General features: G+C 32.8%; 5 protein-coding genes across 8 annotated transcripts in view; 2 read left to right on the plus strand and 3 right to left on the minus strand.

Moving 5' to 3' along the window:
* The first annotated feature begins 24,360 nt into the window (after positions 1 to 24,360).
* LOC105804375 (GTP cyclohydrolase 1) lies at positions 24,361 to 27,094 on the plus strand. The gene is made up of 2 exons (XM_012636970.2): positions 24,361 to 25,031; positions 25,492 to 27,094. The coding sequence occupies exons 1-2, from the start codon at positions 24,830 to 24,832 to the stop codon at positions 26,688 to 26,690; spliced, it is 1,401 nt and encodes a 466-aa protein (XP_012492424.1). The 5' UTR covers positions 24,361 to 24,829; the 3' UTR covers positions 26,691 to 27,094.
* A 583-nt stretch (positions 27,095 to 27,677) lies between these two features.
* Positions 27,678 to 36,246, minus strand: LOC105804382 (serine/threonine-protein kinase MHK). Of its 4 annotated transcripts, none has more exons than XM_052633091.1 (18): positions 36,043 to 36,245; positions 34,350 to 34,485; positions 34,195 to 34,273; positions 33,267 to 33,335; positions 33,045 to 33,134; positions 32,180 to 32,318; positions 31,976 to 32,078; positions 31,757 to 31,809; positions 31,537 to 31,603; positions 30,336 to 30,444; positions 30,174 to 30,239; positions 30,020 to 30,088; positions 29,885 to 29,948; positions 29,668 to 29,772; positions 29,079 to 29,113; positions 28,921 to 28,966; positions 28,446 to 28,521; positions 27,678 to 28,019 (listed from the first exon to the last, which is right to left on the minus strand). In XM_052633091.1, exons 2-18 carry the CDS (start codon positions 34,355 to 34,357, stop codon positions 27,884 to 27,886), a joined length of 1,314 nt encoding a protein of 437 aa, XP_052489051.1. In that variant the 5' UTR covers positions 34,358 to 34,485; positions 36,043 to 36,245; the 3' UTR covers positions 27,678 to 27,883. The 4 variants fall into 4 exon arrangements, with proteins under 4 accessions (XP_052489051.1, XP_012492435.1, XP_012492468.1 ...); XM_012636981.2 differs by having other exon boundaries at positions 34,350 to 34,635; XM_012637014.2 differs by lacking the exon at positions 33,045 to 33,134 and having other exon boundaries at positions 34,350 to 34,635; positions 36,043 to 36,246.
* A 5,356-nt stretch (positions 36,247 to 41,602) lies between these two features.
* Positions 41,603 to 44,191, minus strand: LOC105804366 (chloroplast envelope quinone oxidoreductase homolog). The gene is made up of 4 exons (XM_012636959.2): positions 43,933 to 44,191; positions 43,017 to 43,158; positions 42,815 to 42,900; positions 41,603 to 42,591 (listed from the first exon to the last, which is right to left on the minus strand). Exons 1-4 carry the CDS (start codon positions 44,002 to 44,004, stop codon positions 41,902 to 41,904), a joined length of 990 nt encoding a protein of 329 aa, XP_012492413.1. The 5' UTR covers positions 44,005 to 44,191; the 3' UTR covers positions 41,603 to 41,901.
* Positions 44,192 to 69,021: 24,830 nt separating this feature from the next.
* Positions 69,022 to 70,863, minus strand: LOC105804360 (chloroplast envelope quinone oxidoreductase homolog). The gene is made up of 4 exons (XM_052633412.1): positions 70,675 to 70,863; positions 70,347 to 70,488; positions 70,071 to 70,156; positions 69,022 to 69,881 (listed from the first exon to the last, which is right to left on the minus strand). Exons 1-4 carry the CDS (start codon positions 70,738 to 70,740, stop codon positions 69,192 to 69,194), a joined length of 984 nt encoding a protein of 327 aa, XP_052489372.1. The 5' UTR covers positions 70,741 to 70,863; the 3' UTR covers positions 69,022 to 69,191.
* Positions 70,864 to 71,609: 746 nt separating this feature from the next.
* Positions 71,610 to 72,089, plus strand: part of LOC105804352 (chloroplast envelope quinone oxidoreductase homolog) — a 2,023-nt gene continuing 1,543 nt past the window's right edge. The window contains exon 1 of the mRNA XM_012636935.2: positions 71,610 to 71,808. Coding sequence (XP_012492389.1) covers positions 71,743 to 71,808 — 66 coding nt within the window. The 5' untranslated portion in view covers positions 71,610 to 71,742. The remainder of the gene's footprint in view (positions 71,809 to 72,089) is intronic.

The following is a 72,089-nucleotide window of genomic DNA, read 5'->3' on the forward strand; positions in this document are numbered from 1 at the left end:
ACGAAGCCTAAGTTTTACTATTTTTTTATAATAATCTCATTATAGATTTTGATCGTATATATTCTTTTTGACATAATGTCTAGAACCCTTCAATAAGACTATTGGAATTGGCTCAGATTAATGAAATCTCATCATCCATATATAACGAATTGGTATGGTATATTCATATCATAACATATGAACAGTAAGAACTAGTATTCTTATCGAAACTAGAACTCATAAGGAAGAAAATAGATTTATGGATTGAATCAAATATGTACTAGTTGGTTGTTAGTGAAAAATCAATATACTTCTAATGTTGAATTAAGATAAACTAGGACAGAAATAAAGCATTGGGTCGAACTCTTCTTTGGTGTCAAGGTAATTGCTATAAATAGTCATCGACTCCCCAGAAAGGGTAGAAGAATGGGACCTATTATGGGATTATAATGTATTACCTTTTTCTAACCCATAAATAAAAGGATAATGCATTTCAGAATACTCAAATCCACGTCCTCCTGTATTGACAATAATAACTATACTAATCGAGTTGAGACTCAACCCGCTAATGTTTTCTTTTTAAATTAATCAAATCATTTTATCACTTCAATCATGGTTTTTTTGAGTGTGTTTTTTTTCATTTTTACTATCTTTGTAGTTGTATTTTTATAGAAAATCTTTGGTTAAAATGAGACATCATCCTTATCAAAAAAATTGTGCAGGATTCAAATGAAATTAAATAAAGTTTAGAATTTCTCCTAAAAAAAGAGATGGAGGAAGTCTAAGAAGGGCATGAAAGTTAGTTTTGAAATTTTTCTCGAAGTTACTTCTCATCCACCATCCTCCCCTATTTTGTAAAACCTTTCTTTTACTACTAGTTTCATTTTGTAAATTTGTATTACCATCTATTGTCTCTTTAAACTCCCTGTAACTGGTATCAGAGCCCAATGTAATATTTTCTGGAGAAACAATATCATAGTATTTATTGTAAGTTCTTATACTTTATTTTTAATTATGTTTATTTCATATTGGCTTATCTTAAAACCCATATATATGTTATTCTATCTTGCTATAGTTGTTTTATGTCCGGGTCGGACTATTGACGTTTAAAAGTAAGAAAATATAAAGATAATGGACGGTTTTAAGTACCTAAGATAAATTTCATAGAAGAAACCGATTGTCTATATAAGGATAAAATTTGCAATCATGCTATGTATATTGACTCTAAAACTGAAAAGAATATTTCATCACTTAGTAAAGGTTTTAATAGTTTAATAAATATTACTTCTAAAAACATAAGACCTATTTGTATTATCCAATTATCATTATATGTTGAAGCATGACACTACTGCATGTAGTAGTAGTTCTAATAATTCGATAATTCTATAAACTTAGAAGATATAAATGTTACAAGTTACAAATCTAATGAAGAAAATACTTCAACAGATGAAGAAGAAAATATAGAAATATCGAACTAATGGATCTTGATCAAACAAATCAAGATCCTCATAGAAAAGAAAACTAAAGTTAGATCTTCTAAAAGATGATTATTTAAGATCCTTTAATAAAATCTGAAAATTTAGGAGAATTTAGGATAATCATCTACTCAACCTATTGCACATAGGATAGATGATCTAAATAAAAGAAATGTTGCTTAAGGAGGAATATATTTAGATCTAACTAATATTCCTAAAGCAGACTATGATTGAGCACAGTCAATAACTATAGTTGTTAACAACATGTGGCCAAAAGAAAAAATTTTAAATTATTTTGTTGGAACATTTCAAGGAGATGTTCTACAATTCCTAAGAAGATGGGAAGAATCAGAAAAATGAAAAGAACAAAAAGGGCAGTTAATCAATCAGATTCAAACTTCCAAAGATCTATTAAAAGGGTTAACTTATATTCTAAAAACAGAATTTTGTGGCTATACTAATAAAAAGATCAAGGTAGTCTGTCTAGTTATGTATTGTCAAAATTAAATTATGTGATATTAGATATTTAAAAGAATTTTCTAAAAATTTCTTCATGAATATCAAAAATTAAAAATGTAAATATAAATTTTGGAAAAAAACAATATTTCCATAAATTACCACCACCATGAGATGAGATTTGTATAAAAAATACGATTCTTATTTAGAAAAACACAAGAAAATATCTCGAGTGGATTCGAAACTATAGATTCTATAGGAAATAGAATTAATTTTGTAAAAGAAATAATAACTAGTTATTGCTTACAAAGTAAAGGTTCTAAACAAGTTAAGCATAAACTAAGTAATAAGCATTGTACAAAAATTCTAGAAAATGAATGGGAATTTGGATGTAAATCAAGACGTCCAAATACTTATAAAAACATACAAAGAAAAATAGAAGATATAAGCTAGTTAGATAGAAACCAAGAAATAAGAAAATTTATGGTTATAATAATAAAAAAGATTCATTAGAAGAAAACTTCTAAAAATCCTAAAAAACAAAAATGTAAATGTTTCATATGTGACAAAGAAGGTCATATAGCACCAAATTGTCCTAATAAGGGAAAAAGTGCAAGAAAAATGATTAAAACACTTGAAGAACAAGATTTAGAAATATGTTTAGAAGAGGAAGTAAATATTGAGGAAATATTATACAATTAATATCAAAAATAGATTCGATACGAATGATGAAGAATATATATTTATGTTTAATATAGGACGTAATTCTAATAATCGGTTAGAAGAAATTCCTATGAATAAACGACAAGATATAAAATTAAGCAATATAATCGGAGAAGAAAAGACTTTTCGATGAAATGATAGAAAATATTAATAAAATCATATTTCTAAAGAAGAAATTTATAAAATATCTAAATATAAAATCGGTGTCAAAGACATGAAGAAAAATAAGTGGTAATACAGATTGCCAAAAACACTAGAGTTGAATTAATGAAATCCCACTATTTACTAAAGACAAAATTAAGAGGATTAAAAGAAATATTCCTAAGTTAGATATATACATTTAGGAATTATAATGATAACTATAAGAGCACTTGTTTAGAAAAGGATATGATATACCAAGAATAGCGATATTATTAGACAAAGAATTGAAAATCCAATAAAAGTATTCATTGGAGGAATTCAATCAAATTTGCATGGAGAAGTAATAGGATTTGAAGTTAAAAAATTACTTTATATCTATTATAGATCCTTTAATAGAAGAATGTTTATGTCTTAGAATTCGACACAAAAATTATGAAATCAATGGTTTAGCGAAAGATTTAGCAATCAGTTGGACTTCTATTAATGAATATACTAATACAAGAGAAGTAGAAATCAAAGAAATTAGTAATAAAATTATTAAACTCTTTGAACCTAATAAAATTACTATTGAAATACAACCAAAATTATTACATTTAATAGATCTATCAATATCAAGAGATTGGATGATAGAAAGGATAAATAGTGCAAGTACTTCTAAACCAAGAAGTAGAATAGAGTATGTATCGTCGGTAATAAATTATATTTTAAAAATACAAAATAATAAATACAAATGATAATTTGGTTTTACTCTCAAATACTCAAATAGGGAAAGATGAGGAAAATCCAAGTAGAAGTTCTATATCTTCAACACCAATAGGAATGAAAACAGTTCATATTCCTATTTTTCCCACTGAACCAAGTGAAAATTCTGTATATTCTAGAAACACTAAAAAGGAAGAAATACAAACTTCAATAATACTCCAACAAATGAAACTTGGAACAAGTGATGTGATTACATTTTCGAATTTCCAATCCAAGAAATATTACACATTTATTGAAATTATATTTCAATTTAGAGAATATAAAACATAATCTTTACATGCTTTACTAGATACTGGAGCTACAACTAGTAGTTGCAGAAAAAATGTGATTCCTTTGGAAAAATAGGAACCTTTGAAGCATCCAATAAGAGCTATAAGAATAGATGGTAACAAAATTATAATTCAATATAAAGCTAGAAACGTGCCAATTTACATAAACAATGTAAGATTTGTAATACCTAAAATATTATGTTTTCCATAAATGCATGGAGATATATTATTAGGTAATAATTTTATATATCAACATTTGTCATTTTCTATTGATAGAAATTTAATTATTTTATCTATAGAAAAAACTTCTATAGGAATACCATTAGTAGAATCATAAATTTTATGTGATAAAAAATTTCACCACCAAGAAAATAACAAATTAAACAACTTGAAACAATTCATTGGTTGTTTAAAATATTAGATAATTATTTTAGTGAAGAACCATTAAAATTATGGCAAAATAGCCTTAAATATTGTGATATTAAATTAGAAAACCCCAATAAAATTATTAGAGTTAAATCTATGGTCTATACTAAACAAGATATAGATGAATTTGATATACAAATTAAGAAATTATTAGAAAGAGGATTAATAGAAAAACTAATAATTCACATTCTAGTTCGAGTCTTTATGGTTAGAAATCATGCGAAATAAAAGAGAAAAACTAGAATGGTCTTTAATTATAAAATATTAAATCAAAATATTATTTTTTATGATTATTTTATTCCAAGAAAGGATGTTTTAATTAATCACGTTAAACAAGCGAAATATTTTAGTAAAATTGACTGTAAATCGGGATTCTAGAAAATCATACTAACAAAAGAGTCAAAACCTTTGACAGCCTTTAGTGCACCTAATGGACATTATCAATGAAAAGTAATGTCATTTGGATTATATAATGCACCACAAATCTTTCAAAGACGGATGGATTCTATATTTAATAAATATAAAAATTTTGTATAGTTTATATAGATGATATTTTTGATATTTTTAGATGCATTAGAATCACATAGAAAATATTTAAATATCACGTCTCAAGAATTCATAAAACATGGAACCATAATAAGTCCTAAGAAAATAGAGCTATAAAAATAGAAATAAAATTTTAGGATTAAAATTATCTGCAGATTTGCTTAAACTACAAGATCATATTATAGCAAAAATAAAAGAATTTCTGGAAAAATTGAAGATAAAAAGCGACTTCAACAATTTCTAGGAATTATAAATTATGGAAGAAATTTATTTCCTAACTTATCTGGAAAAATGGATATGTTATATGAAAAATTAAAAAGGATAAACCTTTTATTTGGTTTAAAACAAACTCGAAAATTATAATAAAAAATTTAAATCGAATCAATCAAATTCCAAAAGTTTATTTACCTAAAAATGTGATAAATTAATTTTAGAAACAGATGCCTCATAAAATTATTTGAGTTATATTTTAAAAGCTAGAACAATAAATAACGAATAATTAATATGTGGATATAGTTCGGAAAATTTAAACCGAATGAAATTATTTATGTCGTATATGAAAAAAATATTAGCTATAAAGAAAAGAATAAATTTTTTTTATATATTTAGCACCTGAAAAATTTATCATAAAAACTGATAATCAGACAGTTAAACATTTCCTTACTAATAAAAGTTTGGAAACTGTACCTAAAAGAATTAGATAGTATAATGAATTATGTTGTAACGCCCCAAAATTTTTATTTTTGTTATTGTGAAAATGTGACACAATTGTGTATCGGCATTTGTGGTTAAGTGCTCTGGGTGAGTCTAGAAGGTCTTGAATTCAAGCCTTGACTTTGGAAAATTTTAGTATTTTTCTGACTTAAACCCTATTTCTGGCTTGTAAGCTTTTAATTAAAAGTTTGTAAATACTTACTAGAATGGGCTTGTTGGTCTGGTGGTTAAGGGGAATGTTGGTTGGTAGAGGGTCACGAGTTTGAATCCCTGCATGAGTGTAAGGACAAATATGTTTTTATTTGCTCATCAGTTGGAGAGTTTGAGTTGTATTGAAAATCTGAGTAGTGTGAGTTTAGTAGAGAGAATTTAGGGGAGTGGATTTTGGGGTTATCAGATTTTCTCAGCATTATCGTTTCCTTTTTGTAAATTTTTTATTTTCCCAAAACTCCCCACCTTTCTGACGCCATCTCTTCTCCCTTTCTTCTTCACCTTTTGTTTTTCTTTTGTCAAACCCGAATTTTTTTCTTTCCATTATTCTTTTTGTTTCCGTCTCTTTTGTTGGCTACCACATTTTCGTTCCGTTGGGTCAATTTTCGTCGCATGTTCTGGTAAGTAGAGTTTTTGCTCTCTTTAACTTATGATTTTTTCGAACTTTGATTCGGGGGTTTATGACGTTTGGTAGCATCATCTCCCGTGGATTAAGGGTCGTATCATGTTGTTGTGCAACCAATTGTTTCGAGGTGCTGGGGTAAGCTTTTCATCGTTTAAAGGATGCATTTCTCGTTTCGGATTTAGTTTTAGTTAGATCGATTAAGTGATAAATTGAGTGAAATTGGTCAATTATAGGTTCTGGAGCGCTCGGGTGTGTACCCGAAACACAAAAATAATGGATTCGACGAAAAGCCGATATTACTTGCTATTTAGATAGCAGCAGTAGGCTAATTTTAAAAAAATCACCATAAATTATGGAATCAAGTTAGAGGGTGAAAAAAAATAGATTAAATATTTTTGAGTCTAATTTCTCGTAGAAGAAACGAAGTAAGCAAAAGAATTTCATATTATGAGATAATGGAATTTTAGTGAGATAGAGTTAGAATTATTTCAGAATCCCCTGTCCTAACTTCCGAAAATTATTAAAAATTGTATAAAAATAATTATGGGTTATTTTTTATATGTTTAAAATCCTGAATGAGTCTATTTTCAATATATGCAAACGGGAACATCGTCCAAAATCTTTAAGAGAAGATAATTAATTTTTAGTACAAAAAGTCGAAACTGCCAGACAACAGAGTAGGGGAAAATTTAAAGAATAAATTGTACTTATTTGCTTAACCAAAAATTCTAAAAATTTTATGGTAAGAAGATATTTGAGCCTAGTTTTAGGTAAAATTTGTGGATCTTAATTTGAAATTTTGTATCTTAAGATACAAATAATTTAGTAACAGTGACTCAAGTAGACAGCTTTGAAGGATTATATAAGTAAATAGTGGAAACACATATGAATAGTTATCTAGCATGGGTTACACTAAAATGGATCAAGAGGCCAATGTCAATTTGGGCCATGTAGGCCACATTTAGGTTAGTGTATACTGATACTGTAGTAAAACCAATAAATAATAGTAGACACTGCGTCATACGAAAACAAACTCTGAACTACTGAAACTTTTTCCATAAAACATTTGCTAATAACTATTGAACTGTAAATTGATTCATAAAACTTTTAATACAGATAAGCGTGACCAGACGATGAGTGCACGAGTTACTCGCAGACGGGGTACTAGAGGCCGAGGTAGAGGCCGTAGAGGGGCTCGAGCTGAGTCCTCTTCACTGGGTAGTATACCAAATCTAGACACTAGCGAGACGCTAATGTCGCCTGCCACTGAGACTGGGTCACAAGACCAAGCGACTGGGGACGACGCACTATCTCAAGCCATGTTAAGGATTTTAGGGAGGGTCGCTGGGCCCAACACTGGAGCTGGAGGCCGCAGGTCTGTTACGGAACGACTCCGGTCTAACGGAGCTGAGCTTTTTGGGGGTATTGCTGGAGTTGCCCCTAATGTGGCAGAATACTGGATAAAGGCCACAAAGAGAATTATGGACGACCTGGACTACACCCCTGAGCAAAAATTAAAGGGTGTTGTATCGCTGCTACGTGATAATGCGTATCAGTGGTGGCTCACTGGTAAAGGGGGAACTAAGCCTGATTGACTAACATGGGAATTCTTTAAGACCACTTTCCAGGGGAAATACGTGGGGGCTAGTTATGTGAATGCCCGTAGGAGGGAGTTCTTAAATCTGATTCAAGGAGATAGATCAATGGCCGAGTATGAGGCCGAGTTTTTACGCGAGTAGCTATGCGTGCGGTATAGTAGTGACTGAGTATGAGCGATGTGTTCGATTTGAGGATGGCCTTAGGGATAATCTGAAGGTTTTGATAGCTCTACAGAATGAGCGAGATTTTGCTGTTTTGGTTGATAAGGCGAAGATCGCAGAGGAAGTGAAGCACACTAAGAGCCAGAACCGTGACAGAGAGAGAGGTAGGAATAAGAGGGATTCAGAGCCCTCGAGTTTCATTCTGAGGCCTAAGAAAAAGGCCAGAGTTGATGGGCCGATGAGAGTTGGGGCTCCCATTGCTGTTACTAGACAGCCATTGTGTACTGATTATGGTAGGCGCCATTAGGGCGAGTGTTGGAAAAGAACTGGGGCATATTTGAGGTGTAGTTCTCTAGAACACCGTATTAGAGAGTGCCCACGGAGGTTCGATCAAATGCAAGCTCCGGGTAGTAATACTGCGAAGCCACCAAGGGTAGTTCATCAGCCACCAAGAGGTCAGGGTCAAGCCAGAGGCGGTAATGGTTTGGGCCGTGGTCAGAGGGCACCGGGCAGTGGTGCCGGTCATACTGATGCGAGGCAACCGACTCTAGTTTATGCTGTTCGTCGCCGAGAGGATGGAGATGCTTCAGACATCATTACAGGTACGTTCTTTATTTATAATGTACCATATACTGCACTGATAGATATAGGATCCACTCACTCCTATATAGCTTATACTGTATCTAAAAACTTGGGTATATTGGTTGAAAGCACTACGAGTGAGGTCACTGTACTGAGTCATTTGGGACAGTCAATAAGGGTTAACAAACTGTTTAAAGATGTTCCTCTAGAGGTTCAAAGAGTTATCTTTTTGGCTGATCTGATGGAACTATCTTTTTGGAAATTTGATCTGATACTGGGAATGAATTGGTTGGTTAAACACCAAGTAAGCTTAAATTGTGCCTCGAAAAGGGTTATACTGAGAACTGCAAAAGACGGCAAGGTAGTTGTAATTAGAGAGCGACGGAACTACTTATCGAATGTGATTTTTATATTGAAGGCTGAAAAGTTAGTTCATAAGGGATGTGAAGCGTATCTGGCTTACATCAATGTTTCAGATTCTAGAGCCACTTCGGTTAAGGATATCAGGACAGTTAAAGAATTTCCAGATGTTTTTCCTGAAGAGCTACATGGGTTACCTCTGAATCGTGAAGTAGAGTTTTGGATTGAGCTCCTTCCTGGTATAGCTCCAGTGTCCATCGCCTCTTATAGAATGGCACCGGAAGAGCTTGTGGAGCTTAAGGCCCAGATTCAAGAGCTATTTAATAGTGGGTTCATCCGTCCTAGTGTGTCTCCGTGGGGAGTACCAGTTCTGTTTGTAAAAAAGAAGGGTGGATTCATGCGTATGTGTATTGATTATCGACAACTGAACAAGTTGACCATAAAGAATAAATACCCTCTACCGAGGATAGATGATCTGTTTGACCAGCTCCGAGGGGCTTCAGTTTTCTCTAAGATTGATTTACGGTCAGGGTATCACCAGTTAAGAGTTAAAGAGGCTGACATGCATAAGATGGCATTTAGGACTCGTGAATTGGACTGACGAATGTACTGATAGCTTTTATAGATCTGCTAAACCGAGTGTTCCAGCCCTATCTAGATCGGTTCGTAGTGGTATTTATTGATGATATACTGGTGTATTCGAAGACTGAGGATGAGAGATGAACACCTCAAAGTGGTTTACAGATTCTGCGAGAGAAACAACTGTACGCCAAGTTCAGTAAATGTGAGTTCTAGTTACGTGAAATAATGTTTCTAGGGCATGTGGTTTATGCTAAGGGGATTAGAGTCGATCTTCGAAAGATTAAGGCTGTCTTAGATTGGAAGCAGCCTAAGACTGTATCTGAGATCCGCAGTTTTCTAGGACTGGCAGGGTATTATCGACGATTTGTAAAGGGGTTTTCTCTGATTGTCGCGCCCTTGACTAAGCTACTACGTAAGGGTAAACAGACCTAAGAGCAATGTTTGCTCGCCTCAGTTTATTTGATGATGGTAGTCTGTTGGCCGAACTTCAAGTTAAACCGGTGTGGATAAAGTAAATTAAGGGTAAACAGATAGAGGAGAAGTCGTTGTGTCTTTGTTTCTGATAGGTTGAGAGTGGGAATACTGAGGATTTTGGACTGAATAGCGAAGAAGTGTTCTGTTTCCGTGAGAGAATATGTGTACCGACAGATACTAAATTAAGGCAGTCTATACTTCGAGAGATGCATAGTAGCCCTTATACTATTCATCCTAGCGGAAATAAGATGTACCGCGACCTTTGTGAGTTATACTGGTGGCCAGGTCTTAAGCAAGAGGTTACCGAATTTGTGGCTAAGTGTCTGACATGCCAGTAGGTTAAGGTTGAGCATCAGTTACCTTCAGGTATGTTACAGCCAGTCAAGATTCTGCTTTGGAAGTGGGAGAGAATGACTATAGACTTCGTCAGTGGGTTACCCCTCAAACCTACTAAGAATGATTATGTATGGGTCATCGTAGATCGATTGACCAAGTCCGCCCACTTCATATCAGTTCGTACTGACTACTATCTGCAGAAGCTGGTTAAACTGTATGTGTCTGAGATAGTGAGACTGCATGGGGTACCAGTTTCAATAATATCTGATAGGATCCTCGCTTCACATCTCGATTTTGGAAGAAGCTACATGAAGCTCTAGGTACAAGATTGGACTTCTGTGTTGCGTTTCATCCTCAGACTAACGGCCAGTCAGAGAGGGTGATTCAGATACTGGAGGATATGTTGAAAAGTTGTGTAATTGATTTTTGAGGTAGTTGGAAGGATTACTTGCCGCTAGCAGAGTTTGCTTATAACAACAGCTACCAGTCTAGCATTAATAGCACATTACGAGGCTTTGTATGGTCGTAGGTGTCGCACACCTTCATGTTAGACTGAGTTGGGTGAACGACGTGTTCTAAGCCCTGAACTAGTTTTTTATACTAAGGATAAAGTTAGACTGATTCGGGATCGTTTGAAAGCGACATCTGATAGGCAAAAGTTTTACACCGATCTGAAGTATCGAGAGATTGAGTATTTTGTGGGGGGTTACGTTTTTCTCAAGGTCTTACCATGAAAGAAGGTATTGAGGTTTGGTTGTAAGGGTAAGATGAGCCCTAGGTTTATTGGGCTTTACCGCATACTGAAACGTGTGGGATCTTTTGCTTACCAGTTAGAGTTACCTCCAGAATTGGATCGGATTCACGACGTGTTCTACGTCTCTATGTTGAGGCACTACTGCTCTGATCCCACACATATTGTTCCTATTGAGAAGATCGATGTTAGGCCAGATCTGACCTTTGAGAAGGAGCCAGTTCAGATTTTGGAGCGTGATGTAAAGTTCTAAGAAGAAAATCTATCCCGTTGGTTAAGGTTCTGTGGCGTAATCATAGCACTGAGGAAGTTACGTGGGAACTTGAGGATATGATGCGCCATTAGTATCCTCACATTTTCGGACCAGGTAAATTTCGAGGACGAAATTTTCTTTTAGGAGGGTAGATTTGTAACGCCCCAAAATTCTTATTTTTTATTATTGTGAAAATGTGACACAATTGTGTATCGGCATTTGTGGTTAAGTGCTCTGAGTGAGTCTGGGAGGTCTTGAGTTCAAGCCCTGACTTTGGCAAATTCTAGTATTTTTTTGACTTAACCCCTATTTCTGGCTAGTAGGCTTTTAATTAAAAGTTTGTAAGTACTTACTAGAATTGACTTGTTGGTCTGGTGGTTAAAGGGAGTTTTAGTTGGCAGAGGGTCAAGAGTTCGAATCCCTGTGTAAGTGTAAGGACAAATATATTTTTATTTGCTCGTCAGTTAGAGAGTTTGAGTTGTATTGGAAATCTGAGTAGTGGGAGTTTGGTAGAGAGAATTTAGGGGATTAGATTTTGAGGTTATCAGATTTTCTAAGCATTATCGTTTCCTTTTTGTAAAATTTTTATTTTCCCAAAACTCCCCACCATTTTGACGCCATCTCGTCTCCATTTCTTCTTCACCTTTTGTTTTTCTGTTGTCAAACCCAAATTTTTTCTTTCTATTATTCTTTCTGTTTCTGTCTCTTTTGTTGGCTACCACACCTTCGTTCCGTTGGGTCAATTTTTGTCGCACGTTCTGGTAAGTAGGGTTTTTGCTCTCTTTAACTTATGATTTTTTTCCAACTTTGATTCGGGGCTTTGTGACATTTGGTAGCGGCATCTAGTTAAGGGTCTCATCATGCTATTGTGTAACCAACTGTTTCGAGGTGCTGGGGTAAGCTTTTTATCGCTTAAGGGATGCATTTCTCGTTTCAGATTTAGTTTTAGTTCGATCGATTAAGTGATAAATTGAGCGAACTTGGTTAATTATAGGTTCTGGAGTGTTCGGGGATTGGTGTAGCATCAATCAATACCAGGTGTGTACCCGAAACACAAAAATAAGGGATTCGACGAAAATCTGATATTGCTTGCTGTTTGGACAGCAGCAGTAGGCTAATTTTAAAAAAATCACCATAAATTATGGGAATCGAGTTAGAGGGTAAAAAAATATGGAATTATTTGAGTCTAATTTCTCGTAGAAGAAACGAAGTAAGCAAAAGAATTTCATATTATGAGATAATGGAATTTTAGTGAGACAGGGTCAGAATGATTTCAGAATCCCCTGTCCTAACTTCCGAAAATTATTAAAAATTGTATAAAAATAATTATGGGTTATATTTTATATGTTTAAAATCTTGAATGAAACTATTTTCAAGATATACAAACGGGAACATCGTCCAAAATCTTTATGAGAAGATAATTCATTTTTAGTGCAGAAATGTTGAAACTGCCAGACAGTAGAGTAGGGGAACTTTAAAGAATAAACTGTACTTATTGGTTGAACCAAAAATTCTAAAAAATTTATGGTAAAAAGATATGTGAGTCTAGTTTCAGGAAAAATTCACGGATATTAATTTGGAATTTTGTTTCTTAATATACAAATAATTTAGTAACAGTGACTCAAGTAGACAGCTTTGAAGGATTATATAAGTAAATAGTGGAAGCACATATGAATAGTTATCTAGCATAGGTTACACTAAAATGGATCAATAGGCCAAGGCCAATTTGGGCCATATGGGCCACACGAGTGAACTTCATGGGCTCATAGGCCCAATTTCACTGTTTGACTGATAAGGTTGCACGAGTCACCCAAGTTGACTATGAACCTACTGTAGGGACGGTATGTTTACCTAGACCCCTAATTGACTGAAATGATTGTATGACTGATATGATTAAGCCTGATGATGTCCCAATGATTTGATACTGTATGCTCTGTTTACATGCACGATATTATGTTACAACATGTTATATCTGTATATTGCATTACATTGGGTTAGGGAATTATAATTTTCGGATGAAGTGTACTGAAAGGCCTCGAGCCTAAGTTACTGGCAGCTCAGCTGCGAACTACTGTTTAGTGCCGCATTCGGTACTTTTTGGAGTGTAGGGATGGGTAGGTTAATTATATCCCCACATAGAGTGTAGGGTTGGACGGAGTTGGAGTGTAGAGGCTGGCTGGGTAGGATTTGATACTGTATATCTGTTACTGTACTGAATATTGATACTGTAATGGGCCAAGGCCCAAATGCATGCCTACTTCTGTATTGTAATGGGCCGAGGCCCTAATTCAAACTGAAACTGTACTGAAATGGGCTTAGGCCCAGATTGCTATTACCTTTTGACTGTTTGCTTTATATGGGATTACACACTGAGTTTTCGTAAACTCACCTTTCTGATTTGACTGTACAGGTAATCCCCAAACATAGGCGGATCGGTGCGACAGAGGATTCAATGGTGGCCACACGGCCTATTTAGTTCGACTTAGTATTTAATTATGATTTTGATTTTATTTTGGGGTATTTTACTATAATAATGGGCTATTTGGATTTTTATTTTTAATTTGGGGTTTTTATTGTTTCGATTTACAACTGCTAGTAGTAGGGATAATCGACTTTTCAAAACGGATTAAACATTTTAACAAAATTCGCACAAACATGCAAACTGTTTTGAAAAGCTTCCGCAATAAGTGACGTTTTGAAAATTAATAACGTTTTGAAAGAGAATAACTTTTGAATACGAATCACGTTGAAATTGATCGGCACGTCTTGGAATTAAGCATAAGATAGTGTAAAGAGGTGGTTAAGATAAGAGGTTTTTTATGACAACTCATTTTTCGAAAAACACTACCATGTGACACCGCCAGATTCGGCCATAACGTCCAGGTTGGGTTGGGGTGTTATATATGTACTTTTAATTTTGAAGTTTTATATGTCAAATGAACTGAAAATATTATTACTGATTATCTTAGCAGGCCTTACAGATAGAGGTAAACAACCTCTAGAAATAGTCGGTGAATGGACTACTGTTCATAAAAAGCCTAACAAAGGGAACACTTTCAAATCAATAAATCCTAATAAAGGGTTTGTGACAATTCCTTCTCAAGTACCTTTTTATCCTAATCAAGGATATTATGTTCCATATCCAATGGTAAGACAACCAATTGGAACTCAATTATCATTTACACCACATTTGGTAAGTCAACTACCTTGATCTCAAGATCTAAATTCAGCATACTAAGCCAGTTATGCTAAAATCATAAAAGAAGTAGAAAAGTTTTGTGCAACAGAAAATTTGTTGAAACCACAACAAATTCAGGAAATAAAATATTTTTATAATCCAGACTTACCATTAGAATTATATAATTTTACTAATGAAATATGGAAAACCCATATTATTGAGCAAAGAGATAATTTCGAAAAGCTCTTACTAAGCTTTCACAATTTCTAGTTGAAAAATAACTAAATAACAAGAAGCTCAAAATTATTATTAAAATCTATTTTCTATCGAGATTGGGAAGAACTAGAAATTAGTTATTTAGATATTAAGGAGATAAACAATCTTCTTAATATATTCCAAGATTTTATTAACAAGGAACAAATAACCCAGTTATAAATAAAATATTTAGATTATGTTTATATAATAAGGCTAGGAATATCCCCTTGTAGAAATATTTACAAAACTAAATAGAGTCATTTTCAACCAAGAAGCTCAATTTCAAAAGTTGTTTTGAATACTTTCTACAAGCTTATGTTTTACAAATGATTTAGATGAAAATTCTCTACTATAAAGTTTAGACTCAATCATGAACCATTTAATATAAGCAATATCGAATTGGCTTTTGTTAGGAAAATAACAGTTTAAAATTTTTCTTTCCATTTATTAAAAGATTTTCCTATATTTATTAAAACGTGTTATTACGTATGGTATATTAAGATGATTTTTATTATTGCTTTCATCTTGAAATCAGTAGCATTATTGGTATAGCTGAAAAAGAAAAATTTTATCAATCATATCAAATATGGATCATTAAAAAATGATCGGATGACCCAACCTATCAGCAGTTAAAAAGGAGAAAGAACACTTGACAAAAAATATTGGCAAGTGTTAAAATAATCTCAATTATTATCAAATCCAAGCAGGAATAGATTTAATGACCAAAGCCCAATATCTACTTCAACAAAAAACTTATTGCTTTTGGACTGATGGAAGAAGAATATTGGCATGTGATGTTGGAGTGGGATATCGCCAGAATGATAGAAGTAAAGAATCCATTCAACTATTAAAAAATATAGCTGGCATGGAGATTGATGGTTTTCCATCACACATAATTGAAGAAATAAAAATACATGGAAAAGTTAGAACTCACCAAGATTGTCAATTGATTCATTAAATCTAGAAGAAATTGAATAAATGAATCTAGATAATATCCAAGAAGGATAAAAGAAAATACATAAGAAGCAACGCGTGGAAGCAACCACATCTATGTCTAGACAAAAAAAGAAGCAACGTGAAAGCAACCACATTAGGACAAAAAATATCATCAAATCAAAGATGAACATTATCATTATCAGAAAAGCTGTGCGGGATTCAAATGAAATTAAACAGAGTTTAGAATTTCTCCTATAAAAGGGAGTGGAGGAAGCCTAAGAAGAGCATGGAAGTTAGTTTTGAAAATTTTCTCGAAGTTACTTTTCATCCACCATCCTCCCCTATTTTATAAAACTTTTCCTTTACTACTAGTTTCATTTTGTAAATTTGTATTACCATCTATTGTCTCTTTAAACTCCCTGTAATAAATAAGTTCCCATCACTAATTTTTAAAATTGTAATTAGATGATATTTTATTCAAATAAATAAATAAAAACATGTGGCTATAATAATATCTTGAATCTTTAAAACAAATTATTTTTATATAATATTGAAATAGAAACAAGATTATATGATTTAAACTCATGTTAAACGAGTGTTTGACAACGATTTTAACCGATATTTATTTTTTTCTAATTTTAAACTTTAATTTCACATCTTTTCACATGAAAAATATTATTTTTTCCTTTTCTTTTTGTTTTTAAATGTGCAAAAGTTATCTAACTATAAAAATATATAAATATTAAAATTATCCATGAACTTTAATAAATTTTGCAATGTTATACATCAATTTTAAATTGATGTATTTGTATGCATCGAACTTTAATTTTGATTCAATTTTCACATTTCATTAATCTCGTTATCTATGTTGTACAATTTTCCATTAAGTAGTATGTGAATTGCGAACATGACATTTTATTAGGTCAAAATTACACAAATAAATTTAAATTAGTTCCACCTAGATTTAAAAAAATAAGCACATTTCGGAAAAGGGTTTCTTATTTCCCCAAGAAATATGTTTTCTTTTTTAAATTTAGAAAAGCAGAAAATTGACTAAAATTGCAAAAGAAAACATAGTATAGGGACCTTATTTAAAATTTGACCACAAATGATGTGGACTTTGCTCATATTATATTAAAACCATTTAACCCATGAACCAACTCAACCCCAAAAACACTACTGGAAACCCACTAAGAAAATCCTGAAATCCCAATCAGATGATCTTGGTCAGTGGGTTTAGATATGTTTTGTGTGGGTTTCCGCAGTGGATTTAGTTTTTTAGGTTTGGGTTGGTTCTTGGGTTAAGTAGATTTTACACACCAAATTTTCTTCTTCTCTTTTTATATCATGGCACTTAATTAAGCCATGTCATATTTTACAAATGGTTAAATTTTATTTTAGGTTCATGTACTTTTTATGTGTTTAAAATTTAGTCTCTATTTTTATTTTTAAGAATTTAATCCCTTAACTATTTGAATTTAAAATACAAATCCTATTATTAATATTATTAAATTTTTCTATTAATTTCGGGCCCATTACTACATCATTTCTTTTATTATATGACTACAAAATGAGTATTTTATTATTTCAAAATATCACATCAATAAATTTAACGGTGCTAATAATTAACTATAAAATTTTGAATCAAAATAAAAATAAAATAATTAAATTCCAAATATACGACAAGTACATGAACTTGAAGCATATTTTATTGATTTTAACATGCGAGCACGTTAACTGTTCTTTTTTTCACACAGTTTGAACTTTTTTTACATTTGTTTTCTTCATATCTAACACACAAAGATGTTTTTAAAAAATGCTTCAAATGTTGGAGTTGGTTCGTGGGAAAACCTCCCACATTCCCATGTTTTATAGGGTCACTCCCACGTGACCACATTTTGTTGCCCACTATTTTCACAGTTTCTGTTTGTGTGATAGCGGGGTTGGTGGTTTTGATGGGGAACCACTGGTATAAATACCCCCAAGCATAAGATCTCTAAGTATCAAAAAGTAAAATTTGAAAACAATTTCATCTAGTGAGGTTTTTCGAGTGTTTAGAAGATTTTGGTGTTTTTTGATTTTCGTGTTTCCATATAGCTAAGTTTAACATCCTCGTTGGTTGTTTGACGCGCTCGATCAGTGGTGTTACAGCGTTAGGGTTTTGACATTTGATTCAGGCGATGACCAGAGATATTTATGTTCGATCTTTTCTACTGTACATTAACGTTTAAACAGTTATTTTCACTTACATCAAATATAAAATAAAAGGACGAAAATGCATTTCTCCTTATTATAAAGGGACCTCCGATGTATTTTACCATTTATTCATCAAGAAAACTTTTGTTGTGGGTGTAGTCAATTTGACACCAACCCATTGGAGTTGGTGTGGTGCTTATATGGGACTTGGTGGCAACTGGCCAACAACAATCTAAATTGACATGGAATTTATAAGATTCATTGATCTCTAACACCCTACTTTGACTTTAAATCATAACGAAAAATCTTGGCCCAGAGTCAAATACGATCTACTTAAATTGCCTACCAAACTAATTAGATTTAAAAATAATAACAGTAGTTGTTGAGAAAACTACATTCGGTATAGCTTTACCTGTACTATTAATAAAATCTTTGACTGAATTAATATCACAGATTAATTGAGTTGTACTCGATTAGGAAATAACTATTATATCATTTTACTAAATGACAACTACTGTTATTATTTTCAAACATTATATTTCATTATTTATTGTATTTTATTTTTAAATACACGTTTATATTCTAAATACGTAAGTGTTCATTGATTAAACACACATCTATCGTTTTATTTATTTTTATTATTTTCCAATAGAAGTTTTTGTAGTAGGATTGTAGGTCGGGCTAGGTTCAGACCGGGCCTTAACAGAATTTTAAGCTTGAGCGTGACTTGAAAAATGGGCCTAAATTTTTTTCCAATCCCAGTCCGGTCCAGCTCGCCCATATTAAATTTTTTATATAATTTTTAAAAATATATATAATACATCAAAAACACTAACGTATGTGCAAGTTAACAAGTAAATGTTTTTAAAATAGTGGCAAAATTAACAATAAAATAAGAGTTATATAATATCAAAAAAATAACAAAATAGTAGCAATATAATAGTGAAATGACAGCAAAACAATGAGAAAACAGTAAGAAAACAATAACTTTTTTTTTACAATTTTGAGACCGACTAAAAAAGTTTTACTCGAGGCCTAACCTTCTCATTTTTTGAATCGACCTTTAGATGAGAAAAAATTAAAAAAAAAGGAGATGAATCTCTTTGGGTTAATCCTCCTTGTAACATTGATTTATTTTGGTTTAAAGAGATCCATCTCCATCATTATTAATTTAAAGTATAGTTGTTGCTTTTAATTTTACTTCTAAGCGATTGGTGCAAAGGGTAAGCCAATACTACCACTTTGAGTGATTGAAACAGCAGCCAAAATTCTTTCTTGCTTATCATTAATTAATCAAACCTACAAATCTCCATGTGATGTGTTCTTGATTGATGTTTTTCTTAAGCTGCAATTTTATTTTATATACCAATTTTTTATAAATATTTTTGAAAACATATTTCTCAAATAAATAAAAGATGACCAATAATTCTTATGTAATATTTATTTATATATCATAAATATTATAATTTTAATTTTAATGTAATTCAAATAATGACACTTTTTTTTTTAACTTTTAAATCAAAGTCCTAGTTGTTTTATTTTAATTTCTCGTGACATTGACTTAAGAGGGAGACGAAGATGGAACCTACCCCCAAATTGATGAAAGAGAAAAGACTTGGCGACAGACAATGATTATATTAAAAGCATGACACCCAAGTTGGCCCTCACCATAAACACACCGGATCTAGGATTTTATTCTCCAACCTAAAATTTCTAAATCTCAACCATCTGTTTCTTGACGTACAAAATTTCAATTCTTCTTGAATATTTTTTATTAAATAAATTAATTTAATATTTTTTAAAAAAGCATAAACAACTTTACTATAAAAATTAAAATAAAAAATCGCATTATATAAATTTAAATATTTTTTTCTAATATGTAAAAAAGAATAATTAATATACTGTATTAAAAATTTCATAAATATCATTATAATTTTAAAAATTAAATTAAAAAAAATAACTTGGCCTGAGTCTTATTTCTCAATACTAGGTATCCTAAATTGCACCATTCACTTTTTCATAAGATCGAACTTATCAATAATAGAATCTGTAAAAAAATCCTCGTTCAGGATTTTGGGATTGAGAAGACCTAATAACTCGTTCAAGAGCTTGGGAAGACTCGATACAATGTTCAGGAGCTTCAGATTGAGAAAACCTGATATCTCGTTCAAGAGCTTGGGAATGTTCGATATTTGATTTTTCTCCACTAATAACAGAAGGTTGAGAAATCGATTGATCATTATTGTTTTCTGACACCCTTTTCTTGAAAAAAGATTCGATATTTTTGTTTATCATAATTTAATAAAAAAACTTGAAGACTGTAATAATATATTAAATAATATATTAGGAAAAAAAGGAAAAAAACAAACAAATAAATAATATAATTTATGCAAAAATATTTACCGAGAGGTCTTTTGCGTAAGGAGTTAAGAGGAAGATAATTTGTATTTTTTTATTCTGTACTTTCAGTCTCGGCATCAAACTCGTTTCTTTATCTCTTAGCAGTGTCAACAACTTATTAGAAGAAGATAATTCATTAGCAATATATACAAATCAAAATAGAAGAAAGTTACTAACCTAACATGTATGGGTATCGACCAAATCAATTAATTCTGAAATTTGGCTGTAAAATCTATATTGGGCTTCTAAGTTTAGTCTTTCAAAGCATATCATTCATTAATGTTTGGTTATTATTACTATTAAAGTTTATAATTAAAAAGCAGAAAAATATTTTGTTAATATAAAGTATAATTTTATGGCTTAAGGGGTTGAATTATATGAAATACAAGTTGGCCAAAGGGATGAATGCTATACAATATGGACACCAATTTTAAGATACATGATAATTTATATATAAAATTCATAAACCTTAAAATTCCAAGGGGGCAGTCCCCCTCCCACCCGCGCCCCCTAGATCCATCCTTGGGTATAAATCTGTTTAAGTTGTAGTGGTATTCAGGTAAAGCTCTTTTAATAATGTCAATTCCAAAATTTGAACTTGGTTCGAGTATAATTAAGTTGGATTGACTTTGATTAAATCAATTTATTTTTTTTTTGAACAAAAGATTGATGAACTTCAATTAATTGGTGAAGAAAAAATCATCAATAAACCAAAACTTGAAACCAAAAATGACAAAACACAGATATGAGAAATTGCAGCTTCCTTATCCTTCTCCTTCACTCTAATCTGTTCATCAGTTGAGGACTCATCTTAAACTCTCTTCCTCATTTCTTCTAATCTTGCGATAATTTTGAAGCTAAAAGATTATCTCTGTAGGTCTGAACTCATCGGAGACCTCTGACACAGTAAGTCCTCTACGTAGACCTGTCCATGGGCCGGGCCCGGAAAAAATTTTCGGCCCGACTCTTTGGCCCGGGCCCTGCCTGGCCCGAATATGGGCCTGAAATTTTGCCCAGGCCCGGCTCGGCCTGATTTTTAATAAACACAAAAAAATATTTTAAAAATAAAAAATAAAAATATTTTTAAAGTATTTTAAAATTAAAAAATAAAAATAAAAAAATATATTTATTATATTCTGGCCAGGCCGGGCCCGGGCCAAAAAAGTTGAGCTCGAGCCCAGCCCATTTTTTAAACGGGCCTCATTTTTTTGCCCAAGCCCATATTTCGGGCCTATATTTTTACCCGAACCCTCCCATATTTCGGGCGGGCCGTCGGGCCAGGCCAGGCTGCCCGGCCCATGGACAGCTCTACCTCTACGCAATGTATATATTTAAAATTAAGTTTAAGCTCATTTGATGACTAATTTTTTTAGAATAAAATAGTAATTTAATAAATAAAAAATTCAATTCAATTAACAAATTATTTTTTTTAACATTAATATTAGGGGTGAGTATTTGATCGAGTCGAGTCAAATTAAGTTAAAAAATTTCGAGTTAGTCGAGTTGATGAATCTTATTTTAGCAACCGAACTTAATTTGAATTTTTTTTGAATCGAGTAAAAAAATTTCGAGTCGAGTCGGGCGAGTTAACGAATCTTATTATTTATACTTAATGTTGCATTTAAATGGACATATTATTTAACTAGTAGACGAAGTACAAACTTTTAGATTAATTTTGAGTAAAGGAAAAATGGAAAGTGGGGCAATTCCGGAAGGAAAGTAAGACTATTTGGTAAACATTTATCAAAACAACGTAGCTTTGTATTTTAATTTGATAGTTTTGACTTTTAACTTTAGATAAAGTAAACATTTATCAAAACAACATAATTTTACCTTTTCTTATTTGGGTTTTCGAATAACTCGAATTAAATGTTAGGTTGAATTGAGTAAAATTGTTCGAGTTAAATTTAAAAATTAATAATGTCAAATTAAAATCTTGTTACAATATAACTATTTTCATGTTAGAGCACATAAATTTGAAACCATATATATTTAAAAACATTTTTAAAGCATAATAATAATAATAATAATAATAATAATAATATATTTCAAGATGATAAACTTAAATCATTAATCACTTATTTAGATTCAAAGTTTATTATTTTATAAAATTTTAAAATTTTTAAATTTCATCTTTTTTTATATATTTTAAGATTTTAAAAAATATATAGTTTTTAAAAATACAAATTTTAGAATTTTATAAATATTTTGAATTTTAAAATTATTTTCAAATTTTGAAAATTGCTTTGATTTTTTTGTAATTTTTGTTAAGAGAGAGACCGATTTGCTCATCTTCAAAATTGATAGGGACCAAAAGGGTATTTATACTAATCTGTTATTCGAGTTATAAAAATTCAATTCAATTCGACTCGAACTCGAAATTCAAAATTTCTTATTCGAGTTGACTCGAATAATTCGAATAACTCGATTCGATTAACTCGAAATTTGAAACTTTTTTTGATTTTTTCGAATCAAATTTTGCTCACCCCTAATTAATATCATTATAGGTTTTTATCATATTACTTTTTTTGATACAATGCCTAGAATTACTTATAGCCCCTCCCCAACCCTTAAATAGGAGGATAATGTGTTTTAGCGCACTCAAACTCACGTTTTCCTACACTGACAATAATACCGATATTAATCGAACTAAGATTCAATCCACTAATTAACAAATTGTTTAAACGGGATAGGTAGCTTAAACTACAAAAATTTGTTCTTTATCAAATTAAATTTTACTATTTTCTCATTTATTTTGAGGTTTGTTTAAATTGGGTTGGTGGGTTGGTGAGAGGGAGACGTCCCAATCTCTCCTACCCATTTAGGTTTGGCCCAATCATTTAAAAAAAAAAAGGGAATATAGGTAACCATCAATCTTGCCTTTTTGACCCACACTTCTCCTTTACCTTTCCCCATCTCTCTTTTTACTTCCATCAATTGGTTAAATTTAAACTCTAATTTTTAGCCTTAAAAAAACGAAAAAAATTCAACTTCATCTTCCAAATTAACTAACATTTTTATGGTATGATTAAGAAATCCTTTATGTTTAGTTAATTAATAATTAAGTTTTTTTAGAGTTTCTGCAGTGGGGAGGTAAAGGCTGGCAGGGGCCCCAACCTTCTTAAAATAAAAAACTTTCTATATGATCTCTCTAAAATTTTTAAAATTTTAAATTAGTAAAGGTAAAATTGTACTTTGGTCCCCTAAAAATATAAAAATTTGATTTAATCCTTTAATTATTATAAAGACATAGTCTATTAAAATTGTGGAATTGCATTATTTCTATCATAAGAATTACAATTTAATTTCGGTCCCTCTGAAAAATATTTTTGATTTCACTCCTGGTTTATGATTTTTTTCAATAATATTATATTTAGGATTCAAACCTAAATTCTCTTCTAGAGTGTTATGTATTTAACCATCGGTGTTGATATGAATTTTAAGGATAATTATTTAATATAGGAATTTTTATTCTACAAGTGGAATTGAGATTTTGTAATGTGCCATTATATTTTTAAAAGATTAAAAAATAAACGTGTGACAAAATCTAAAACTCATTTGTGGAATAAATGTGTACCAAATAATTATTTTAATTATTGTTACAAGGTAGATATGTAGGGATTAGGAAGAAATATTGGAAGATCTAGTATGCTACAAACTAAGTTTTAGGCCATTTATGATGGCCTTCAATTAACTAATGGGTAAAGGTTATTATTGAAACAGATTGTGCTTTAGCTATCAAAGGTGTTCATGGAGATTATAAAAGGACATTCAAATATAGATTTGATTTTGCGTATCCAAGAACTGCACATGCACGAGTGAAGAGTGCTCATAAAACAAGTACCTAGAAAGGTGAACTCTGTTGTTGATAATTTAGCTACCTCCTTCGATTGATGATCAGATACGGAGTGATAGATATTTTCGGTTATCCAACATTGATGCTACTGTTAGCTCATAATTGATGTTGTTTATATCTTGTTAAAAAATTATTTTAATTTTAATTGATAAATTTATTAATAATTTAAAAGAAAAATTGTTCAACCTAAATGATATTCTCCAAAACATGTGGATGTTTGAAATTTTAGAAGTATAAATAATGATGATAATAATTTTTTAAGGTGCTCCACAGTCACAACCAAAACTTCTCTTTTCTCAATCGCTTGATTCAAGCGGGCCACCGCCATCGCCATGGGTGTCTTTGTGTGAAGTTGGCTCTTTATTGATGATAACAAAAGCTTGGATTTCGGTTCTCAATTAAAATTCTTCTTTTTTTCCCCACATAAATGTATTGGTTTTACATTTTTTTTATTTAAATATTTTTTTCGATGAAAATTTTTAATATTTTATAATATATATGTGTATGTATATATATAAAACATAGGAGTAGGAGAAGATCCACACATTTCAAGGACCAACGGCAACCCTACGTATCCATTCTATTCGCTTCGCCCTCTCCTCCTCTGCCTCTTATCTCCTTCTGTCTTTATCCATATCTTTCTCTTTTACGTTTTCTGCATCTGGGTTTCCAATTAACATTCCGAATCTGTGGTGGATTTTTTTCTTTTTTTGGTCGAATCAAGGTTTGGGTATTTTTCATTGCTTTTTTTTTTTTTAATTTCTTTAATTCCCATTGTCGTTTTTTGTTGTGTGGTTTTGTCAATGGGCTCTTTGGATGAGGGCCATTTATGTGTTGAGATTGAGAATGGAATGAAGCTGGATGTAAGTGAGAAAGAGCCTGAAACTATAGCTATTGAGGATGCTGTGAAAGTTCTATTGCAGGGTTTGGGTGAGGATGTTAACAGAGATGGCCTTAAGAAAACTCCCCTTCGTGTTGCCAAGGCACTTCGAGAAGGAACAAGAGGTGCTTTTTTGTTTTATCCCAAATTCTAGTTTAATACTATTATAATTAGAGTAAAATTTCTGAGATCTGTATTTTTTACTTTGCTTATAATATGCAGACTTGGTTCAAGAAGGTTCTTAATTACCTAATTTTTGCTCAAAGATTTTGTTTTTAGCTCTTCCTTTTATATTTTGCAATCAATAAGCACAGGGTTCGTTTAGTTCAGTTCCAAGGTCTTACATGCAAATGGCTTTCATTTATTAGTTCACTGTTCTTTGCTAAATGGGACTTACCACTTAGGAAAAAGCCAAAAATAAAAGCTGAAGGCTTTTGAAGTATTAATTTTTTTTGGCTTTGTTGATTTAGTATGTTTTGGGCTCCATTGAATATAAGATTGTGTTTGCTCATTACATGCATATGTGATTATATATGTTGTTGCAGTCTCATATTTTGATCCAAGGCTTTCCTATTGCCTTCTTAGGTTACAAGCAAAAAGTAAAGGATATTGTTCAGGGAGCTTTATTCCCTGAAGTGGGTTTACATGATGGAATTGGTCATGCTGGAGGAGTAGGTGGGCTTGTGATTGTTAGGGATCTTGATCTGTTCTCATATTGTGAGTCATGCTTGCTCCCGTTTCAGCTTAAGTGTCATGTAGGTTATGTGCCATCCGGTCAGCGGGTTGTGGGATTAAGCAAACTGTCTAGAGTAGCTGATGTTTTTGCAAAACGACTGCAAGCCCCGCAGCGTTTAGCAGATGAAATATGTTCAGCTCTGCACCATGGAATCAAGCCAGCAGGGGTTGCTGTGATACTTGAGTGTTTGCATATTCATTTCCCGAATGTGGAGTCAGTCCTCCTTGACTCAAAGCATCAAGGATGGGTAAAAGTCCTGGTGTCTTCGTGTTCGGGGGTTTTTGGAAATGAAAATGCTGACACTTGGAGTGATTTTCTTGGTCTTTTGAAATTCAGAGGTGTGACTGTGGATAGAACTCTAACCAGGGACTCCGTTAATCAAAGTTGGTGCCCTTCAAATTCTTCATCTATGGCTAAGATTTCATCCGAGCTTGTAGCGGCCAACCCTGAAATGGTTGCTGCAGTAGCATCAATACTCAGATCTTTGGGTGAAGATCCATTAAGGAAAGAGCTTGTGGAAACTCCTAGCCATTTTGTGAGGTGGTTGATAAACTTTGAAAATACGAAGTTGGAGATGAAGCTGAATGGCTTTGCTTGTGGCATATCCGATCTTCTCAAACCTAATGGGGAAATCAGCTCCCGCAACAACGAACAGATGCATTCAGAGTTGAACCTCTCATTCTGGTCACAATGTGAGCATCACCTGCTTCCCTTTTATGGTGTGGTCCATATTGGATACTTCTGCCCTAAAGGAATCAATCACCTTGGGAAGTCCCTTTTGCAGTCAATAGTACATTTTTACGGTTTCAAGCTCCAAGTGCAAGAAAGGCTGACCAGGCAAATAGCTGAAACAGTTTCATCGATCCTAGGTGGAGATGTCATGGTAGTTGTGGAGGCTAACCACACCTGTATGATTTCTAGAGGGATTGAGAAGTTTGGCAGTAACACAGCTACCATTGCAGTGCTAGGACGATTTTCAACCGATCCGGCTGCTAGGGCTATGTTTTTACGGAGCATTCCAGACGATACTACATCTCGAATATTATAGTTACTCTTTTCCAGATCTAGATCCGGTTATTCTTTACCTCAGTTAATGCTTTCACCCAGTATGCAGCAGTGCAGAAAAATGGTATAATTTATACTGTATACGCCCATGGATTACAAAAAAATGCAGCTTGGGGCCTGGTTATGTTCCAACTCCAGTTTGGCTATTTAAGGCAAGGAGTTCCATTTAGTCTCAGAAGAGGCACCCTATTTACAATTTTTTCTCTCTCTTTAATATAAATCCCTTTGTGGGAATTCCAGGGGTAAGTCCTCAATTCCACCATTACATTTCTGGGCATACTTTTGTTTTTCTAATTAAAGATCTCAATGTACTGAGGAAGTTACTGAAATTTTTAAACACCATTTAGAAATTGGAAAATAAAAATATATTCACGTTTAATGGTTTAATTTTTTTTTTTTTTGCACTTTCATTTCTTATATTTATTTGCTGTAATGGTGAGAAACTAAATAGTTTGGACCCATTATCTACTTTTAATATTCTGGCGATGTAATGCTTGGTTGACCTTTCAGGAAATTATTATTTTGGCTTGGCCGAAACTGCCAGGGGTGTGCGCAAAAGCATGCTTCAGTGATGTTACTAGGTAACCGAAATCTGGTTAATTGTAAAAAGATGTTAAGAATAACAAATTTTCATTATATGAATATCTATTTACTTTTTATAATTTTACATTTTTTAAAAAAATTAAATAGTTTAAACAATATTCTAAAAATAGATAAGTGATTTAAGTTGAAAGATTTAAATTTGTTTAAACAGATTAGATAATCTAGTATTTTATAATTAAGTTATATAGAAGGTTTTATAATTAATATTTGAATGGTTGGAAGTCAGTGCTTAGACTCCAAAATTAGAATTTTGTCTGATTTTTTAGGTGAATGAAAAAACAATTTTGCTTACTACTATCATCACATAATCAATGGCTAAAGCATACCAATAAAGTCAAACCTAGCAACACAAAATGAAACTCGCCTCTAGCTGAGAAAAGTTGTTCTTTTGATTTGAGTACACCTATATTTTGACTGTAAAAAGAGTAATTAATTTCCTATACTTGAGTACTAAAATCTGAAAAAACTTGCACCCCATCCCAAGGAACCGACTTTGAGTGACGGATAACACAAATAGTAGAAGCAGCTATTTTACCAATTACATTACATCCCCAGCCATTTTACCAATTCAATTCAGTCCAAGGTAAAATGTGCTTGCTGAAAGGGGGTTGGCACTGCTAACCATTGACGTTCTAAAAGGTTAGGCTGCAATGATGTGATTACAAACCCAGCAGATTGTGGAACTCCAATTGGTGCATGCTGGATCGAACTGCCATTCAAAATATCGAATGTCAAGACATAGAAAGATCAAGCGATGATGATCTCGCACAAAAAAAAAAAAATGCTAAGAATGGCAGATGCAGATTTCATAAGTGAATGGATGACGGTAATAATTCAATAGATCAAAGGGGTTTCTTTATTAGAGAGAATTACTGTGGAAAACCTGCTTCAAATGAAAAAGGTTAGTTTGTAACACCAAAACTACATGGGCCTGGATGATTTTCCAGTTAAAGGTACCAATAGACCTACTGCTAACGCTAGTATACACCATCAATCTTAACATGAATGGGGCAAAGAATATGGGGAATGAGCAAAAAGCAGTCAGAAGAGCAAATTAAGAACACCAGGAAAACTTCATGTTGAATAGATAGCATGAAGCCCTAGCCTGGGAAAAGTAATAAATGAATTGACTCACTTGAATGAGAGAGACAATGAAGATCCAGCTGGCGTGTGAATTCCATTTTGATCAGGAGTCAGCAATGACCAAAACACTAAGAACAAAAAGAACCCGTAGTCCGTTAGTGGCGAACACTAAGGTTTAAACTCTTAAAGAAGAACAAAAAACAAATAAAACAACCAGTGGGAACTGTGTTGCTTGTACAAAGTTAAGCAAGCTGGTAGCTTTAACTCATATAAAGCATGGGATCCAGATCATCATTCATGACAAAGATCACATAAATTTCCTAATGTGTGGCTAGAATTGTCAAGTCCCCCTTTCTTTATGCTTTGTTCGGTATGAAGGTTTTGATAATAAAATGTTTAAGATTCATAACCACTTCCCTACTTTACAGCTTCATGATTAAATTAACAAAATTTCCGTTCTCACTCTTTTCCATTCGTCATACCAAGCAAAGCCTTGGTCCTTAGCTACTGAGGATCATATGAATTACCTGATTGCTCTGGATGATCGTTCAGTCTAGGACAAAACAGTATATCCTACATCATGAAGTTTAGCAGTAAGCCATTACAAATCTGATTCACATCAAAGATAAATATATATATATATAGCAAAGAGCAAATTTGTCTGTGTTTACACTGCACAACTTACCTCCTCCATACTTTGAGAGACAGTATGAACCATTTCTGCAAGAAAATAAAATACAAGTCATTCTTTCTTTTAACCAAAAAAAAGAAAAAAAGAAGTAAAAGTAAATCCCTTGGCATAAATCTGGCAGAATAGAATTCAAAGAAAAATGATACAAAAGACATGCTCCAAATTGAAGTTTATCCATAAGAATCAAATGACATTCATGAACAGTGATGTCATTCAAAGATGCTTAAAGCAGATACCCCATTCTGGATTAGTGCTAACATAGTTTTAAAATATAACACAGAAAAGCATATTCAGTTGGTCGAGAGGAAAATTACATAGCTTCTAAAATATCCTTCGCTAAGTGACAAAACACCAGACAAATGTTTCTAGTTCATCTAATTCCATGTGTCCATGAATGTCTAAACCTCTGCCTCGTGAGGTAGACACCTAATCCTAAGTTCTAAGACACCACTCCACTATTCCTCCACAATCACCAGATGAGGATAAAAAAGGATGTCTGCCCATGCCACATGTATTTATTAGTTCTTTATACAAACGACAACAGTCCACTGAACTATAAACATGGGAGTTACAACCATATTACCTAAGTTTGAAGCACTTGGTTTCACAGCAAGTGTCAAACCCAGAAAACAATCATCAGGTTCAGTGCCGAAATCCCATAGATTCAACTCAAGATTTGGTTTCGTCCCTTCACAATGTACAACAAAATATTAATAGGTTGAACCAGGAAAAAAAGAAGTGAATAAAAAGCGTTATCAAACAGTCTAACATGGGAACTAGTATTGAACTTCAAAACTTACCCATGTTGTTTAGCCTCAGCTCAAGTGGATCACACAGTAGCGGATGAGGAACATGCACATCCACCTGTCAGGACCTTTTAGTAAAATTGATCTAATACAAGTAGAAACATTAAATCTCCAGAACACATATATTACATTAAAAAAAGGATGCTGCAATGCCTGTTCTGCCGTTGGCCTCCTTAATGGGTCCCATGAGCAAAGTTGCTACAAGCAGTCAAAGCAGGGGGTGTAAGATATTGTAGTACAGTAAATATCACTTTGCTAAATGCTAGTCAACCGCACTACACACCGAGATTAAATCAACAGCCTCTGAGCTGGCATTGGGCATGATATCTGATAGGTTGGTAGGTGATATCTGCCCAAAAGTAATGGCAGCAAACTTTTTAAAAAAAGGAGGTCAAACTATAGCAGATAATTGATAACTAATAAATATTTATTAAAAAAATCTTACCTCAGAATAGCTGATATTGATTAGACGAGAGATATTTGTTGCTTCAGGGAAAGAAGTCCAATCTGGTGCACCCAGAACACAGCATATCTTGTATAGTTGATCAATTTCACTGCCAGGATGTGAAAGAAATAACGTAAGAAAAAATCCTTAAAAGTTCTGATATATCTTTCTTTTCTTCAGCGGTAGAAGTTAAAAAACAAAACTAATGTATTCTGAACAATTAGCAAGCAAAAGTACACTCATTCTTTCTTCAGTGGTAAAAGTCAGAAAACAAAACTTATGCATTCAGAATTAACAAACAAGAACAAAAGATAGTGAACAAACACGCTAAGAAACTTGCATGGTAAGTAAAGCAATTTTCTTAGGATCACGGCACTGCCAAGATAAGTACATAGAAAGATAACAAATATACCTTCTTCAATATATATATAGTTATGCATCCCCACATTGAATGCATGGCTGAACATTCATGTACATACACATAGTAGCATAGTGAGCATCCTATGACCACAGCACTGGCAAGACTATTAAACAGAAAGGTAAGAAATTTACCTTTCTCAGTATCTATAGTTGTAAATCCCCACCCATGCATGCATGCACACACGCTTTCATGTACATACCCATAACAGTATTTGAAAATGATAAAAGAGGCATGGACTGAGGACGATATAAGAAAATTTATGCACCATAATGCTCATAAGCAGAAAAGCCCAAAAATAAATACGCATATGTAGGTTGGATCAATTTGGTTCAGGTTAAAACTATCTGAAGACCACATGGAAATGCAGAACAGAAACATCAGAACAAATTTTCCTTGGCATACGTTATTAGGTTATTGTATAATTTCAATCCATGAAATTATCGACATTAGCAATCATAACTAAAGATCAAGCAGAATCACCAGAGTCAAGGGTCACATCATACCAACAATATATTATAGGAAAATTTATAAAGACCAAAACTTCAGGAATATAACGCAGCTTATCTCTCTCTCTCTCTCTCTCTATATATATATATATAAAGGAATGTATCAAAGTTAGTCCATGGTATAGGCAACATATGTTAAGACACAAAAATCTTTGCCTCACTTGTGCTCATTTATGCCTGAGAAAATATATACTTGTAAGAACAAAAGGATTGTCTTAATTTATACCATCTTCCACCAAAACTAAAAAGAGGAGAACTTAGAATAATAAATCACCTTTCACCAGGGAAAATAGGAGACAATGTGAAAAGCTCTGCTAATATTGCACCAACAGCCCACATATCTGTAAGTGTTACCATTATCAGTCATCATTCAAGCTAAAGAAAGCATTATAAAACCTCAACCTATTACATTAATGGAAACAAAGCAAAACTCAATGAAAATAAAAATGTGCATATGCAAATGTACACACACTCAGAGACTTAAATCCATATACCAATTGCAGGAGTGTAATAGGAAGACTGCAACAAGACTTCGGGAGCACGGTACCTAACACAATTAACCCAAAAATCATTAGATGAGAAAACTAACCCTGTATAAACAGGATAGAGTTATGAAGAAATCAGTGAGACTGCGCCCACATTGCCACATTGCCTGAACATGAACAAACACAAACTCAAATTTAATGAGAAATTACAACTGCACAATCACTCACCACCTAGTGGAAACATATTCTGTGTAAGGAGGCATTGACAATACTTCTCTCGCCAGTCCAAAATCAGCAATTTTGAGAAAATCCTTGGTGACCAGCAAGTTTTCTTTAAAAACAAACAAACAAACAGATAGGTTACCATATAGATATCCACCATCAATTGCAAAAAGGACTTAAAGAATGCTCCGAAAAGAAAGGAACATTTACCAGGTTTCAGATCTCGATGAAAATATCCATTCCCATGCATGTGGACAAGTCCTTGCAGCATCTGAGACATGAAGCTGCGTATCTCCCCTTCAGAAAAAGGTCTTTGTTGCTCTTTCATGATTTGGTACAGATTATGCTCCTAGAAAGAAGTTAAATTAAGCTCTCATAAAAAGAACCCAAAGGTGTTTCCTACAACTTCATGCCTGATTCCAGCAATCGTAAGTCACACTACTGATTACTTCAAATGAAAGATCAAAATAACAGTTTATAATGAACAATACAGAAGTAAACAATTAATGTAGCATTATGTTTAAATGAAAGAAGCACAATCGACATTGAGATTAGCGGGCAAACACAGTCACTTGAAACCTTTATTTTCAAAAGAAATCATGATGTTTGGTTGAAAAGAGATAACTAAATTAGAGGTTTTGTGTTTGTTTGGGAGAGAGGGGTGAAGCAAGTACCTGCACAAGTCTTGCACTAAAATCAATTCTAGAATGCTTCAAAAATCAACAATAGTAGTTTTGGTTAAACAAAGGCCAGCCTTCCAAATTTTGAACAAGCTTAAACATTGAAAATTTTAAATTCAACAAACAGATTCCCCTAGAAGCATAGCCTCTGGCTAGGAAATGGTTACAAACTAGCACTTGTAACTAAGGCATGAACTAGACCTCTCCAAAGTTCCTAGCCCCTGTCTCTAATCATAGTAACATTCCCAGCTTTGTATTTTCCAAAAACAATTAAATAAAGGAACATAACACTTTAATATCAGAGATAAAAAGTACACCATTTAAGCAGAAGAAAAAAATTTCACAAACTCATGCTTCCACTGAATAATAATGTGAACTTGGAAAAGCATCCTTACCATGTACTCGAAAATGAAGAATAGTTCATTGTTTTCCCTGACAACCTCCTTTAACTTTACAATATTAGGGTGATTTAGCTTACAAAGGGCCTGTGGAGAATAAATTATTGATACCATCAAGAAAAAGCATGTATCCATAAATGGTGGAGAATAAATGGAACATGCTCTCTTGATGAAGGCTTGGGTGAAAAGCAAAACATTCAAGGAAATATCACAGCATACCTTGACTTCTCTTAGATTCATACACTCTTCCCAAAAGTAGAACTTCCTTTTCATTTTCTTAACAGCAACCTAGATTGGAACATTTACAAAAGCAATGAGGCAGAGCTCAAGTAAGTTCTACATTTTGTAAATTCACTATTATCTTGGTAAAACTTAAAAAGGAATACAGACAAGAATAAAAGACAACCACCCACAATAGACTGAGTTCATTTTTCTAATCCAAGGTTTTCCTAAAGATTATAGCCAAAGTTGATGAACGTTCATTGAGATGACATTATAAAAAAGAACCAAATGCATCAAACTTTTTAAAAGAGTAAACCAACCAATATTCTTCTATTGAACTCCTAGGTTTTCCTAATCCTGTTTCTATATACATATGTATATGCTCGAAGCTTCTACATAAAGGACTTCTCTTATATGTATATATGCTATAATATCTCACGTCATGCATATATCCAGCCAACCCATCTTTCTATTCCTTTAAAATATAAGTTCCAAGAACAGTGTTCCATCTCATACATTACATCCCCATTAGAATTCAGAGCTTTAGAACCTCGTTTTAACTGAGGTAGAGAGACAGGAGGCATATGCAGCCTGGTAGGTAGAGAGACAGGGATCATCAACTGAGGTTCAGATATCCTAAGATAAATGAGAAGTCAGATATAAATTTTAAGTTAAACCCCAAAAACTAGTTGCTGGTAGATGAACAATTGACCAAGTAACCAATACAGACTTCACTTAATGATTCAAAATCACAAAGTGATTTCAAAATTGATCCTATATTCATTATTCTCTATCTGCAATGTATTCAACCATATGTGAGGTATAAAATGGGCACAAGAACATATCTTATTGACAAATAAAAATAAACAAGGTGGTTATTCAAACTGAAAGATAAAAAGCAACTAGGGGAGAAAGAGCTCCTTACAATCTCAAATGTCTCTATATTGAAGGCTTTGAACACGCTACCACAGGTACCATCTCCAAGCTCTTCTAAAATTTTATACCTAAGTGAAAAAAACACGAGAAAAAATGAGAACTTGACAAATTTACAGATATTAAGAGCAGTGGGAAGAAACTAACCTTTCCATTATTGCAGTTGTAGCAGATAATAATCAACAATTTGTCAATGTACTTCTAACAACCTCCAAATAGAGATGTCGACTGTATCGACATAGGCATGATCACTAGCTTGCATACACGGTTTACTGCTGATAAACTGTAGCATGAAACGTATGATGTTGTCAGGAACCGACTTCTCATTATAAGAATGATTGAATATCACCCAGAAAATTATCAACATCCTCAAATGCAGCTTCTACAAGCTGCAACCAGTTCGTATCATCTAAAACCAACGAATCTATGAGACCTGCAACAAAACTCCAGTGTAAGAGTTGAACTTCATCTATCAATCCATTTCCTTACACTCAGCTTAAATGATGCCCCATAGAAGAAAACAGGGATGGGCTGGACAATCACCAAAAAACAATACAACTCAACTAAATTATTTGTCATAAATCATATTGTAAAGAAAGAGCAGTGACAAATATATTAGACTTGGGGTGGGTTTGGATGAGCGGTGCGTTTACCTGCGGTTAGTGTAAAAACAGCGGTGGCGGTGAGATTAGATACTGTAGCGAAACTGTAGCGTGAGACAAAAAGTAAGCTAAACGCAACGCACCGCACCCAATCGCCCATCCAAACCCACCATTGGTCTTTATAAGGCTTGTATGAAAAAGTATAAAACATAATTCTGTTTCTGTCCAAAGAAATTATACATGGTGCTTTAGACCTAGAAAGAAATGTGGACTGAAGGCCATGGGTAAATCTTTACATGGTCAGAAACACTGAAGCTAATATAAGACTTTAACTCGTTACCTCTTTGTACTCATTCATTAAACAATGTGTTATTTAACAAATGAACTCTCTGGATTTTCAAACAAGGAAAAGTTTGCAATAAATACATCAGCAAATTCAATCAGATTTCTCCTACATGTAAAGTCATTAATCCATTATTTTTAACAACTTAGCCTTAAAAATATAACACATTTAAAAAACAGCTTGCTGATTGAAGTCCTCGATTTACTGAAGCCGAATCAGATAAAACCAAATCAATTTAAATCCAAACTAATAAATAATTACATAAATCATAATAAAAAAAAGAGGTATGGAGGACCTTTTCCTGAAGTAAAAGAAAAATCCCTGCAATTGATTTCTTTTTTTTTCAAAAAAATAAAATAATACAAGAATGCAAACAGTTATCCATGCTTTAACGCCTAGCCAAAAAAAACATATTCAGCAATACTTTCTTTCTATTTCCTTACCGAGAACAGGGCGCGTATTTTGACCAAAATAGAAAAAAGAGAAAAGGCGCGTATTCTTTTTATTAAGAAAAATAGAATAACAAATCTACAACAATAAGATATTATAATTATACGAACGCAAGCACTCGGCCATGGCTAAATTCAACCGCATAGACACACCATAGCCGAATTCGAATCAGTCTCTATCTTTTGACCACTTCTATCATTAAAAAGAGCACCAAAATGAATAAGAAATATCAAAGAACTTTCGGCAACTTCTACCTCTCCGTTTTCTCGGAAAACAAACGGGAATTAAGACGAAAACTTCAAGTGCATTCCAATGTGAAAGAAATATACAGCTCAAAGAAAAAAAAAGCGAAACAACAATTGAACATTCACAACAAAAGTACGCAACTTTTTTCCAAAGAAAAGATAAAGACAAAAAGAAAGACACTGAGAGAGATGAAACTCACATCCGATAACCAAAGCGACGAAGCAAGAAATGGAAGCAGATCGCCAATGTCTAAACGATGTTCGCTTAAAACAAGGAAAATGGAAGAGTTTCAGAGAGAGAACCTTCAGAAAAGAAATCGAATTCGGATTACTACTAAAGAGAATTCTGCAGTGGAAGGGGAGATAGAAAATGAAAGAAAAATATTTAATAATTTAATAATTAATATTTTTTTTCAAAAAAAAGATTTTATTCTTTTAAAAAACTTTTGAAAATTGAAACAAAGAACAATGCTTGGTTGTGGAGGGGAAGGGCGGTGGTCCCAGCGGTAATATAATATTATTTTTGCCTGAATTACTATAATATCCCTCAATGACTTGGTATATTACGGAATTGTTTTTTCTGTGTTCTGACGATAATGTCCCTCATGGATGGATAGTGACGTGGACGATGAATTCAATGTGCACATAAAGTTTGCTGGGACTTAAGCGTCATTAAAGTAAAAGTATATGGGTGTTTTTGTCCGTGGGAAATTTTCAGTGCGGATTGGGCGTGTGATTTACACTGTGGACCCGGCCCATTGCTTCATTCTGGTCTAAATTCATAAAAGACTTAATATAACATTTGGTACTTAAATTTGACACTTTTTTTTAATTTGGTACCGAAACATTTTTTGTCCCAATTTGGTATTTAAATTTGATAAATTTTCTTGGTACATAAGCCTTTTTTAGATCGAATTTGGTAATTTAACTTGACATTTTCTTCTAATTTGATACTTAAACTTCTTTTAGGTTCAATTTGGTACCCAAGCTTATTAAATGATACGCAAATTACCCCAAAACACTAATGGTGTTAAAAATTCGTGTTATGCTACAAAAGCATCTTTAGTATTAGAGAAAATTCATGTTAAAAAGTTATGCATTGAACTCTACATAACGAATTAATCGAAATTAGAGAAAATTCATGTTAACAAATTATGCATTGAGTTATACTTAATGAATTAATATTGAATAAGAACACAATAGTTTTAAAACCCAAAATTAAAGAAATTCATTATTTTAAGTTAATGAAATGAAATAAATAAATTAAACTAAAAGAAATTTAAAATTTGAAATGCAAAAAGAAATATCATGTCATTGGTCGCATAATTGTATAACGTTTGACAAGTTTATGTATCAAATTAGACAAAAAAAAAGAGAGTTAAGTTCAGGTACAAATTAGACCTAAAAGTGATTAAGTACCAAATTAAGTGGTAGACAAAGCGACTGTGGTTTGCAAAGTGGCTTTCCAACTGATTGCACAACCTCCGATTGTAAAGACATAACCTGTGAGAGATCTTCTTCTATCGAGGTCTCGAACAAAATTAGCATCAACATACCCAATGACTCCATCTCTAGTTCTTCCAAACTGTAAGCAAACATCGGTAGTACCTCGTAAGTATCTTAAAACCCATTGAACTGCTTTCCAATGTTCTTTACCGGGATTCGCCATGTATCTGCTAACTGCACTAATTGCATATGATAAATCTGGACGTGAACAAACTATGGCATACATGAGAGATCCTACTGCACTAGAGTATGAAACATGTGACATGTACTCAATCTCATCATTTGATTGTGGAGACAAAACCGATGAAAGTCTGAAGTAGGCTGCTAAAGGAGTACTAACAGGCTTAGCATTCTGCATATTGAATCTGCAAAGAACTTTCTCAATGTACCCCTTCTGACTTAGGTACAATTTACTTGCTTTTCTATCTCTGAGAATCTCCATACCAAGTATCTTCTTTGCTGGTCCCAAGTCTTTCATCTCAAATTCTTCACTTAGTTGGGCTTTGACCTTTCTTATCTCTCCTTTATCTTTCGCTGCTATCAACATGTCATCAACATAAAGAAGTAGATACACAAAAGAACCATCACTGTTTTTCTTAAAATAAATACAACTGTCAAAGCTACTTCTTTTAAAATCATGAGAAGTCATAAAGGAATCAAACCTCTTATACCACTGTCTTGGTGACTATTTCAAACCGTAAAGGGACTTTTTCAGCAAGCAAACATAGTCCTTTTTTTCTGAGACTGTAAAACCCTCTGGTTGTTGCATGTAAATATCCTCCTTAAGTTTTCCATGCAAAAATGCAGTTTTTACATCTAACTGCTTAAGATCTAAATCATGCATGGCCACAATATCAAGCAAAGCTCGAATCAAACTATGCTTCACAACTGAAGAGAACACATCTGTGAAGTCCACTCCTGAAATTTGAATGTAACCCTTTGCAACAAACCTTGCTTTATATCTGGGTTCTTCAACTCTTGGAGTCCCCTCTTTCTTCTTAAACACCCATTTACAACGAACAACCTTTTTACCTTTAGGAAGTTTCACAAGATCCCATGTTTTATTTTTGTGTAGTGATTCCATCTCCTCTTGCATAACAAACATCCACTTTTCTGAGTCTTCCGCCTCAAAATAATTAGATAGCTCTTGGTTTGCATCTATATCTTTAGCCATATTTAAAGCATAAGCAACTAGATCAGCCTCAGCATACTTCTTTGGAGGTTTAATTTCTCTTCTAGTTCTATTTTTGGCGATAGAGTATTGTGGTGAAGAAGCAACTCTATTTTAAATTTTTGTACTGGCTTTAGTAGTCGACTCTGTTGTAGATTCAGATTAATCTGATGCTCCACCTGATTTTGATTTTCTTTATTGGAAGAGTCTTTAAGAGATAAGGTAGGTAGCATAGCAGTTTCATCAAAAACAACATCTCTGCTAATCACAACTTTTCTATTTTCAGGACACCATAACTTGTACCCTTTTACACCAGCTTTATAACCAAGAAAAACACATTTAATAGATCTCGGTTCCAATTTTCCATTATCAACATGAGCATACGCAGGACAACCAAAAATCTTTAAATCAGAATAGTCAGCAAGATTACCAGACCATACCTCTTTTGGAGTCTTTTTCTTAATGGCAACGGATGAAGATCGGTTGATCAAAAAACATGCAGTAAAGGCTGCTTCGGTCCAAAATGACTTTGGTAAGTTGGCATTTGACAACATACATCGAACCTTCTCCATGATCATATTGTTCATTCGTTCTGCAGCACCGTTTTGCTATGGAGTATGACGAACTGTCAAGTGTCTCACAACCCTTCTAACTTGCATAATTTATTAAACTCATCAGAACAGAACTCTAAACCATTGTCTGTGCGGAGGTATTTTATTTACTTTCCCGTCTGTTTTTCAATCACGGTTTTCCAAGACTTAAATGCGGTAAACACATCGCTTTTCTGCTTTAGGAAGAATGCCCACACTTTTCTGGAAAAATCATCAATAAAAGTTAGCATATAATTAGCTCCACCTCTCGAAGGCACTTTAGATGGCCCTCACTGATCGGAATGAATATACTCCAACATTCCCTTCGTGTTATGGATTCCTCTAGTGAATCGAACTCTCTTTTGCTTCCCAAAAATGCAGTGCTCACAAAACTTCAGTTCGATCAAGAAGTCCTCTTTTGCTCAATTCTACCATGCCATTCTCACTATATGTCCTAGGCGCATATGCCAAAGTTTAGTAATATCATTATCTGACAAGGAAGAGGATGAGACAATTTGTATCACCGATAATGATAGAACCACAAAAAACATATAACTTGGCAGTCTTTCTCTGCCCTTTCATCAAAATGAGGGAACCTTTAGAAATCTTCAAAACTCCACTTTCAGCGTGTATTTGTACCCTTTTGAATCAAGAGTACTCAACGAAATTAAATTTCTCTTTAATTCTGGAACATGTCGTACGTCACTAAGTGTTCTGACGACTCCATCAAACATCTTAACTCTAATTCCAACACCTTCAATTCTACATGAAGCATTATTTCCCATCAAAACAATACCTTCAGACACTGTTTCGTAAGTTGTAAACCAATCCAGATTGAGACTCATGTGGAAGGTACAACCAGAATCAAGGATCCACTCCTCGCTCACTTTAGAATTATTGACAGAAGCGACTAGAAGTTCACCATCGCTGTAGTCTTCTACAACATCAGCTTTACCGAAATTTTCTAGTTGTTTTCCATTTTGATTCGCAACCTCCCTTTTGATCTTATTCTGTAGCTTATAACACTCAGATTTAATGTGCCCTTTCTTCTTGCAGAAGTTACAAGTTTTACCTCTGTTTAAAGACTTCGATCTACCCTTAGATTTACTGCGAGGATTCCGTTCATGTGTCCTTCCACAATCATCATCAACATTCCGATCTTGTCTCCCACGAACAATAAGACCCTCTCCCTGAGAGTCATTTTTAACCACAAAATACTTCATCTTATCATACGAGGTTAAAGAATCATAAACCTCATCAACTGTGAGAGGCTTGCGGCTATATAAAATCGTATCTCTAAAGGTTGAATAAGAGGGGGGAAATGAACAAAGTAGAATCAACCCTAGATCTTCCTTATCATACTGAACCTCCATGGCCTCCAAGTTTGAGAGAATTTCTTTAAACATCATTAAGTGTTCGTACGATGCACCTTCCTCCAAACGATGAGCATAAAGACGCTGCTTCATATGCAGCTTGCTAGTTAGAGTTTTCGACATACATATTTGTTCCAACCTCTTCCATAATCCAGTGGCGGTCTTCTCCTTCATCACATCTTGCAAAATTTCGTTAGACAAATGTAGATGTAATTGTGTTAACGCCTTTCGATCCTTGCACTTCTTCTCTTCCTCCGTCAATGTTGAAGGCATCTTATCTACCCCTAACAGGGCTTCCTCTAAGTCCATCTGTGTAAGAACTGTCTGCATCTTTATCTGCCACAACGCAAATCTGATATTGCGATCCAACAGTGAAATTTCGTACTTCAAAGACGTCATTACCGTGATTGAGATGAATAACTCGGAAGCTCGGATACCAATTTGTGAAAAATATAATGTCGGTAATGACAATATATCGCAAAGAAAAATAGAAATAGAAAAATAATGAACACACATATTTTACGTGGAAACCCTTTCGGGAAAAAACCACGGGCAGAAGAGAAGAAAATTCACTATGTCGAATTCGAATTAATTACAAGAGGAGTAAATTATGCCTATTTATAGGCTTGTAAACCTTATTCTATAGAAGTGAAACTCCTTATTCAAATAATATTAAATAGATGGAGTTTAATAAGGTTTAAAAAACCTTATTCTAAAATAAAATAAAAGAAGCATAATTCTATAGGGATTTTACTTTTATTTTTTTACCACGATATTTTATTTAAATAAGGATTTGGGTCACTTAATTCTAACACTCACCATAATTAAGGTTTTTTTGCTTTTATTACTATTCATCACGAGACTCCACTAATTTTTTCCCAAAATTATTATTATATTAATATTACTATTATTTTTAAAATTTATGATAAAATGAAGTTTAGATTTTGTAATTATAGCAGTGAAACTGTGAGCATCAAAATTAACCCCGAATGATTTCTTAAATCCAAATATCTCGGAAGAAAAGCTAAAAACGACCTTCTCTACGTAACCCATCAATGTACACAAGCTAATTTGCAGTATTTTTGTGTACTTATTAAGCATTAAACAGAAAACGAAAGGGTTCAAAAACAAGGAAAGTTCTGTTCTCTGTATAATCATCTGCAATTTGAATTACATTAAACAAAACAAAACAAAAATTTCTAAATTTCACAAGAAAACGCAGTGCTCAGTAACATTAGATATCAGATATCACACAACATTGTTTATACCACCAGCAAAATACAAGAAAGATTAGGAAACTCACACACCAACATGGAATTGTTCAAGATACTGAGTACTTTGTGAACTTAGAAACGGTGAGCTACACCACTCAATGAGAAACTGAAAAACTAGTGCAATTTATCAGGTAACCTTCATAACCTATGGCTCCACAAGAATCTTGCCAGTGGCATGGCCGTCAATGCTCTTCGCCCAAGCCTCTTCAGCCTTGCTTAGAGGATGTACTGAATCAATTACTGGCTTAAGCTTTCCTTCTTTCACCAACTTAACAAGAAATTCGAGGTTCTCTTTCTTAGGTGAGGTAAACAAGGGTATGAGTTGCCTCTTTGCGAATGTTATCTTTTTGAAAGCAACACTCATCAAAGTGCCGAAACCAGGAGTGGTATCTACTACCTTCCCTTTTGAAGTCAAGTTAGCCTCAAAGGTAGACCAAGGAATGTTGTGTGCGCAGTGGATGATTACATCGTATTTTCGACCAGAAGGGCTCTTGAGAGCCACCCCATCAGGAGTTTTGTAGTCAAGAACCTCATCAGCCCCCAGGCTCCTGACTAAATCTATGTTACGAGCCCCACAAGTGGCTGTAATGTGTGCATTTGCGAGCTTTAGGAGTTGAACGGCATATTGACCTACACCACCTGAAGCAGCGGTAACCAATACATTCACTTCTGGGCCGGTTCCATCGAGTTTGATCCCAGCAAGCTGGGTGAGTGACTGGTGAGCTGCGAGGCCAGCAATTGGCAAAGCTGCAGCTTCACGGGCTGATACCTCTGGAGGCCTTGAAACTGTGGAACCTTCATTAGCCACAGCATATTCAGCTAGTGCACCTCCATTCTGTAATTGCAAAATATAATCAAATAATAAGATATTGGCAAGAACCAGGACATAAATGATGCTAGATAGCACATAAAACAAGGAAATGAATAATAAGGTGAAAAAGAATCTATGGCCTGAGTGTTGTATAGCTTGAAGCAACAAACTGTCCAATGTATCAAACATACATATGTTTCTCTCATGCAAGTATGCAACAAACTTCAGAATAAGAATGAGTACTTACACCAAGTACGGCAACAACGTTCTCCCCAACTTTGAAACTCTGGACTTCTGATCCAACTTGTACGACTTCTCCTGCTACATCGGTACCTGCTCGACCAAATGTTGTTTAGCAAATGATTGATAAACAAACAATCACAGAAAGAAAAGTTTTGATGCTTCGGATTAACCCATAGAGTTGAACCGTCCAGAGAAAAGTAAAGTACCAGGAATGTGGGGGAATTTCCGAGGTAAAAATGGCCGAGCTACCCCATCCTGTAGTTTCCAGTCGATTGGGTTAATACTAGCTGTCTCTACTTTGATCAAAACTTCATCCTTTTTTGGACTGGGAACCGGAACTTCAACATGCTGCAACACCCACAAAATTCACACTCGTTATAAAATCAGGTCATTAGCAATTTTTTTTTCAAGTTCATCAAAGTAAAGAAATGCTGGAAATGCATATATGCAAAAAAAAGAAGAAGTTGACTTTGCCGTCAATCTCTCAGTCTCGTACTCTTTCTGGAATTCCCGTGCTAATTTTCATGAGTTTAATAAAATTACAATTTGATCTCAAAATTATTTAAGTTTTCCCATGTTAGTGAAAGAATCAATTCGGCTTTGGACTCAAACCTCAAAACCAACTTAATCTTTTAATAAACAGCCAAAATTTTCGATATTTCATTTCGCTGATTCGATTCTTAGACAACATCTATTCTAGGCATCTTAATTTCACTTGTAATAAAAATCCTAAAGAAAGCATGAAAAAAACCTAAAAGAAAAAACTTGAGAAATTTCAAGAATTAAGAAGTGGATAGATCCGAAGTCTTAATCGGCAGTATGAGAAGAGCAGCACCGATGGAGGTGACGATGAGCCATCAAGGTAGACACGTGTAGAAAAATCAGCACATCTCAAGATTTTACGGATGGTGTCGGTACCTCAAAATTAAATCAACGATCCTAATTTAATTAGCTAATTTAAACCCCAGCCCCCCCCCCCCCTCCTTCACCCAGCCTTATATCCATAAAACTCTATAAGATTAAGGACTGAATCACAAATTTTAATTAAACCTCCATTTTAAACTTTTAATCAAACTTTTAAACTCAAGAAATAAACATAATCAAAAGAAGCAAGTATATTACCTTGAGATCGGCGACTCCTCCGCCATATTTACTGTACTGAACAGCGCGCATCATACTCTTAATCTTATCCATTTTCGTTTTCCAAAGTGAAAATAAAAACCGAAGCTTTTAAGTCTGGGAAAGGCAAAAATCAAGAAAAACTGTGAGAAAGACGAGGTTGAGAAGGATCAGATAATATATTCTGGCGTCAGATAGTTTGAATTTATAGCAAAGTAATCCAAATATGAATGTCTTTCTTTCCAAGCTACAACCCAAAAAACAAATATCTTTTTCATGATGAACCAAACAAAATTATTTATTTAATCAGAAAAAATAAATGTGCATTGTGGACCAAACCAAACAAATAATTGAATGCGTGTTAAGTTTTGAACCCGATGTAATGTTCTAGAAAGGTTGAATTTCAATAGTCTATGAAAATTGTCAAAGAATTAATTTTTTAAGGATTAGGGTAAACTATAAAAATAGTCACTTTGTTTGTCTTAGATTATATTTTAGTCACGTATATTATCGTTTTGTTACGAAATGGTCACTTTATCGTTAATTTCGTTACCTCCCTAACAATAATCCTATGTGGTAGTCCAAATAAGTTTTAAATGCCAACTCGTATGTCCAGTTGTTGGTATAAAAATAGGTTTTTAATTAAATAAATTTAATTCGGGCTGTCACGTAGGGCATCCAAGTTGACATTTAAAACCTATTTGGATTGTCACGTACGACTGTTGTTAAGGAGGTAACGGAGCTTAAAAGTAGAGTGACCACTTTGTAATAAAACGATCAATAAGTAATTAAAATTGTAATCTGAAGCAAATAAAAATGACTATTTTTACAGTTTACCCTTTTATTTAATTATTACCATTAAAAAATTATTCAATCTTATTATATTCATATCTACATTGCCAGATCTAACGGCTGTTGTTTTTTTCAAATACATAAATAGGCTACCAGCAAGTTGGTTCCTTTTTCTTCTTCTATGTTATTATATATAAAGACAAAAATACATAGGATACTGCAGAAGTTTTGCTTCTAATTTTCGACACATTGACTTTTCTTTTTTCTGTTTAGGTGGATGGAAAAGAAGGGAAGAAAAGAAAAGGTTTAATTATCCATCAGTCCTTTTACTTTTTAATTTTTTGGAATTTAATCTTTTATTTTGTTTGATTTAAAATTAAAATACAATTGTAACACTATTAATTGACTTCTATAAATAAGAGTTATCAATTTCAACTTTAATTTTAAATTAAACTTTTGAATATTAAAAGGTCATATATTCAAATCCAATAAAGTCAAATAAAAGAATTACCAATTGAATTTTAATTTTAATTGGTCCTTGTGGAGTTAAATTCTTGAAATTAAAAGAAGAACACTAAGGGTACCTTTGAATGGACGTTTGCCTTCAATGCAGTATGTTTAGCTTCTTTTTTTGTCTCACGCTACAATATCGTTATAGTATTTAATCTCACCACTACCGCCATTTTTACACTAACTACAGATAAACATACCGCACATTCAAATAGGCCCTAATTGCAAAAGTACAGTGTGCTTTACCACTACATCCAACATTTATTAATTATAAATGTTATGTTTAATGGAATTAATCCATGTATTTACTTGTAGGCCGATTTAATATTTGTCCATTATTCACTTGAAAAATAAGTTATTTTATTTTAAAAATAATTATTTTTATAAATTATAATAATTTTAGTTTTAATTAGCACCAAAATATAATATTATTAAGAGTCATATTTTTAATCTATATATAACTTGTTTACGTTTTTAAATAAAACAATTCTTTTTAGGTTTATTTAGAATTTCATTTAATATTCAAATTAATCCATTAAAAATAATTTTAAATTATTTATTTAAAATGATTCTACTCAATTTGATTTATACATTTAATATATTAATAATATTATTACTAACTTAAGGTCAACTAGATAAATTAATTTATATAAAAAAAGTAAATAATTACTTAAATCAATAAAATAATAATAATTTAATTAAATAAATTATTGAAAAATTGTAAATGTCTTGTATAAGCGGAGTGTATGTAACCTCCAAATCCGACCCAGACATTAGACTCAAATTCAGAAGACTACATTAGCCACCGAAATGGCTCGATAAGCTATCAGCGTGTTTTTTTTATTAAACGATCATATTAAAACATTTGTTTTATTTTAGATGAAAACTTGGTCTAATTTTGGAAAACTTTCAGGTTGTCAAAAACCGATTTAAATTTACCAACCTAGGTAATGGAGACTTACTTTTGAAAACTTAGTTAATCACCAATTTATTTATTACTCCAAATTTTAATTATAATTTAGCAGCGAAAAAGTGATAATTAAATTGATTTAAATAAAAATTATATTTCATGCAAAAATAATTAAAATTCATATTTTAATATCCTAAGGTCAAATTAAAAGTTATGCATGACCCAAATCTTAAGTCCCATGTCACAGTTCCAAAATAAAACGGTACAGTCTCTAAAATGTAAAAATATCGAATAATAAATCTAAAACATTTTAATAAATTAAAACTAAGACGAGACCCTCCGAATGTCGTGTTTGCGTCCTAACTCGGTGAGTTATCTGTAAAGATGGAAACAAAAGGGGAGTGAGCTATGAAGCTCAGTGTGAGTTCCATCACAAACAAATCAGTGCAATCGATTAACATAAATCACATCACATAGAATAATCCACAATAGCAATTTTAGAATATCGATATATCATATCAACTCAATAATGTATATGTATATGTATCATCTTAGAAATCTCAAAATTGTATACATATGTTTTGTAAAAGTAATACAGTTTCAGTTTAACATAAAAGATCCTACCCCACCGCTACACATCCTAGTAAGAGTTCCCTAGAATTCACCCATCCTCCACATTAGGTTGTGGATAAATCACAAAAGTTGCAGGTTAATACGTTGCTAGATGGTTATGAATGTACAACATATTTGTAGATAAGAGCTGCCAGAATATGGGTGGGTGAACCACCAGTGTTGCAGGTTAATATGCTGCAAGATGGTTGTGAATGCACAACATATTTGTAGATTAAAGCTTCCAGATAATCTGTGGATGAACCACTAGAGTTGCAAAAAAAAAAAAAGGTGAGCACTCCACAGTTTCTCACCCAATTTTAACACATCTCACTTTTAGTTTCTCACTTTTTCTATTTTACATGAAAACCCTAAAATTACTCACCATTGCTCCATGCCACAACTTGCAAACTTGAAGCTCTTACTTCATTATCCCATTTATCTCCCACTTCACTGCTATCTGTTTATATTTATTTGATTGACACTTATAAATATATTATGTGAAGTGGGTCACAAGGTGGGTATAGCTGGGATTAGGTGGGTTTGGGGACCTACGTGGGTGGTGGGGCAGGGATGGTTTTGGGTTTTGTACTCGCAACGAGTTGTGAAGTGAGGATGAGGATGAAAATTCTTGGCGAAGATGGGTGCAGGGGTAGTACCCCCCACACCTGCCCCGCCCAATTGACATCCCTACTCAAATCTCAATATTAATATTTCAATTCATTTCACCTTTAGTAAACTCTAATAAGATGACTTAGATACACGGAAACCAACAAACCTAATATTCATTTCTTATTTAACATATAACATTAGTAACATTCGTAATTCAACAATTAAATCATATGTACATTATAAAACAATTTAATAAGGACAATAATTGAAAGAAAATTCTAGAACTGATAAGTAAAACTCATTTAATTTTTAAAACAAAGTCTAAGGACTAAATTGTAATTTTAGTAAAATATTTTGTAACAACCTCATAGTCGGGGTGTTGGAAATGTATTTTGAACTCCGTTTCTACAAATTGAACCCGTAAATATTTTTATTAAATATTTATGGAGTCATATTAGAGGCAAATTAAATTTTGGATAAGTAATTTTCATGAATTAAGAGCTATTAAGGTATAGGGATTAAATCGCGTAGGTGTTGAAAGTTGAATTATATATTAAAATTAATTAAAGGGACTAAATAAGTAAATATACACTTGTTTCCTTTTAATGGACGGTCATAATGAAACACTTATGATATGTATATATATAATATATATTATGCTAAAAAGTCTGTCTTGTAGCACGAGTTAGGGTTTTTTCTTGTCTGCCTTATCGCACAAAAATTAAATCTTTTAGGGTTTTTGGGTTCTGCTGTCGCTTGAAGCGGAGTTGATTCCTAAGAGATGTAGGTTCGCCATGGCTAATGTTGAGTTGATGGATACTGAATTAGCCAATCTCAATTCATAGATGAAGAGGAAGATCCCATGGTGGTTTTGGGAGAAAATAATAATACCGATGAGCAGTTATATGACATTTGTTTGGTAGGGAGAGTCCTTACGGATAGCGTTGTAAATTTCCCATCCTTAAAAAATGCTCCGGCCGATTTATGGCATTTGTTGAGAGTGGTATCAATCACAGAAATGGAAAATAAAAGGATCTTATTTCGATTTTACAGTGAGATTGATTTAAAGCGAGTTCTGGATGGGTTGCCGTGGTTTTTTAACCGACATATCATTATTGTTCATAGATTAGTAGGGGGCGAAGAACCAAATTCGATTCCTCTATGGCACAAGGTCTTTTGGATCTAGATTCATAATTTACCAATCGGTGTTACATTAGAGGGAACAACACGCCAGATTGGGGACTTTGTTGGCAAATTTATAGAGTATGACACATCGTTGGTGACAAGAGGAGGTAGCAAATTCATGCGAATTAGGGTTCTACTTGATGTTCGACTACCGCTTAAAAGGAAGAAACGAATCAACATTAATTAGAATAAATTTATATATGCCTTATTTTAATATGAAAGATTGTCACTTTTTTACTTTATTTGTGGCCGACTTGGTCATGGAGAGAGTTACTGTGAAGTCAAATTAACACTAGGGAGTCAGCAAGTGGAGTTTGGGTGGGATCTGTCGCTGAGAGCCACGCCAAGAGGGGGAGGCCAGGTCGTGAGTAAATGGCTAAGAGAGGAACTAGAAATGGATAGATGGAATGATATGGAGATAGATGGGGAAATAAGGGTAAGAAGATTCGATGTGGTAGTTACAAATAGAAACGAGATCCGTGGGGAAATAGATTCCTTAGGTCATTTTACACGAAAGATTCGGAATATAAACACAAGGGATTGTGTTTGTCTGAGGCATTTGGAGAGAAGAGAGATTGAAGAGGAGTTAGAAGACATACCAGTGGAATTTGTGGATGGAAAAAAGAGGTAGAGGTTTAATTCAGAAAGAGAACCTGTGGGTGATCTTAAGTGTTATTAGAGGGAGACATAGAGAACAAATATCGGCGGCCACTCAAAAGGTTGCTGACCGGGCGTAATGAAAATTTTAAGTTGGAACGTTCGTGGTTTGGGGCAACCAGGAACAGTTCGACGTCTCAAAAACAAATTGAGACATATACGGCCCCAAATTTTGTTTCTTATGGAAACAAAGGTCACAGGTAAATGAATGGAATCAATAAAAAGGCAATGTGGTTTTATGAATGGTATCAATGTGGCAGTAGCAGGCATGAGAGGAGGGTTATCATTAGGGTGGAAGGAGGGATTAAATTTAACTTTGAAAAGTTTTTTGAAATCTCATATTGATGTAGAAGTGGAGAATGAATATGAGATGGTTACATGGAGATTTAGAGGATTTTACGGAGTACTAGTGGAGAATGAAAGAAAAGAGTATTGTGAACTATTAAAATTACTAAAACGCGAGAATAGCAAGCCATGGCTGATTATCGGAGATTTTAATGAAATTCTCTTCTCTTTCGAGAAAAAATGAGGGAGAATTCGAGAGGAAAGACAAATGGCCGCATTTAGGGAGGCACTTGAATATTGCGAGTTATATGATTTGGGTTCTCTAGCCAGTGGTATACTTGGAAGAGGGTTCGTCTAGTTGACAACAATATTAGGGAAATGTTGGATAGAGATATAGCAAATACAGAGTGGTGGGATATTTTTCCAAGGTATAAGGTAAACCATTTACAACACAACTTTTCAGATCATTGTCCGGTTATTCTGGATACACTTGGGGATGGAGGGATGCAAGGAAGGGTAAAATAATGGCATTTTTGTTTTAATGCAAATTGGATTCTGAACAATGAACTTGAGGAGCAGTTAAAACGAGAATGGAATTCTAATAGCCTGGATATGCTAGAGAAGTTGAAGAAAGTGGGGTCAAATTTGAGTATTTGGGCAAAAAAGGACAAAACGAGAAAATATTGACGAACAAAAGTATTAAATGGTAGATTATTAGAACTAGGTGCTAGCGAAATCAGAGATACAGTTTTAGAGGAAATTACAAAGATTAAATTAGAATTGAATCTCGAAGCAGATAAAGAAGAGCTTTTCTGGGAACAAAGGGCAAGAGTGAACTAGCTTTGTATGAGAGACAGGAATACGACATTTTTTCACAAGAGTGACACACCGCAGAAGGAAAAACATGATTAATGGGCTAGAAAATGAAGCTAGGAACTTGATTACTGATGAGGATGAAATCTCTAATTTGGCTACAAATTTCTTCAAAAACTTATTCTCATCTAAACAAGTAAGTAATTGTGATAGTTTGTTTGAGTCTTTTTTACCTTGCATCACGGATGAATACAACGATATTTTAATGGAGGACTTTAAAGAAGAAGAAGTTGTTAGGGCGATAAAATCCATAGAACCCCTCAAGGCATTAAGGCAGAACGAATTTTAAGTAATCTTCTATAAAAAATACTGGCATATTGTTAGAGAAGGAGTTACTAAATATTGCTTGGATATTCTTAATGGTCGAAGAAATGTAGAGGAGATAAACAATACGAGTATCGTCCTTATTCCTAAAGAGAAATCGCCAAAGTTAATGAACAAGTTTCGTCCCATTAATCTTTGCAATGTAATTTACAAAATTTTTTCAGAAGTCTTTGTTCATCATTTTTGACACGTACTTGATTTATGTATTGAGGATACACAAGGGGCATTTGTTTCGGAAAGGCAAATCACAAACAACATCTTTGTGGCATATGAAATCTTACATTCTTTCAAAAAAAAGAAGTGGAACATCGAAAAAAAGTTTCGCTTTAAAACTAGATATGAGTAAAGCATATGACAGGATTGAATGGAGTATTTTAGAAAAAATGATATGTAGTATGGGCTTTTGTGAGGACTGGATTTTACATATTATGAGACGTATTACTAGCATAGTATATACAGTGTGATCAATGGGAAGAATGGAGAAGAATTCAGGCCTCAACGAGGGCTAAGACAAAGTGATCTATAAGTCTGTATTTGTTTCTCATTTACGCGGAAGGACTCTTAAGGCTAATTGCGCTTGCAAAAAGGGAATGTAGGCTTTCTGGGACAAATGTGGGAAGAGGAAACGTCTCGGTGTCACATCTATTTTTTGCAGATGACAATATACTATTTGGAAAGGCTTCAGATGAAGGGGCAAATAGTATGAAACGTGTGATCCAAGAGTATGAAAAGGTTTCAGGGAATTGGTAAATTTTGATAAGTCTCTTATCTATTTCAACGATAATGTTGATTTGGTTACATAAGCTCAGGTGGGAAGAATTTTGAGAGTAAGAATTTCTAATAATCTGAAGAAATATTTGAGGGGCTGCCAACTATGGTGGGTTGTCGAAAAAAGCACGCTTTTGTGGCTATTAAAGAGCGATGTGTGAAGCTATTGAGTAGTTAGAATGTGAGATTATTATCGGCTGGAGGTAAGGAGGTATTTTTAAAATCCATTTTACAAGTAATTTCGGTCTACGTAATGCAATGTTTTAAGTTGCCAATTTCATTCTATCAAGAACTCGAGAATTTAATAAGCAAATTTTGATGGCGGAATTCAAAAACAAATAAAGGTATTCACTGGTATAAATAGAAAGAACTGTGCATCCCCAAAGCGAAGGGAGGGTTAGGTTTTAAAGATCTATCAAAGTTCAATTTGGCCCTGTTAGCGAAGCAGGGGTGAAAACTTATTATGCAACCCGATTGTTTGTTTGCACGTGTAACGAAAGCTAAGTATTTTCCAAAAAGGGATTTTATGAGTGCAGGGTTAGGTGCTTACCCTTTATATACCTGGCGCAGTATTTAGAGAGCCAGATATCTTCTCGAGGAAGGGATGGGATGGCGAATTGGTAATGGGGAATCAGTCAATATTTGGAATGATATGTGGCTCCCTGGACTTGGCAATGGTAGAATAAAATGTTAAAATATAGATATCAGGTATTCTAAAGTTTCTGATTTAATTAACAAGGAAACTAATACCTGGAAGCAAGAAATTATTCGTACGTTGTTTGGAGTGGAGCAATTGAAGAACATAATCTTAATCTCTTTAGTGAGCAGTAGTAGTCTATAGGATGTACCAGTGTCGCGAGGTGACAATACTGGGATATACACAGTAAAAAGTAGCTACAAATGGCTTATTACAGTGAGGGTACAAGAATAAATAACGAAATCCCTACTACTTTCTTTACAGGACTTTGGGAGCTCAAGATTCCAAGTAAAATACGCATTCTAATATGGAGAATTGCTAATGACTATCTACCTACTTTACATAATCTAAAAGTCTGTAATTTGGTTGTCAACACTTTATGCCTGATGTGCCAAACTAAAGAGGAATCGGTGGGCCATCTCTTTAGAGTCTGCATCTTCACTCAACAGGTTTTGCGGGGTTTGGGAGTGGCAGTTCCAACATGTAACAGAGAGTCCAGTTGGAAAAATTAGTTAGTAACAGAATTTGAAAACCAGAGCATTGAAGCATATAGAATCAGATCTATCGCATATTTGGCAATTTGGTATCATCATAATAAACTCTATCATAATGGTGTTCAGGAGCAAGTGACTGAAGTTGTGGGATTTATTAAAGCCTACTATGCAGAAACAACTATTATGGGGGAAAGATTAAAGTACTCATATGATTTTAGACATTCATTTTGGGAACCACCAGACAATGACACCATAAAAATCAATTTTGACTCATCATTCAATCAAATAACAAAATGTTCTATATCAGGAATCATAGCATGAAACAATGAAGGTCTAATAATGGTAGCTTGTACCTACTCATGGGAAAACATTTCAGATCCAGTGATGGCCGAGGCAAGGGCATGTCTGCAAGCTATTATTATGGCTGAAGATATAGGGTTCCAGGACATATGCATAGAAGGGGATGCGCTAACCATAATACATAAACTGAACTCTGCGGATGAAGATAGATCGTGTATTAGTAATTTGATTAAAGAAATTAAGGGGAGATGTTACAACTTCAGAAGTTTGAGTTTCAAGCATGTACCAAGGGAAGCCAACAAAGTGGCTTATGCGATGGCGAAGGAAGGAGGGCGTTACGAGCATCCTCGATTCTGGATAGAGGAGGCGCCGCATACGGTGGAGATCCTGACAAATTAAGAGAGGAGAAATGATAATCATGGCGGTTAGATAGAAAGGTAGAACTCGGGCCTTGTGGTGTTTATTCGCACGAAAAACTCGAGATTTTGAAAGAGATTGTGGTATTAGAAGGTTTGATTTTGGGAGAAAATAAGTCTCTTGCATAGCTGATACAAGGGTTTATTTTCAATAGAAGAAGAAGAAGGGAGAAGAAGGGTTACATTGGCTTTGTCTTTTCATTTTTTACATTGGCTTTGTCTTTTCATTTTTACTTTTGGCATTTCAGGTTAACATAAAAGCACTTAGGCACAATTTTTTATTCCAGTTTTATATAGAATCAGATCTATCGCATATTGGGCAATTTGGTATCATCATAATAAACTCTATCATGATGGTGTTCAGGAGCAAGTGACTGAAGTTGTGGGATTTATTAAGGCCAACTATACAGAAACAACTATTATGGAGGAGAGATTAAAGAACTCATGTGATGCTAGACATTCAGTTTGGGAACCACCAGACAATGACACCATAAAAATCAATTTTGACTCTTCATTCAATCAAATAACAAAATGTTCTATGTCAGGAATCATAACATGAAACAAGGAAGGTCTAATAATGGCAGCTTGTACCTACCCATGGGAAAACATTTCAGATCCAGTGATGGCCGAGGCAAGGGCGTGTCTGCAAGCCATTATTATGGCTGAAGATATAGGGTTTCAAGACAAATGCATAGAAGGGGATGCGCTAACCATAATACGTAAACTGAACTCTGTGGATGAAGATAGATCGTGTATTAGTAACTTGATTAAAAAAATTAAGGGAAGAGGTTACAACTTCAGAAGTTTGAGTTTCAAACATGTACCAAGGGGGGCCAACAAAGTGGCTCATGCGATGGCGAAGGAAGGAGAGCGTTACGAGCATATTTGATTCTGGATAGAGGAGGCGTCATAGACGGTGGAGATCCTGACAAATTAAGAGAAGAGAAATGACAATCATGGCGGTTAGATAGAAAGGTAGAGTCCGAGCCTTATGGTGTTTGTTCGCCCGAAGAACTCGAGATTTTGAAAGAGACTGTGGTATTAGAAGGTTTGATTTTGGGAGAAAATAGGTCTCTTGCATAGCTGATACAAGGGTTTATTTTCAATAGAAGAAGAAGAATGGAGAAGAATGGTTACATTGGCTTTGTCTTTTCATTTTTTACATTGGCTTTGTCTTTTCATTTTTACTTTTGGCGTTTTAGGTTAACATAAAAGCACTTAGGCACAAATTTTTATTCCAGTTTTATATTTTCAAGGCACCGTTTTTGGTGGCCAGTCATTATTTGACAGCTTTAAATTTTCTGTTTATTAAGACTGTAACGGTTGATAAGGCTTCTTCTATTAATAAATAGTATCAGTTGCTTTCAAAATATATGTAAATTATAATAATAAATTTTAAAACAAAATAAAAGAAAACATAATTGATAGTGGAATGAAAGAGAATTTCATTCTTTTTATATGCATTCGAATCAAATGGGAGAAGGAAAGAAGTAACTCACATCTTAGGAGGGTTTGGAGATCAAATCCAAATTTGGTTAGTGCAATTTAGTTATTTTCTTGTAATTTTTACGTTTTTGGAATCTGGTACTTAGAACTACCAGACCCGTGTTATAATTTTTAGTATTGTTTAATATTTTAGATGTTGTCATTGTTGAATAGTTTAAGTATTAGGGGTTAAATTGATAGATTTTTAAGTTAGAAGTGGAAAAAAACTAAACTGTAGAATTAATTGTTAATTTTGAGTAATAGGGACTAAATTATGAATAATTCAAAATTAAAGGGCAGAATTGAAAATAGGGAGCTAAATGTAGCTTAGGGTGAAATTAGTATAAAATATAAAGTTAAATGTGGAGATTAAAATTAGTCTCGGTTTAGGGACTAAATTGAAGAATAAATAACGATTTCGTACTCAAATGTAGTGATGTTTATTTTTGTAATGGCATGTACCTAGGAGGTCTTTTGGTCAATGTTGTTGATATGTGAAAATATTTTGGTTTTCAAGTGAAATGATGGTTATTGTATATATGGTTGTGGTTGAGGCTATGTTTGGTATGATAGCTTAGCTTAAAGTTTAGTATGTGTTTAACTTGAGATTTGGTAACCTAAGTAGCTAAATGTTAGTCTAATTATGGAAAATTTGGTATGAATGAAGGTTTTGAATGGATGATGCTTTGTTAATATGTTTGAAGATATAAAATGTGGTACCAATGAGGCTACATTGGTTAGGCACTTAGGATGGTTGTTTTAGCTTGTTTTGAGCATGTTTAATTGAGTTTTGAATAGGTTAAATGACTGGTGAATTGGTTGTTTAGTGTCCAAGTAAACACAATTTGGTAAACTTGAGTTTTAAGGTACATTTAGGTACACATAGCCTGAAACACGGTCTGTCACACAAATGGGTTGACACATGGCCTGCGACACGACCATGTGATACAAGTCAGTGAGACACACGGCAAAAGACATGGGCTGGGACACGACCGTGTGATACAAGTCAGTGAGACACACAGCCAAAGACATGGGCTGATACACGGCCGTGTGTCCCAACTTCAAAAGTCACACAGTCTTGGGTGTTCACACGGCCTGGCCACGCGGCCGTGTGACCCCTATTTTTAGGTATTTTTAAAATTTGCCTTAAACTTTTAGAATGGTTTCAAATTAGCCCCTATCTATTTTTAGATTATTTTTAGGGTCTCATAGACTCATATTCAAGACTGTAAGAGTATTTTTTAACTTTGATTTGGAATGATATAGCAAACTTAAATTAAGTGAAGTAGGTCATTCTACTAATATCATCAAAGGTAGTAGTCGGAGTATGGTCCAATACTCTGATGCTAATAATTGGAATAGTCTTGTTATTCTACCAAATTCTAGTTTTCAAGAGGGGATAAATAGTGATAAGAGTATAGACAGTGGAAGACCAAGTTTAGTATTGCATAGCATGACTCATTATTCGATTGTATAAAACACTATTGTAGAAATATTAAATTAGCATATATTGTTCCTGGTACGATGTGATTTATTGCGATCTACTCTTAGATTTATAGTGATAAGAGTATAGACAGTGGAATATCTCGATCTACCATTAGATTTATTTCGAGGATTTCAAATTATGTCCTCCTACAATCACCATCAGTATTTCATACTTGTCTCCCATGAACAGTGAGACCTTCTCCTTGAGAGTCGGATCTAACCACAAGATGTTTCATCTTGTTATACGAGGTTAAATAAGTATCGACCTCATCAATTGTGAGAGATTCACGGCTATAAAAAATCATGTCTCTAAAGGTTGAATAAGACGGGACAACGAACAAAGTAGAATCAACCATAGATCTTATTTATTATACTGAACCTCCATAGCCTCTAGTCCAAGAGAACTTCTTTAAACACAATTAAGTGTTTGTGCATAGACGCAACTTCCTCCAAATGATGAGTATAAAGATGCTGCTTCATATGTAACTTACTAGTAAAGGTTTTCGACATTCATAGTTGCTACAGTTTTGTCCATAATGTACTGGTCGTCTTCTCCTTCATCACATCCTGCAGAATTTTGTTCGACAAGTGCAGATGTAATTGTGTCAAAGCCTTTCGATCTTTACGCTTCTTTTATTCCTCCGTTAACGTTGAAGGCATCTTATTTATCCCTTGGAAGGCATCCTCCAAATCCATTTGCACAAGAACTGCCTGCATCTTTATTTGTCACAACGCGAATTTAGTGTTGTGATCCAACAACGAAATTTCATACTTCAATGACATAATTTCTGTGATCGAAATAAGTAATCTAGAAAGCTATGATACCAATTTGTGAAAATAGGACGTCGATAATGAAAATCAAACGTGAAGAAAGAGAGAAAATAGAACACACAAAATTTTACATGAAAACCCTTTCGGGGAAAAATCACGGACAGGGGAGAAAAAAAGTTACTATATCAAATTCGAATGATACAAAAGGAGTATATACTACGTTTATTTATAAGTTTGTAAAACCATATTCTAATCAAAATCAAATAGAATAATGCAGTAAGGTTAAAACACCTTATTCGGCCTTTGGCCTTCGCCTTCGTAGATCCCTCTATATTGCCACTTGCATTTTATTTTTAACAGGAATTTAGGTCACACAACTTCTAACACATATAGTATATAATGGTTATGAAATATTTTTTTATAAAGCTATAAAGAAGCCACAAAATTCAAAACTCTAAGTTTCCCTTATTATGAGCAACTTACTTCCATATACACAAAAGATCAAACCACAGAGAAAGATGCTCAAACAACTGGTGATATTTTTAAAGAATTATGTACTGAAGATGTTGCCAATAAAATGAATCCTGAAGAAGGAAGTAATGACAATAAATGCGAAGTTGATGCTTCCTTAGATGAGATGGATGTCTCGGCTACACAATCGCAACAGTCTAATCCAAATAAAGTTGATTCTACATTTCCAAAGAAGAAGAAAAAGAGTTCTGAGGCTAGTGAACCAAATTATGCTACTTCACTTATCGATGCTGCCACGTTATTGGGGGATAATATAAGAACAATTGACCTTCAATTAAGTAGGAGCATTGCCTCCGAAGTGCTCATTCAAGAGAAGTCAGAAATGATCAGTTAAGAAAAGGTACAAACTTTCCACGTGGCTTTAGGTGAAATAGAAGGTTTAACATATGATGAGCAAATTGATGCATTGATCAAAATTTGTGATCATCCAGCGCAAATGCTCATTTTCCTAACTCTACCACCTTCTAAGCGATTAGCATGGACGAGAAAATTTATTTCTACCTATTAAAGATGTGGTTGTGGTGGTGGATGAATATAACTTTTTGTATGCCATAAAGGGTTGTCACTTTGTGTATGTGTAAATGGATGTGGTGGTGAACTAATATAACTTTTTTGTATGTAATTGTAGGTTGTCACTTTTTGCATGTAATTGCAGGGTGATATAATGACATGGAAGTATGTCATACTAATATTGTCACTTTTTGTATGTGTGTAAATGAGTTTTCTACTATAATTGGACTCTTGAAAGCCAACCATGGGTTGTTACATTATTTAGATGCTGAAATGATGGTTGAATTAAGTTGGTGCTACTTCTTTAACAATATTTTTATTTTGATAGCTCTTTAACAATACTAGTAAACAAAATAAACCAAAAAAAAAGAGAAATTTTGATACATAAGCTTTGTAGATCTGGTTTATTGTTCTACTAAGCTTTATTTGATAAATTATTTTGATATAACAAATAAAATGTTTTTGAATAGAGATGCTTTTTGAACAAAGAGTTGATGAAGTTCAAAGTAAAAAGTTGGAGAGGAAGATGGAGATGAAGATGAAAATGAATTTAGGGAGAGAAAGGGGACCAACAAAGATGAAGAAAGTGGAGAAAATAAAAAATCTTTTAATATAATTTAAAATAAAATATTTAGGGTTTAGGGATATTTTATATTAAATTATTATTGTTTTGATAGAAAATATTATTCTTTAATATTAAATTGATGTGAGAAATACATTAAAATATTAAAGGGCATATTCATCGTCCGAGTATTTTTTTTTGTTATTACATATCTATTCCTCTCAACCAAACACTTGAGTACTATTACAATACTCATTCAATTCCAACCAAACCACACCACTGTTATGCCTTTTCAATTCCATTACAACCTTATTCTATTCCCACAGAATGACTATTCCATTACAAGCGTATTCAATTCCATTGAACCAAACGTATTGTTAAATTTTGAATGAAGGAAAAGTGAAAATGTGGGAAGGAAGTGTACGGGCAAAGCATCGACGGGTTTTAACTTTGGGAAAGTTAAAACATAAATTTACTAAAACCACATTGTTTTGGTTTTTCTTTTTCGGATAATTCGAGTTTTGTAATTTATATTTGATCTAAATTTAATTATTCAGTTTTCTTATTTGAGTTGATCCAGATAACTTGAGCAAATCGAATTATTTGAACTACTTAATTTAAAATTTGACTTTTTTTTGTTGTTTTTTCAAGTCGAATTGGATTTTTCTCACCTTTAGTTTTGTTGTAATTGATGTGGTTGGATAAATGGTAAAACTATCATGGAGATCCTTATACTAAGAGTTAGATTATATTTTTCCTCTCTATTAAAAAATGGACAGATTAACTCTTATTTGTTAGATTAAAGAGCAAACTGATCATTCTTTTAAAATTTCATCCATCTGTATCATTAAGTGATGACTGACTAATGAAGCAAGTAGGACATGTACCTTTTGCTAACATGATAAAATGCCACGTGAGCAAATGTTTTAAAATTTAAAAAGTCCAAAAAATATTTTTAATAATTTTAAAATACTAAAAAATTGTTGTAATTTTATATACTTTTAATAATTTACAATACTTTTGTAATTTCTTATAATTTTAATAAAATTTAAATAAATTTCTATATTTTTAATAAGTATTTTAAATTAAACAAAAAAATTTAATAAATTTAACAATTGAACTTGAATTTTGAAATCTAAAAATAAAAAGACTAAATTCTTAAATATATATATATATATATAAACTAAAATTTAAATTTATGAAGAGTACAAAAACTTATATGGTATATTTTAACTACATTAACAGTCGATATATGTATTTTTCCTGATCTATCACATGGCTACATTTTTTACTTCGACCTATCATAAGGAAAAAAAGAGTTGTGTTTGATGCTTCTTCGTTGTTACTTCCCAGATTTGACTCCTGTCACACACATGCCTACGCTTCAATAGAGGCTAACACCTGCATATACAAAATCTATATCTATACTGTTACACATAAAAAAAAAAGGTATAATGACTTTTTTTTGTCTTCTAATTTTACAAAAAGGTCATTTTAGTCCTTTATTTAATTTTTAGTTTTTTTTAGCCATTGAACTTGCATTATTTGTCAAATCACCCCAAAATGAATAAAAATGTTAACTTTTGTTAACTTTGCTGATGTGGTATATACGTGGTTGATATGTCAACATTTAATTAATTTTTAAATTTAAATTTTTTAATAATTGTGATGATTTTTTATTTTTAAAAATAATTTTTGAATTTTAAAATGTTAAAAGGTTTAAAATTTAATTAAATGCTTACGTGTTATTCACATATATATATACGTTAATTTTTACATCTATTTTGAGGTAATTCGATAAAAATATAAATTTAAGAACTAAAAGGATAAAAATTAAATGAAGAGCTAAAATAATTTTTTTTAAATTAGAGGGACAAAAAATCCTCATAATTAATTTATATAAAAGAAATCTATATCTATACATTTCAACATAGCAAGTTTTTCTTTTTTTTTATTCTAATAAAATATTTTATTTAAATATTTTAAATTTTTAAATGTTACATTTTAAAAGAATTTAAAATTCAAAAGATATATTTTAGTTTCTTATTTTTCAGAATTTGTATTCAAAGATGACGGTATGCATGACAACTTACAAATTGATTCGGTATACATCTTTGACCCAGTTAAGAAAATTTTATTTTAGGGTAAATTATAAAAATAGTCCCTCAGATTACATTTTAGTCACTTATGTTTGAAATGTTACGCTTTGGTCACTTATGTTATCGTTTTGTTACAAAGTGGTCACTCTACTATTAAGCTCTGTTACCTCCCTAACGACGGTCCTATATGGCAGTCCAAATAGGTTTTAAATGTCAACTTGGGTTTTAAATAGGTTTTAATTTGGACTGTCATGTAGGACATCTAAGTTGACATTTAAAACCCATTTGGACTGCCGTTAGGAAGGTAACAGAGTTTAATGGTAGAGTGATAACTTCGTAATAAAATGATAACGTAATATTTCAAACATAACTGACTACAATATAATCTTAGGCAAACAAAAGTAACTATTTTATAGTTTACCCTTTATTTTATTACTTTTTTTTGCCATTTAGTTTTAAATGACATATTTAAAGTAATTTATTTACTTGTCAACTTTCAAGTCGATTTAATTTAAGTAATATGTTTGCACCAAAAAATATATTATTACTTTTTATTTTAATGTTAAATAATATATTTGAAGGATTGATCTGCACCTTTACTTACAACTCAATTTAGGGATCTGATTTTAAAAATATTATATTTAACTTCTATAATTAATAAAATATAATTATATTGATTATTATAATTTAAAATAAATAAAAATCCTGCTAAGGCGGAGAGTATGTAACAACTGACTTTTATTAGTGTCGGAAAAGTCGATTTTGAGATCCGAATTTATTAAACCGGGTTGTCCAAAGATTCAAATATGGGAGGGTTTGGGTAAAAATATAGGCCCGAAATATGGGTTTGGGCAAAAAAATGAGGCCTGTTTAAAAAAAGGGCCGGGCCTCGAGCACCACTTTTTTGGCCTAGCCCGGCCCGAATATAATAAATATATATTTTTTATTTTTAAAAATATTTTTAAAATACTTTTTTTATTTTTAAAATACTTTTTTTAAAATATTTTTTTTATTTTTTTGGTGTTTATTAAAAAAGGGCTGGGCCGGGCCCGGGCTTAGGAATTTTTCCCCAGGCCGGGCATGGATAAAATTTCAGTCCCATATTTTAGGTCGGGCCGGGCCGGGCCTGGGCCTAGGACACAGGCCGAAATTTTTTATGGGCCCGGCCCGGCCCATGAGCACCTCTAATCCATTCCCACCGCTGTTTGTTGTATTAGATTTTCATCACCCATTCGAAAAATAAAAATAAAAGATTTTAATCTTGAGTTAATCAAATAAAGTTATTAGAGTTATTTAATTTTTTCGAGTCAACTCGAATAAGTAATTCAAGTTTTGAGTTCGAGTATAGTTGAATTTTACAATTTGAATAACTGATTGGTGTTAATACCCTTTGATCCCTATCAATTTTGAAAATGAGCAAATTGGTCTCTCTCAACAAAAATTACAAAAAAATTCAAAATAATTTTAAAATTCAAAATATTTATAAAATTTCAAAATTTATATTTTTAAAAATTTAAAAAATTCTAAAGAATATATAAAGAAATTTAAATATTTAAATATTTTCTAAAATAATAAATTTGAGACTTAAATAAGTTAATTAATTATTCAAGTTTATCTCTTTTAGTTTCATTACTAGAGAAACGAGTCCTTTTTCAAGTATGCTCAGATCAAAAGATTCGACTCTTTTATAAACTCCTTAGTAAAATTTCTTCTTTTAGTTCATTGATAAAACTCCAATCAAGTATACAATTCATCGAAAACAATTTTTCTGGTGTGAAAAATATATATTTTTTGTATCATTTCCCAAAAGTTGCTAAATTGGGTGGATATGTAAAAGATATTTTTTCCATCACTTTGACATGTATAAAAACAAAATTGTGGCATTTCATTAGTATTTTTCTTCTTCTTTTTTGGTTTAAAAAGTTTTCAAATTCTGAGCTTTATCATGAAATTAATTATATTATAATAATATTTCAATTTGACATGTTTAATTTTTAATTTAATGAATAATTTCACTCGATTTGACTTAACTTGAATTTTATTTCACTCAACTTGAAAAAAATTTCAAATAGAGTTAGGATGATAAAATATGACTCATCAATTTAATTAACTCGATTTTTTCACTCGATTTGATTGAACACTCACCCTATCAACCATTGATTTCAATCAATTAAGTTTTAATTATGATATTATATATACACTATTAAAATAATCCCTAGATTGAGTTGGTGTTACGAGTTAACTAGATATCAACTCGATTAGAAAATGACTAATATACCCTTTTATTAAATTACTACTATTATTATTTTAATGCCCTTTTGTCTTTTCATACTTTTATATAATTTTTAAATAAAAGAACTAAAATTAATATATCTAGGGATTGAATCTATGTTTAATATTGGATTTATAAATGAATTATTTATACATTTCAATTTCCTTTTACTCACAAGTTAAACTATTTTTATTTTAATTTTGTATATATTGCATATGTGTTGTTATCATTATTAGTTTCAAACCTTAGATTTCATTATTTATTGAATGTTATTTTTAAATACACACCTGTTTTCTAAATACGTGATTTCCATATGTACACGTGTGTGATAAATTTCTAATATATATATGTGTGTGTTTTGGTAGGAAAAAGAAATTGGATCTCGTCCTTATTACCAAAGTTTGTAAGAAAGAAAGGAATAAATTTCTCTCAAGGTTAGCTCCATTGTCGAATCTCCAATACTTGGGTAGGGATGGTTTTTCTCTTCAAATTTTAATAGATTTCTAGCTTGCATTGATGAATAAATGAAGCCCATTACTTAATTATGATAGTTGGGAACTTAGAAAGAAAGTGAATGAAAAATCATCACCATCTTCTTCATGTTGTCATTCATGCTTCAAGAAAAGAAAGAAAATTTCCTATATTTTACCTAGCTATTGCCGTCCATCATTCCACATAAGTAAGGAAGATTGTTTTTGAAATTTTCATGAATTTTTGACCATCCTAACTTAGCATCTCCAACCTTAGTGTTAGATTTTTCTTCAATTATTAAGTTTTAATCAAATTGCCATGGTTGAGAAAATTGTGTAATGGAAGCTTAGATTCCATGAGTTGTTGAGAATTATACTTAGTTTAAATCGAAATCTTGTTTGTTGAAAAATATGAAAATGGCCATTGAGTGTCAGGGAAGTGCCCACTTCCCCAGCATTGGAGCTATTTAATGACAATTTTTATATTTGAGTATTGACAGTTTATTGAACGATTTGGATGGGTTGCGCTGAATACTTGGAAGACATCTAGCCCAATAATGAAAGTCATATTATTTAGGAAATTCATATTGAAGATAGGATCGAATTAAATCACTCAAGTAATTCTTTGCAACATGGACATTTGGATTGGATAGAAACTTTATGTGATTAGCTACCAAGAGTCCACATTTGTATTATCTACAACTACTGTATTGTAAGCAATTTATGTTATTATTGTTTTAATGGGATTGATTTAGATCTTCTATGTTAGCAAGTCTCGAATATAAATCTATTTAAGGGAGAGACTTGTATAGGTTATTATATTGAGAGATTTTAAACACTTATTGTGTTCAAGTAAGGATTTTTTTCTTAGAGTACAATTTGTTAGTAAAATTATTTGTGTTGTGGTTTTACTTGTTGAGTTCATAGGGGTGAACTAAGTGGTGAGAGTATTAATCTTTAATGTTAAAAAATGAGGGGAATTATCACGGGGTGTGTGATAGTTTAGATTCATTTGTTGTAATCGTTGAAGAGAGTAGATATTTCTCATTAAGCTAGGCTCCGTAGATGTAGGGAAATCAAATTGCGTGAACAATTATTGTGTGTTCAATTTGTTTTTCTGTTTTCTGATTTGGTGCTAAAGAAGGGCTTACTTCCATGTCACTCCTAAGCACTTAGTTTAATTACTAGCAATGGTTTTATAATTACATTTGGTATTAGAGCCTGCCATTTAACATAACTAGTGGAGAGCCTAAAAATTTCTAGATTCAAATTATGGAAGGTTCTTCTACATCTTGTTCTCCTATGCTTGAAGTTGGAAATTATGCTTATTGGAAAGCACAAATGAAGGTATACATTAGGTTTATTGATGAAAAGGTATGGCGTGTTCTGTTGACAGGTTGGGAACCCTAAAGATTGACACTAAAAATGAGAAAGTAGTTAAGCCTGAAGTTTAGTGGACTATTGAGGAAGAAAAACTGGCCAATGCTAATAATAAAGCTCTATATGTTATATTATGCAGAGTCGATCTTTAAGAATTCAAAAGAATTTCCAAATGCGTTTTAGAAAAGTCAGCCTGGGATATATTGAAGATTGCTTATGAAGGTACTACATCTTTCAAATAATTGAAGATGCAAATGTTAACATCTAGGTTTGAAAGTCTTAGAATGCAGGAACCCAAAACTACTGGAGAATTCTATGTTAAGTTGTGTGATCTTTCAACTCAAGCATTCGTATTAGAAAAGGAGTACTCTAATACAAAGCCGGTTAGAAAGGTTCTAAGGTCTTTTCTTGAGAGTTTTTTTTATTTATTTATAAAAGTTACTAATGTTGAGGAGGCTAAGGATTTGTAGAGGTTGGCTATTGATGAGCTTATTAGCTCATTACATACTTTTGAAATGAATCTTGATGAGGCAAAACAAGGTAGGAGTAAGGGAGATAAAAATATAGTCTTTCAAGCCACTAAGGTTGTGCCCACTTCCTCAAATGTAACTACTATTGGAGCTTTTTAAGAACAAATTATCCTGCTAACACATAATTCCAAGAAGGACTTCAAGAAACAAGTTAGGAGGTTCAAAAAGTTTGAAATTAATTCTAATGCCCCTAAAAACAAGATAAAGGGAATTACTATCAACAAGGAGCTAGAAAAAGACAAAAAAAAAAAAAAGAGTACAGTGCTATGAGTGTTAGGGGTGGTCATGTTTCGATACCCAAGGCAAAGTATCTCCCCAATTGGACTTGATAGACGACATATTAGTTTTTCAATTGATTTGCTCAATTCTAACTAGGATAATGACGTGTTTAGATTATCCACTAATATAAATTGTTTTTCCGTATACAATCTGGTCACATAATATTGCTTAGTATTAGTTAAATATTAGATAATCAATGAGCCTATATTTGCTTTCATTTTGTTTTGTGTGAATAAGCTGTTGATGACAATATACGAAGATATTAATGATATTGAAGGATTTTTATTAAACCAATTTGGTTGAAAATTACAAATACATATAGATATGAAACCACTACACTGAGGGCACTAGATCCGAACAACAATATGGTTCAAGAAATATTTTTCTATTTGTATAATTAGCATCGACCTTATAAATAATTGAGTTCACAATCTAAATAAATTATAGCTTTAATTATAAAACTTATATAAACTTAATTTGGAGAAAAGCTAATGCTATGTTATATCCATATTTATAATATGTAAATTAAATAAAAATATAAATAACCTTTATATAAAAGATCTTATAAATTGTTCAAAACTTTCATAACACTTCTTATAAATAAGATAATTTTTGTCATAACTTTATAAATTTATTTTTATAAATAAGTTATGGTAAAAAAACTATTAACATTTTTTATGAATAAGTATATTATTTTTATAATATATGACATGAACACATAAATAAGTTAAGTTCATACTTGGCCATAGCTTCCTTTTAAATAAATATATTATAACACTTTTATAACATGTAAATTATTTTTATAATAAACTTTTTGGACACAACTTTAGAATTTTTAAGATTTAAATAATTTAATTTTTGTTATAACTTTATAAAATACACAAATTATTTTTATAATATAATTTTAAAATTTATAATATAAGAAAATTTAGGCTATAATCATCCCAAACACTCATATGCGTTCATGCTTATAATATAATTTTTATAACTTATATAAAAATAAAATTTAAAATCAAATTTGAGTGTAATTACCTACGTAATTACTTTAATTCTCACTCTTCCCCATGGAAAAATTAGAAAATGTAATTGAGGTTCTCCAATTACACCAATTCGATGGGACCCACCAACTATAATGGTTACCCAAACATGCCACTTTTATGTAAGTACAAACAATTACATTCAAATCCAATTATTAGACGACTTTCCAAACACAACCTAAAAATATTGTACATTTGAAAAGGAAACTAAAAAAGAATGTATTAAAAAGTGTTAGGAGAAAGCTGGAACAAAATAATTTGATTTTGATTTCATCAAATATCACATCATCATCAACAAATGATTGTACGAGATTCTTGAAAAAATGAATTCGGACCTCGATAGTGTAAGGTCTTTTCAACATGCCCTAATAATGCAAATTAGATTCTGTTAAAAACTACCATCAAAGAAAACAATCTCTCCAAATGAAAGTACAAGTTGTAGTGCTCACTAAAAAGGGCACTAGGACAAGAACAATGAAAAACACAAATGAATTATTTACGAAATTTTATTTTCTTACATCTGTGGAGCCTACATAAGCAAGATAACCCATTATTCTTAATCCCAATATAGTAAGTGATTTAAATCCTATCACACTCAATATAACAACTTCACTTTTGTACCTAAAAATCTAAATCACTCACTTCTAAGTTTTCAAGAGGTTATAAACCAAACAATAAACTTGTTTACACTATTAATGTTCCTTAATGAAGAAATAAGTGCTAAATACTTTCAATATCAAACCTATACCTACATGAAGAACATAAGCTAGATGACAGAACGAGAAGACCTAGGATGTAGAAGATCATAACATGAGTGGTTCGACAGATTTGGATCCTATATATCCACTCATGTGGTACTTCATTGTACAATATATATAAGAATTATATGAATCCATTTGTATAGATATCATCATCTACATCCAGAAAGCCGTATGCTTTGGAAAGACTCTAGAAGATGTTGATCGTAAATAAGAAGATTGATTACGGAGAAAAAGGAAAATGGATTCGTATTCATATGTATGAGAATTATATAGGAACAAGAATGATCTTGGAGTCAAAATTGAAATAGATTTCTTTGGAGTAATAAAACTCTTCAAATTACAATACTCGTAGAGAGAGAACCATAATAAATGCAAAGAAGAAGCATCTTTTACGCAATAGCGAAGGGTTTGAACTAAGATTTCTAGATGGATGAGATGAGGTATTAGTGTCTCTAACACATAATTTAAGTGTGAGAACTTGTCATCTAAAAAAGGAAATATTGAATGAATTGATTGTAAATTATGAGATTTTGCGACTTCTGCCCCTTGTGAGTAAGATATTAATCGTAAGGAAAATGAAATTTCCACAATGATTGCAAATCCTACCGCTATCATTCGAGAATACAAATTATTGTCGTGCCCAAAAATTGAATTTTGGTAAGTCTCTTCAAATATATAAAACTTCAATACTTACTAATAGACTAGTTCAATTACATTCAATTCCCTTAAAAGACTACAACTAAAATAGCATACACAATATATTAATAAAGTCCAAGATAATGTAGAATCATTGGAGATAAGTCTTCAATTCAGTACTAATCCAAACTTCTTATTTTAAGGAATTCGATTGCTTGACTCGATCCAATCCATTCATCAAGTAATGTTGCTTCAAAAGGATCGTTCCTCATCAATTGACTATCATACTTCCACAATATTAGCAAGACTTATAACCCAATGATTTTGCTCCAAAAAATTGCTAACACAAAAAATGAAAGATATATTGTCTGTCTTGGTGCTTATAGCACTGCATACATATGTCACTGCTCACATAATTACTTCAACAAATTTAATTAAAAACTTTTAGACAAAAATACACTTGACCATATCAATCAAAAAAGTGTTAAGGGTAGACTAAATTATCCATTTAAACCTTAAAATATGTGAGCTATAAGATAATTTAATATTAAAAATAAATAAAAACATTTTGAGAATTAATATATAGATTATTATCATATATATATTGCTAATGGAAAGAAAAAAATCAACAATTTAAGTTTTAGATGATAAGTGTGACTTGAATTATATTTAAAATAAATAAAATTATAAGTGTTATTGTCTTAACTCTGCTCATAAAATTTTACTTTGCACTAATAATAATATTTAGAGAAGGAATTGTATGAAATTGCCGCTATTGGTATAATTATTTAAGCATTACTACATAAACAAAGTGTCTAATTATCCATAGTATCATCTTTAATTCAAATTACATAAAACAAAAAATCAATAAATAAATTTCATAACAAGACACAATGCTCAATAACATTACATCACACACAACATAGTTGAAAAAAAACTCCTCACATACCAACATATACAGATGGCTCATAAGCAACCGAACTCACTGAAAAATTATAAAATTAGTGTATGCATCAACTAAACTAGGGCTCCACAAGAATCTTGCCAGTGGCATGGCCATCAATGCTCTTGGCCCAAGCCACTTCAGCCTTACTTAGAGGATGCTTTGAATCGATTATTGGCTTAAGCTTTCTTGCTTTCACCAAATTAACAAGAAAATCAAGGTTCTCTTTCTTAGGTGAGGTAAACAAGGGTATGAGTTGCTTCTTCGAGCATTTAATCGTTTTCGCAGCAGCACTCATCACAGTACAGATACCAGGAGTGGTATTTACTACCTTTCCTTTTGAAGTCAAGTTAGCCTCAAAGGTAGACCAAGGAATGTTGTGTGCGCAATGAATGATTACATCGTATTTGCGACCAGAAGGGCTCCTGAGAGCCACCCCATCAGGAGTTTTGTAGTCAAGAACCTCATCAGCCCCCAAGCTCCTGACTAAATCCATATTACGAGCCCCACATGTGGCTGTCACATGTGCATTTGCAAGCTTTGCGAGTTGAACCGCATATTGACCTACACCACCTGAAGCAGCGGTAACAAGGACATTTACTTGCGGACCGGTTCCATCGAGTTTGAGCCCAGCAAGCTGGGTGAGAGACTGGTGAGCTGCGAGGCCAGCAATTGGCAAAGCTGCAGCTTCAGGGGCTGATACCTCTGGAGGCCTTGGAACTGTGGAACCTTCCTTAGCCACAGCATATTCAGCTAGTGCACCTCCATTCTGTGATTGCAAAATAGATTATGTAATAAGACATTGGCATGACAAAAGACATAAAAACAAGGACATGAATAAGGGGAAAAATCTATAGCCTGGTTGTTGTATAGCTTGAACCAATTGTCCAGAGTAACATCAAACATAGATATGTTCCTACAAGTATGCAACAAACCCAAGAAAAGAATGAGTACTTACACCAAGTACGGCAACAACTTTATCCCCAACTTTGAAACTTTGGACTCCTGATCCAACTTGTACGATTTCTCCTGCTACATCGGTGCCTGCTCCACCAAATGTTGTTTAGCCAATGATTGAACACAAGAAAGAAGAAAAGTTTGGATGCTTTAAATCCACCAATGAAAACTGATGCAAATCAGATTATTGGGCTGAACCATCCAGAGGATACTAAACAAGTGAAGCTCAGAATGCAATGCATGCGACTGAAACAGGCATGAGAAAAGAAAAAAGTACCAGGAATGTGGGGGAATTTGCGAGGTAAAAATGGGCGGGCTACCCCTTCCTGTATTTTCCAGTCGATTGGGTTAATACTAGCTGCCTCTAATTTGATCAGAACTTCATCCTTTTTTGGGCTGGGAATCAGAACTTCAACATGCTGCAACACCCACAAAATTCACACTCGTTATGAAATCAGGTGACCAACAATATCTTTTTTCATGTTCATCAAAAATATATATATCGACACTGCTGTCAAGCTCTCAGTCTAAACTCTTATATCAAATGGAGACAAACTCAAAGGTATTTGGTCAAAAAAAGAAGAAGAGAGAAGCAAGTGGATCACCTTCAAATCATCGGCTCCTCCGCCATATTTACTGTATTGAACGGCACGCATCAAATTATTAGCCATTTCTTTTTTGTTTTTCCTAAGAAAAAAAATGAAAAGCGAGCGAAGGCAAAGAAAGAAGATCAGAGAAAGTGAAGGAGGGAAGGATTGGATAGGATAGGATTGTGGGATGATGTATGTTGGCGTTTGATAGTTTGAATTTATAGTAATGCAATCCAGACATGGAATGGGTGTTCCCGATTGTAATGCGTGTGTGGGTGTGAATTGCAAAACCGAATCTGATGCTCTAGAAGCAGTTGAATTTTTTTAATGTCAAAGTTTCGATACTATATCACGTGTTTAAATTGGGTTCCATCTCTGCCGGCTATTCCTTTTTAATTATATCAATTGGCAACTTCCAACTTGTTTTCTTTTTGGTAAATGGCTTTTCTTTGAGTTGGTTCAGTGCTTTTTTAGATAAAAATTGATACGGGGTAAATTCATTAATTCATTCAATGAAAAATATACCCACAAAACAAATTTGTAAACTGAAAAGAGAGAAGATACGTGGAATGAACGAAAAGAAAAAAGAGGAAGAAATGGTTGGTGGGAGGGATACCATCACTAGGCAAAATAAAATATAAGAAGCAATTAATTGTTTTAAGATTTCATATTTTTATCCTAATTTTCGAATGAATTTTCGAATTGTGTTAAATGTTTAAGCAAAATGAAAAAGCATTTCCATTCAACAAAACATATTATCGAAACTTCCATACAGTATACACATTCTCCAATCAATTGAATAAAAAAATTTATGAATTTGACCTCAAAAGAAAAATAAAAACAGTCAAATGCTTCTAGAACATCACATTCACACCTATACCCATTCAATGATCTCGCTTTGATCGGAAGGAACCATTCCATGTCTGCATTACTTTACTATAAATTCAAAGTATCTGACGCCAAAATATTCCGTCCAATCCTTCCCTCCTTCTCTGTCTCACATTCTAATCTTGAGTTTTTTTTGCCTTCCCACAAACTTAAAAAGGAGCTTTCGGTTTTTAGTCTCTTAGAAAAAGAAAGAAAATGGCCAAGAATCTGATGCGTGCTGTTCAATACAGTAAATATAACGGAGGAGCTGCTGATCTCAAGGTAATATTCTTGCTTTGTTTCGAGTTTAAAAGTAAGGATCAAAAGAAATGTGTACTTCTTTTCCATGCATAAGATGGAGTTTTAATTAAATTCTCAAGTTTATTAGGATTGGTTAATTATATTAGTACCGTAGATTTAACATTGAGGCCAAATTATTGGGAATTTAACGATTTTGACAGCTAAGTCAACTCTCTCTCTCTCTCTCTCTTTTCTTTCTGCAAAATCATTTCCAAACATTTGTCTTCTGTTTTTTAATAATCTTGAAAAAAAATGGCCAGTGA

The sequence above is a fragment of the Gossypium raimondii genome, chromosome 7 (genome assembly GCF_025698545.1).
Source record: "Gossypium raimondii isolate GPD5lz chromosome 7, ASM2569854v1, whole genome shotgun sequence".
NCBI classification, from domain to species: Eukaryota; Viridiplantae; Streptophyta; class Magnoliopsida; order Malvales; family Malvaceae; genus Gossypium; species Gossypium raimondii.

What these genes read in the sequence shown, in the direction of transcription:
- LOC105804375 (XM_012636970.2), top strand. Translation starts at nt 24,830, where the DNA reads ATGGGCTCTTTGGATGAGGGCCATTTATGTGTTGAGATTGAGAATGGA. An exon ending in ACTTCGAGAAGGAACAAGAG is followed by an intron (nt 25,032 to 25,491) that starts GTGCTTTTTTGT and finishes TTGCCTTCTTAG; the next exon opens with GTTACAAGCAAAAAGTAAAG.
- LOC105804382 (XM_052633091.1), bottom strand. An exon ending in GAATATGTTTCCACTAGGTG is followed by an intron (nt 31,810 to 31,975) that starts GTGAGTGATTGT and finishes TAATTGTGTTAG; the next exon opens with GTACCGTGCTCCCGAAGTCT. An exon ending in TCTCTCAAAGTATGGAGGAG is followed by an intron (nt 28,967 to 29,078) that starts GTAAGTTGTGCA and finishes TTCATGATGTAG; the next exon opens with GATATACTGTTTTGTCCTAG.
- LOC105804366 (XM_012636959.2), bottom strand. Translation starts at nt 44,004, where the DNA reads ATGGATAAGATTAAGAGTATGATGCGCGCTGTTCAGTACAGTAAATAT. An exon ending in GAAATTCCCCCACATTCCTG is followed by an intron (nt 42,901 to 43,016) that starts GTACTTTACTTT and finishes TTGGTCGAGCAG; the next exon opens with GTACCGATGTAGCAGGAGAA. An exon ending in ACGTTGTTGCCGTACTTGGT is followed by an intron (nt 42,592 to 42,814) that starts GTAAGTACTCAT and finishes TTGCAATTACAG; the next exon opens with AATGGAGGTGCACTAGCTGA.
- LOC105804360 (XM_052633412.1), bottom strand. Translation starts at nt 70,740, where the DNA reads ATGGCTAATAATTTGATGCGTGCCGTTCAATACAGTAAATATGGCGGA. An exon ending in GAGGAGCCGATGATTTGAAG is followed by an intron (nt 70,489 to 70,674) that starts GTGATCCACTTG and finishes TGGGTGTTGCAG; the next exon opens with CATGTTGAAGTTCTGATTCC. An exon ending in AAGTTGTTGCCGTACTTGGT is followed by an intron (nt 69,882 to 70,070) that starts GTAAGTACTCAT and finishes TTGCAATCACAG; the next exon opens with AATGGAGGTGCACTAGCTGA.